This window comes from Trachypithecus francoisi, unplaced genomic scaffold (genome assembly GCF_009764315.1).
Source record: "Trachypithecus francoisi isolate TF-2019V2 unplaced genomic scaffold, Tfra_2.0 Lachesis_group13, whole genome shotgun sequence".
Taxonomy (NCBI): Eukaryota; Metazoa; Chordata; class Mammalia; order Primates; family Cercopithecidae; genus Trachypithecus; species Trachypithecus francoisi.
Genome location: NW_022681458.1, coordinates 10,761,202 through 10,814,659, shown reverse-complemented (window position 1 = coordinate 10,814,659; position 53,458 = coordinate 10,761,202). Strand labels below are relative to the sequence as shown.

The 53,458-nt window shown below is 43.0% G+C and overlaps 1 protein-coding gene across 1 annotated transcript; it reads right to left on the bottom strand.

The window, feature by feature from the left end:
* Positions 1–13,995: 13,995 nt before the first annotated feature.
* On the bottom strand, positions 13,996–50,146 carry SLC16A14 (solute carrier family 16 member 14). Its single transcript, XM_033229928.1, has 5 exons — positions 49,702–50,146; positions 40,191–40,463; positions 29,223–29,366; positions 24,908–25,885; positions 13,996–16,556 (listed from the first exon to the last, which is right to left on the bottom strand). Exons 2-5 carry the CDS (start codon positions 40,447–40,449, stop codon positions 16,405–16,407), a joined length of 1,533 nt encoding a protein of 510 aa, XP_033085819.1. The 5' UTR covers positions 40,450–40,463; positions 49,702–50,146; the 3' UTR covers positions 13,996–16,404.
* Between the last annotated feature and the right edge of the window lie 3,312 nt (positions 50,147–53,458).

The window sequence follows — 53,458 nt, the reverse complement described above, 5'->3', positions numbered from 1 at the left end:
TCAATCAATGTGATGCATTATCTTAACAGAATGAAAGAGAGAATACATAATTATATTAATTGACAAAAAGTATTTGACAAAGTTAAGCATCCTTTCTTAATGAAAACTTAACAATTTTTATGTATAGAAGGAAAGTTCCTCAAAATAATAAAGGCAGTTTATAAAGACCTCACAGCTAACAACATAACCAACAGGGGAAAACTGAAAACTTTTTCCACTAAGATCCAGTACAAGGCAGGGATGCCCACATTCACCACTTCTATTCAACATAGTACTGGAAGTGCTTGCTAGAAAGAGCAATCAGACAAGAAAAAGAAGTGAAAACATCCAAGTTGAAAAGGAAAAAGTAAAATTATCTCTATTTGCAGATGACACGATTCTATAGATAGAAAACCCCAAAGATGTGACAAAAAACTGTAACTAATAAATGAAGTCAGTAAAGTTGCAGGATGCAAAATCAACATATAAAAAAATCAGTAGCATATCTATACACAAATAGTGACCTAGCTGAAAAAGAAATCAAGAAACTAGTCACATTTACAACAGCATCACAAACTTAAAATATCTGGCCGGGTGTGGTGGCTCACGCCTGTATTCCCAGCACTTTGGGAGGCCAAGGCAGATGGATCACCTGAGGTCGGGAGTTCAAGACCATCCCAGCCAACATGGTGAAACCCCTTCTCTGCTAAAAATACAAAAAATTAGCTGGGTGTGGAGGCAGGTGCCTGTAATCCCAGCTACTCAGGAGGCTGAGGCAGGAGAATTGCTTGAACCCAGGAGACAGAGGTTGCCGTGAGTCAAGATTGCACCACTGCACTCCAGCCTGGGCGACAGAGCAAGCCTCTGTCTAAAAAAAAAAAAAGAGGAAAAAGAAAAAGAAAACAAACTTAAAATATCTGGGAATAAATTAAGTCAAGGACATGAAGGATTGATACACTGAAAACTACAAAACAATGATGAAGGAAATCAAAGAAGACACAACTAAATACATATATTCATGGATGGGAAAATTTAATATTGTTCAAATGTCTGTATTACCAAAAGAAATACGCAGATTTAATACAGTCCCTATCAAAATTCCCAAGGACATTCTTCACAGAAATAGAAAAAAAAAAAAAAAAAAAAACCTGGGTAATACAGCAAGAACCTGTCTCTTAAAAAAAAAAAAAATTAAAAATTAGCCAGGTGTGGTGGTGCATGTCTGTGGTCCCACCTACCAGGGAAGCTGAGGCAGGAGGATTGCTTGAGCCTAACAGTTCAAGACTGCAGTGAGCTATGATCATGCTGCTGCACTCCAGCTTGGGCAACAGAGCAAGGTCTTGTCTCTAAATAAAATAATAAAGAAAAAAATCCTGAAATTCATATAGAACCACAAAATACTTAGACTAGCCAAAGCAATACTGAGAGAAAATGTTTGAGGCCTCACACTTCCTGACTTAAAATTATATTACAAACCTACAGTAATCAAAACACTATAGTACTGGCAGAAAAACGGAAACATAGACCAATGGAACAAAACTGAAAGCCCAGTAATAAGTCCAAACACCTAGGGTCAATTAATTCTCAACAAGGGCACCAAGAGGACAAAATGGGGAAAGGATAATGTCTTCAATAAATGGTGCCGTGAAAACTAGATTGCCACTGCAAAAGAATGAAATTTGACTCTTACCTTACACCATCCACAAAACTCAACTCAAAATGGATAAAAGACCTAAATATAAGACCTGAAACCATAAAACTTCTATGAGAAAACTCCTCCTCCTGGGCTCAGTCCCTGACATAGGCCTTGGCAATGATTTTTTGAATATCATACCAAAAGCCCAGGCTACAAAAGCAAAAATAAATAAATGGGATGATACCAAATTACAACACCTTTGCAGAGCAAAGGAAACAATCAACAAAATGAAAAGGCAACTTACAGACTAGAAAACAATATTTGCAAACCACATATCTGATAAGGAGTTAATATCCAAAATGTATAAAGAACTCGTACAACTCAATAACAGAAAAATGAATAACACTACTAATAAATGGGCAAAAGCTCTGAACAGACATTTCTCCAAAGAAGATGTAAAAATGCCCAATGGTGGCTGGGCATCATGGCTCATGCCTATAATGCCAGCACTTTGGGAGACCAAGGCAGGAGGATCATGTAAGCCCAGGAGTTTGAGACCAGTCTGGGCAATATGGCAAGACCCTGTCTCAACTGTAATTTTTTTTTTTTTAATGGCCAGCAGGTTAACCAGGCATGGTGGCTCACACCTGTAATCCCAGCACTTTGGGAGGCTGAGGCGGGCAGATCACCTGAGGTCAGAAGTGCAAGACCAGCTTTAACACGGAGAAACCCCATCTCTACTAAAACTACAAAATTAGACAGGCGTGGTAGCGCATGCCTGTACTCCCAGCTACTCAGGAGGCTGAGGCAGGAGAATTGCTTGAACCTGGGAGGTGGAAGTTGCGGTGAACCAAGATTGCACCATTGCACTTCAGCTGGGCAACAAGAGCAGAAAACTCCATCTAAAAAAAAAAAAGGTCAACAGGTATATAAAAAGGTGCTCTACATCACTAATCATCAGAGAAATGAAAATTTAAACCAGGTCGAGATACCACCTCACACCCATAGAGGTGGCTCTTGTCGAAAAGACAAGTGATACATAACAAATGTTGGCAAGGGTATGGAGAAAAGGAAACCCTTGTACACTGTTGGTGAGAATGTAGATTGGTACAGCTATTATGGAAACCGTATGGAGGTTCCTAAAGAAATTTAAAATAGAGCTGCCATATGACCAGCAGTCCATCTTCTGGGTATATATCCAAAGGAGATGAATCACCACCTCGCAATGATGTCTGCAATCCCATGTTCATTGCAATGTTATTCACAATAAGCAACGTGGAAACAATCTAAATATCCATTGATGCACAAATGGATAAAGTAAATGTAGTAGATGTATACAATGCAATAATACTATTTGGCCTTAGAAAAGAAAGAGATCCTAGCATTTGCAACAATACAGATGGACCTGGAGGATATTATACTAAGTGAAATAAGCCAGAAACAAAGAAAAACATTGTTTAATCTCACTTATATGTGAAATAGATATCGTTTTTAATTATATGCATTAATATATATTCACATATATCTGTGTGTGTATATATGTATATGTGTGTGTGTGTGTGTGTGTGTGTATATATATAATACACCTGAGACAAGTCTTGCTCTGTCACCCAGGCTGGAGTGCAGTAGTACCATCTCGGTTTACTGCAACCTTTGCCTGCCAAGCTCAAGCGATCCTCACACCTCAGCCTCCTGTCCTGAGTAGTTGAGACTAGGGCGCCACCATGCTCAGGTTAACTTTTCAGTTTTTTGTAGAGATAGGGTCTCACTATATTGACCAGGCTGGTCTCAAACTCCTGGGCTCAAGTGATCCTACCACCTCAGCCTCTTAAAGTGCTAGGATTATAGGCATGAGCCACGATGCCCTGCCCTGGAATATATATGCACTCATGTATACTGAGATAGAGAATGAAACAGTGGTTACCACAGGCAAAGTCTAAGGAGAGAGGAAATGAGGAAATATAGGTCAAAGCATATAAAATAGGAAATAGATAAGATAAAAAGTTTAGAGATCTGATGTACAACATGAGGACATGAGGACTGATGTTAATAAAATGCATTGTATTGGGGATTTTTGTTAAATAAGTAGATTTTAGCTGCACTTGTCACCAATAGCACAAAGTGTGCTGCTGGGATCTTGGGAGTACTCAAAACCCTTCAGTGGTCTGTGAGGTCAGAACTATTTTCATAATAATACTAAGACATTATTTACCTTTTTCAGTCATTCATTCATTTTTTTTTTTTGAGACAGGGTCTCACTCTGTTACCCAGGCTGGAGTGTAATACGCAATCTTGGCACACTACAACCTCTACTACCCAGGCTCAAGCAATCCTCCCACCTCACCGTCCCAAGCAGCCGGGACCATAGGTAGTGCCACCATACCTGGTTAATTTTTGTATTTTAGGCCGGGCATGGTGGCTCAAGCCTGTAATCCCAGCACTTTGGGAGGCCGAGACGGGCGGATCACGAGGTCAGGAGATCGAGACCATCCTGGCTAACACGGTGAAACCCTGTCTCTATTAAAAAATACAAAAAAAACTAGCCGGGCGAGGTGGCAGGCGCCTGTAGTCCCAGCGACTCAGGAGGCTGAGGCAGGAGAATGGCGTAAACCTGGGAGGCGGAGCTTGCAGTGAGCTGAGATCCGGCCACTGCACTCCAGCCTGGGCGACAGAGTGAGACTCCATCTCAAAAAAAAAAAAAAAAAAAAAAAAAATTTGTATTTTTAGTAGAGATGGGGTTTCACCATGTCGCCCAGGCTGGCCTCAAGCTCCTGGGCTCAAGCAATCCTCCCACCTCAGCCTCCCAAAGTGCTGGGATTATAGGGAAGAGCCACTACGCCTGGCCCTTTTGTATTCATTCTTTCACAAGTAAGCAGTGGAATTTCCCAGAGGCTGTGTGAACTGTGATGTTGTTACTCTGATGACTAGTGGAATGTACACTTGTCTATTTTCGTGTTTTCTAGACTTTTCTAAGGTAGTAGGTTTAGGGTATGAATATGTTGAATTTTCAGAGGCTAACCTAGTTTGTTTTCAGTACTTCCACTGTGCTCTTCCTAGTTATCTTTGTTATACCTGCCATCTTTTTTTTTTTTTTTTTTTTTTTGAGACTGAGTTTCGCTGTGTTGCCCAGGCTGGAGCACAGTGGCACGATCTCGGCTCACTGCAACCTCCGCCTCCCAGTTTCCAACGATTCTTCTGCCCCAGGCTCCCAAGTAGCTGGAATTACAGGTGCGTGCCACCATGCCCAGCTAATTTTTGTATTTTTAGTAGAGACAGAGTTTCACCATGTTGGCCAAGCTGGTCTCGAACTTCTGATCTCATGATCTGCCTGCCTTAGCCTCCCAAAGTGCTGGGATTACAGGCATGAGCCTCTGCGCCCAGCCTATACCTGCTATCTTTTATGCAACTTCATTCTCATCCAGTAAATTGGTATCCTGAAGTTTATCTCTGTGGAAACACAAGAGGTAGATATACTTTGTTGTCTTACTTTGCAATAATATTTAAAAGTACTTTTGTTTTGTTTTGTTTTTTAGAGGGAGTCCCACTCTGTCACCCACGCTGGAGTGCAGTGGCACGATCTCAACTCACTGCAACCTCTGCTTCCTGGGTTCAAGCAATTCTCCTGTCTCAGCCTCCCAAGTAGCTGGGACTACAGGCATCTGACACCACCCCCAGCTAATTTTTGTGTTTTTAGTAGAGATGGGGTTTCACCATATTGGTCAGGCTGGTCTCAAACTCCTGACCTCAGGTGATCCACCCGCCTTGGTCTCCCAAAGTGCTGGGATTACAGGTGGTGAACCACCTTGCCCAGCCAAAAGTACTTTTAAAAATAGCTTTTAAACCCTAAAATGTGAATTCTAGAATTTAATATTTTATTGACAACTTAAACATTTATATTTTTATTCCATTTAAGGATGGATCATTTGCTTTAAAAAGGGATATTGGAAATCTTGCTTTCTTAGCCCACAACTGCACTATCTAAGACTAAAGATGCTAAAACAAAAAAATGAAACTGCATATTAAGGAGTTTTCAAACCCACATAAGGGAAAAACTAGTAAAAAGAAATATAAATATGATTCAGAAGGCACTTTTCCGGGGCTTTATAGTGTTAAAATTTTACTTTTTTTGGTACCCCTCAAGTTGTGGCATCACTTTGAGATGAATCATTCAGAGTCTAAAGAAAAAAGGAGTTGAATATTTTAAATGTAGATATGATGAGTTTCTTAAAAGCCCAAAATGTATCATTACAGCTTTTTAAACCAGAAATGAAAAAGCCATTGAAGTGGGTAAGTTACTGAACTGCCCTCAGAAAGGCGCACACAAACCCATTCAGCTGGCACTGCCAAGTGCTTGCTGGATGGAAACTCAGCAAAAGAAAATCACAACAGTGCCACTTTTTTTTTTTGAGATGGAGTTTCGCTCTGTCCTCCAGGCTGGAGTGCAGTGGCGTAATCTCGGCTCACTGCAATCTTCGCCTTCTGGGTTCAAGCGATTCTCCTCCCTCAGTCCCCCAAGTAGCTGGGATTACGGATGCCCACCACCACCAAATTTTTGTATTTTTGGAAGAGACAGGGTTTTGCCAAACAGTGCCACTTTCTAATGAAACAGTAACTTGTCAAATTAAAGCTCTAGCAGCAAACATGAAAGCTGAGTTAATCTCTTCTCTGCAGGATTGTACTGATGTCTTATAAATGTCCAAGTCAGTAGATAAGGCTGCGCTTGATGTTTTGCTTGTGTTCATCTGGTATCAACACTGACTAATCAAAGTCCTTTTTTTTTTTTTGAAACAGAGTCTCCCTCTGTCACCCAGGCTAAAGTGCAGTGGCACCATCTCTGCTCACAGAAACCTCCGCCTCCCGGGTTCAAGTCACTCTCATGCCTCAGCCTCCCAAGTAGCTGGGATCATAGGCACCCGCCACTATGCCCTGCTAATTTTTGTGTTTTTAGTGGAGATGGGGTTTCACCGTGTTGTCCAGGCCGGTCTCAAACTTCTGGCCTCAAGTGATTGGCCTGCCTCGGCCTCCCAGGGTGTTGGGATTACAGGCGTGAGCCACCGCGCCATCTTTAATACTGTGTTATAAAGCGGGGAGGAAGCAAGGGCACATCTGCTGCACATCAGAGTGTCACGGTTATCATGAGGAAAAGCAGTTGTGTGATGAATCACGAGCTCAACTACCCCTTTTTTCATGAAACACCATATTTATACTTGGCAGACACATTATTGGAAATGAGGCTATCCCTTCAAGGTAAACAAGCGCAGTTTTCCTTGCCAATGATAATATTCAAACTTTCAAAAGGAAAATAATATTTTGGATAACTTACACCAACTTCCATGAGCTTGTCCACTTTCCAATACTTAAAGTATTCTTAAGTACTTTAAAATACTTTGAAAATTTTATTACCGCCCATCTCATCAGACTGCCCAGTAGTACTAAAACATGTGATTCTAAAAATTGAGATGTAATTCACATATCACAAAATTTACCCTTTAAAAGTATATACGTCAGTGCTTTTTGTATTATATTCACAGAGTTGTGCAATCATCACTGTTATCTAGCTCCAGAACATTTTCAGCACCTCAAAAAGAGACCACGTACTTATGAGCTGTCACTTTCTATCTCCATCTGTCCCCAGCTGTGGCAATCACTAATATAATTTCTGTTTCTGTGGATTTGCCTACTCCGGACATTCCATATAAATGGAATAACTGATTTTTTTACACAAATAATAACTGATTTCCAAAATACTGTATAAAATATGAAAAAATTTTAGAAGATCCATAAAACTCAGTGGAGCAATATTTTCCAAGTGATCAAAACATGATTATACAAAATCAGAAATGGGCAAAAGATTCATTCAAAGTGTAAGCTAGATCAATGGATTTTAATGTAATATTGTACGAGAAGTTTATTCATATGGTTCAGATTCCACACTACAATGAACATTTAAGAAATACCACTTCTTGAGTCTGATGTGGTATCAAAAATACATTTATGTTTATATTTGCAGAAGCAAATATGAAAATCAACCTATTTTCTATTAAGCCAAACATTAATGAAATTTGCAAAAAGGTAAAACAATGCTACTATTCTTTTTTTTTTTTTTTTTTTTTGAGACGGAGTCTTGCTCTGTCACCAGGGTGGAGTGCAGTGGCATGATCTCAACTCACTGCAACTTCCATCTTCCAGGTTCAAGCGATTCCCCTGCCTCAGTCTCCCGAGTAACTGGGGTTACAGGCACCCGCCACCACGCCTGGCTAATTTTTTGTATTTTTAGTAGAGACGGGGTTTCACCATGTTGGCCAGGATAGCCTCTATCTCTTGACCTCATGACTCACCCGCTTCAGCCTCCCAAAGTGCTGAGATTACAGGCGTGAGCCACCACCCCCGGCCAAACAATACTACTATCCTTACTCATTTTTTTAAAAAAGTAGTTATTTATCATAAAAATATGTTACTTATATTAACATGGTCGTCTCAATATTATTATTTTAAAATGAAGAAATACATAAATGTTTTTTAATTTCTCAGTTTTGATTTTTCTGGTTTTTTTTGAGACAGAGTCTCACTGTATCACCCAGGCTGGAGTGCAGTGGTGTGATCACAGCTCACTGCAACCTCAATCTCTTGGCTAAAGTGATCCTCCTACCTCAGCCTCCGGAGTAACTAGGACTACAGGTGTGTCCCACCATGCCTGGCTAACTTCTGTACTTTTCTGTAGAGACATGGTCTCACTCTGTTGCCCCTGCCTGGTCTCAAATTCCTGGGCTCAAGTGATCCTCCTGCTTCAGCCTCCCAGAGGGCTGGAATTACAGGTGTCATCCACTGAGGCCGGCCCTCGGTTTCAATTTCTAATATGGTGAATATTGGTAGATATAGCCAGCAAAAGCCAAATATCTTTGGTTCCTCATTGGTTTTTAAGAGTATAGAGGAAGGAATAGTAACTGTCAACCACATCCCAACAATTTATGAATACACATTTTATAGTTTTTAAAAACATAGGCTCTTTTTCTTTTCTTTCCTTTTTTAAAGCCTATGGGAAACATAGGCTTTCTAATGGAACTATCTTTCTTTTTCTTCTTTTTTTCCCTTTTTTTTTGAGATGGAGTTTTGCTCTTGTTGCCCAGGCTGGAGTGCAATGGCGTGATCTCGACTCACTGCAACCTCCTCCTCCCGGATTCAAGAGATTCTCCTGCCTCAGCCTCCCGAGTAGCTGGGATTACTGGCATGCGCCACCATGCCTGGCTCATTTGGTGTTTTTAGTAGAAACGGGGTTTCTTCACATTGGTCAGGCTGGTCTCGAACTCCCAACCTCAGGCCTGCCTCGGCCTTTTGAAGTGCTGGGATTACGGGAATGAGCCACAGCGCCTGGCCATGGAACCACTTTTCAATGTGGAATAGAACATATTTACTAACATCCAGATATATTTCGTTTCTCTGAAATAAGAAGCCAAAAGTATGTAAGATTAAACTAATAGTAATGAGTGTCATAGCATTATATCTTATTCGGAAATGACCTACATATTTAATGAATATTTATCATGTAATTTGCCTTAGCAAAACTCTAAGGATATAGAAACCTTTTATTATATTGTATTTTTTGAGAAGGAGTCTCACTCTCTCACCCAGGCTGGAGTGCAGTGGTATGATCTCAGCTCACCACAACCTGCGCTTCCCCGGTTCAAGCAATTCTCCTGCCTCAGCCTCCCAAGTGGCTGGGATTATAGGCATGCACCACCACACCTGGTCAATTTTTTATTTTTACTAGAGACGGGGTTTTGCCATGTTGGCCAGGCTGGTCTCAAACTCCTGACCTTAAGTGATCTGCCTGCCTTGGCCTCCCAAAGTGCTGGGATCACAGTGTGAGCCACCGCGCCCAGCCTAGAAACCTCTTAAAGTAAATATATTATAAAACATAATTATTATAAGTCAATTTATAAACTTTTGTCCTATTTACATTTATGTTAATTATTCTTTTTTTTTTTTTTTTGAGATGGAGTCACACTCTGTCACCCAGGCTGGAGTCAGTGGTGCTATCTCAGCTCACTACAACCTCCGTCTCCCGGGTTCAAGTGATTCTCCTGCCTCAGTCTCCTGAGTGGCTGGGACTACAGGCGTGCGCCACCACGCCTGGCTAATTTTTGTATTTTTAGTAGAGATGGGGTTTCACCACTTTGGCCAGGCTAGACTCGAACTCCTGACCTCATGATCTGCCTGCCTCGGCCTCCCAAAGTGCTGGGATTACAGGCATGAGCCACCATGCTCAGCCTTATTCATTCTTAACAACTGTGTTTGGAAAAATCTCATGAGCCATTAGACAAATCCAGCCATCATCTCAACTTAAATTTTCTATTAACCATTTTGCATTAATATTATCATATATTATCTAAATATCATAAAAGCAATCACCTTAACATTAAATACATGCATACTTTGCTGATAAGTCAGAAGACATTTGTTTTTATTAAACCAACAATATTAATGAACTTGAAAAATATTTGGGCTTATGTATTTAATTTTTGATTACTCATTTATTGTTATGTCAATTTGATACTATGTAGACAATATCCAAACACAAGTATAGACATATACATATATGTAGACACAACATTTAACTAATACACATACACATGTATGCATCTGAAAGCTGAAAAGATCAAGGAGTTCAATATAAAAGATAGTAGAGCTAGGCTGGGCGAGGTGGCTCATGCCTGCAATCCCAGCATACATTTTGGAATGCCGAGGCAGGTGGGTCACTTGAGGTCAGGAGTTTGAGACCAGCCTGGCCAATATGGTGAAACCCCATCTCTACTAAAAATACAAAAATTAGCCTGGTGTGGTGGCACGTGCCTATAGTCCCACCTACCCAGGAGGGTGAGGCAGGAGAATCGCTTGAACCCAGGAGGCAGAGGTTGCCTTGAACCGAGATCATGCTACTGCACTGCAGCCTGGGTGACAGAGTGCAACTGTATCAAAAATAAACAACAAAAAAAGAGTAGAGCTTTAGACTGAGAGGAGCCTGTCCACCCACAATTCTTGGGGCTCCTTGAGGAAAAACAGAGGTACCCTACTCAAAAAGGAGGAGTCTGTGGTGTCCTTTCTGTGTTCCTGAAGGGTCCTTGGTCTGCTGGAAGTTTTCTTGGTGTCAAAAGTGGCAAGAGGAAGAAGAGACAGTAGTAAATGGAAGAACAAGTCCTAGAGTAGCCACTTTCAGAAGATCTTGTTTTCCAAATGGCCAAGAAGGTTTTACATTATCTTTGGCAAAAAATCATGTCAACGAAAGGAGAAACAGACAGAGGGAGCATATATAGTTAGCAGGAGTTTCAGAAGAGAGAAATTCAGTTGACTGAGAAGCTGTCACAGAGAGAACAGAGGACTCAAATAAATGTACATATACATATATAGCCTAAATATCGGTTTTAATTAAGTGTACTTTCGACTATACAGCTCTTAAAATATTTTTATCAGGTTTTAGCTGGGTTAATAGCAAACATTCCTGTTTCCTGGTTTTTTCTTTCTGAGATTTATACCAATGGTGGGGCATATTTGTTTATTAGAGGTCTAGAGGAATCACTATTAAAGCTGTTTGGGTTTGAAACCCAAGTTTCAGAACTGTAACACTAGCACTTGTAGTCTGTGTCTTTCATTTGACAAGTGGTCATTCCTAGTGAAAGTTCTTCTTTAATTGTTTCATTGAACTTTTCTACTTCTTATTTTTTTTGAGATGGAGTCTCACTCTGTCACTCAGCCAGGAGTGCAGCGATGCGATCCCAGCTCATGAACTGCAGCTTTGAACTCCTAGGCTCAGGTAGTTCTCCCACCTCAGCCTCCAAAGTAGCTGGGACTACAGGTGCACACCACAACACCCAGCTAACTTTTTAAACTTTTTCGTAGAGACAGAGTCTCACTATGTTACCTGGGCTGGTCTCAAACTCCTGGGCTCAAGCCTCTGCCTCCCAAAGTGCTGATATTACAGGCGTGAGTCAACACACCCAGCCCTCCTTCTTTCATATTATTTATTACATCTTTTTGTTTGTTTGTTTTTGAGATGGAGTCTCGCTCTGTCACCCAGGCTGGATGGAGTGCATTGGCATGATCTCGGCCCACTGCAGCCTCTGCCTCCTGGGTTCCAGCGACTCTCCTGCCTCAGCCTTCCAGGTAGCTGGGATTACAGTCACACGCCACCACGCCTGGCTATTTGTTGTATTTTTAGTAGAGATGGGGTTTTGCCATGTTGGCCAAGCTGGTCTTGAACTCCTGACTTCAGGTGATCCAGCCACCTTGGCCAGGGGATCCAGCCACCTCAGCCTCCCAAAGTGCTGGGATTATAGGCGTGAGCCACCGCGCCCGGTTATAGTTTCATTTAAACACATCAGGATTCATTTCCCTTGGCTTTGTTATCATTCTTCCTGCGCTGGAGTATTGGTCATGCAGGCTGCTTGAGGGCAGGGGCTTTGCATTAGTCTGCCTTGCTCCTATAGAACCCCAGTCCACATTTGCTGATTGGAAAAGGACCGAGTAAAAGATTATACACTGTGAGCCGGGCGCGGTGGCTCAAGCCTGTAATCCCAGCACTTTGGGAGGCCGAGGTGGGCGGATCACGAGGTCAGGAGATCGAGACCCTCCTGGGTAACACGGTGAAACCCCGTCTCTACTAAAAAAAAATACAAAAAACTAGCCGGGCGCGGTGGCGGGCGCCTGTAGTCCCAGCTACTCGGAGGCTGAGGCGGGAGAATGGCGTGAACCCGGGAGGCGGAGCTTGCAGTGAGCCGAGATCGTGCCACTGCACTCCAGCCTGGGCGACACAGCGAGACTCCGTCTCAAAAAAAAAAAAGATTATACACTATGAAGGCTTCATAGATAGTAATTGACCAGAATGCTGTATAAAAGGAAATAACGAGAGAGGTTCAGGACAAGTATTTGAAATTCATTGGAATATTTTGCCCTTAAATATGTTGAGACCGGGTGTGCCATTTTAATATGCACAAGAATTAACTGAGAAGCTTTTCTAAAAGGAAGATTTACTGGTCCCATCCCTAATTCTCTAGGTTTTAAGTAGGCCCAGGAATCTGCATTCAAAATAATTTTGGATACAAGTTTTAAATTGAAAAAGCATTATGGACATAAGAAAAAAAAAATCAGACCTACCTTAGTCCACAGATTTTATTCCCTGGAGCCAACAACTGTTAATGTTTTCTTATGCTTCTTTATGTTTCTTCCCAGTAATTTTCAATTCATATCTAAGCCTATTATATATATGAATGACTTTTTTTTTGGTAATGAAAACATATAATTGGGGGCATATTAAACATATTGCTTTATCTTGCCTTTTTTTTTTTTTTTTTTTTCTCTTGAGACAGAGTCTTGCTCTGTCGCCCAGGCTGGAGTGCAATGGTGCAATCCACCTCCTGGGTTCAAACGATTCTTCTGCCTCAGCCTCCTGAGTAGCTGGGATTACCGGTGCCCACCATCATGCCTAGCTAATTTTTGTATTTTTCATAGAGACGAGGTTTTGCTATGTTGCCCAGGCTGGTCTCGAACTCCTGAGCTCAAAGTGATCCATCCCCCTTGGCCTCCCAAAGTGCTGGGATTACAGGCGTGAGCCACCACGCCCAGCCTATCTTGCTTTTTTTTTTTGTTTTTTAAGCACTATATCTTCAGACTGTTTCCAAATTCTACATATAGATCTGCCTTTTTTGTTTAATAATTCTACAAATTCCACTGTATTATTATAGGTCTATACTTTAAAATACTTTATACTGTACTTTAACAGTTATACTATACTTTAACGGTTATCTATTGGTAGACATTTACATTGTTTCCAGTCTTTTATTTTTTTATTTTTTTAAATTTGAGACAGAGTCTTGCTCTGTTGCCAGGCTGGAGTGCAGTGGCGCGATCTCAGCTCACTGCAACCTCCACCTCCCGGGTTCAAGCGATTCCCTTGCCTCAGCCTCCCGAGTAGCTGGGACAACAGGTGCATGCCACCATGCACTGCTAATTTTTTGTATTTTAGTAGAGACGGGGTTTCACCATATTGGCCAGGATGGTCTCGATCTCCTGATCTCATGAACCGCCTGCACCCAGCCCAGTCTTTTATATAACAAATGATAAACAAAAAATCCTTACATATTAGTCTGTGTTCATATGTAGAAAATGATGTTAGAAATGCAATTGCTGGATTCCAAGATGTGTGCATTTTAAATTTAATACTTAGACTCAGCACTTTTCACAATCATTCTAAGTGATTCTGTCCACGTGGTTTGTGAACACACCTAGAGAAATAGTTTTTCAGGGGAAAGAATGAAACAGATAATTACCACCTACATTTTAGGAGTATTCTCTGTGAGGCCAACAAAATAGAAATGTTATACAAAAACTCACTGACCATCTTCAAAGAGGACAACATTTATTTAGTTGTATGTAAATAAAAATTACTTGGATACATGAGGGGAAAATGATAAAGCACATGATATAAATATACAATTAACCTTTTATAATATCTTCAAAGAACGGCAAATAACAAACAGGAAATATTTGCAGTAATTCTTTACAATATTCTCTTTTACTCTGTTGTCAACATGAATACTGCAAGCAGGTCTCTTTTTTTTTGACAATGGGAACTTCTACTCATTTGGTAGAAGTCGCCACTTTCAAAAACATAGTAAGTCAACACACAACTGTACAAACTGAACGTGAGCAAGTCTAACTTAGATGTAATTAAAGTCGAGTCATTGGATAAAAAGTTTATATTGATGATACACAACCAGCAGTGCAAGCATCCAAATACATTGGCTATAGCACCATTTAAAATATTTAACACTGCCTCTTGTTAATTTGATGTTGTCGGAAAATGAAAGTAATGAAGCAATGTAGTTTTTAAAACATATAACATGTGTTTCAATCTAATCATCCTAATTCTATGGCAAATTACATAGAGAGAGATAGAGGAGGGAGCACTGCCTCAGCTTTAAGACTGTCTTTATCAAAATAGAGAGCTGGATTCTTTAACAGCAGCCAAAGCTGTAATGATAACACATAGGTTGTTGTGTTGAACCAAATGGAATATGACATGCAATCTGTTGTCTATAAGAAGGTGCAGGCAATTCCCGAGTCATTGGAGGTAATATTGAGTGTATATATTAACCATGTTTTGTTTCTCCTTTCCATTAGCTGCCTTTTATTATTTTGGTGGTCCTTTCATGATACGACCCCTCCCACTAGACATTAGAGCAGGAAATAATGGAGATGGAACAAAAAGAGAACTTGTCCATTGAATGACTGACTTGTTAACAGCTCAGAAGGGTATGGTTGAGTATAACTGAAACTGCTGGCTACAATTACGCTTGGGGTGACATTGTTTGCTTCCAATTCCTAGTAGCATTCCTGCCTCTAATTGTCAAGGATAATTGAGAATGGGCTGTATTCACTTGAGATAAATTTGACCTAAGACACTGGCACTGATATTCAAGGATTTGTGTGGATGTGATGATCAAATTGTGAGTAGAAATTTAAATAGATGTAAACTATCTGTAAACAACTAAGGCAGTCAGAAATTTCAAACGATCTGGGAAGAACATTCTACAGTCTGAAAAACGTTTGGCTTAGAAAAATAGACATCTCAGATAAAGAAAGGGCATTATTAGATGTCATGGATCACAGTCATCTTCTGTATGAAATCAATCAAGAGAACTATTTTTAAAACTGTGCCACGCTCAGGCAAATGAACGGTCTATATAACAACATGAGAGTCTAGAGATGGGCTATTTGTTATCACTACTCCAATGTCAGGTGTGGCACAGACATCTACACTAAGGGCATTCCATTTATTACCCTCACAAATTGATAGTGTTATATTTTGGATTAGCAACATTCCTTGGAGATGATTTAACTATTAACTTTATTTGTCAGTTAGCAATTAGTTCTATATTACATTTTTTGGGCAGAAGAAACTCAGAAAAAAATATTACAGGCCCCAGATCATGTTTATCATCTAAGAGGCCAATGATATGAATAAAAATGCTTGAATTGTAGCCCTTTATTTCATGTTGTGCGTACAAATCCGGCTTCTGCTAAGGAAATCATTAGTGTTATTTCTTTGTTAAGGTTTTGTCTCAAGATTCCATTTATAACTGGATAACAGTGAATTAGGATTAATGGCAAATGTCTTCTTTTAGAGGAGGATTTATGAAGCCCGATCCCTAGCTGCAGAATTCCCTCATAAAAATACAAGCTGTATTTCTTTAATTGTACTAACTTGTATTACCTGTGGAATTAGAACTTGCCTTTGTTTGATTCGAGTAGATCAATAGCTCCCTGTAATAATTACTTTCTGAAATCTAGTCATATTCTTGTGCTTGAAACCCATTTATCTGGAAGCTTTCTGGAAGCACACAGATACTTCGGTTTTGTCTTACAAAGAAGTGGTTGAGTTGAAAAGCTTTTATTCCCTGTGTTTGTTTTAAAAGCTGTATTTAAAAACCTAGTTCCAGTAGATGACAAGAGAATGATTTTGGTAAGGGTATTTCTACCAATTATTTACTAGGCTGTCTTTGAACAACACTGTCATCTCTAGAATGTATGTAGTCCTTAATACCTTCCAGCATTACATCTCCCCAAACAGAGAGTCAGTGCTGCTTACAAATGAGGCTGTGACAATGGCATTTACAAATGACAGTGCCAGTTACTGTACAAAATGCTTTCCCACGTCCTGTCATAGGTGCCTCACAGCAATCATGCGAGGTAGGCATGAGTATTACAACGAAACCTACACGGAACATTACATGATACTAAACATGTGCACCATCCATGTATTTTCTTCTGGATTGTTCTATAATTCGAATGCACGGCTGAATAAGTAAAAAGAGTATTCCTATCATGTAAAGCAAACCACATATGTAGAAGGAAAAATCATATTTTTGCGTGATGTCATAGATCCACCCTACAAAACAAAAAAGAATATATTCACTGTCATGGAGTTGATACAATAAAAGTCGAGACTATAAAGCAGGCATTTATTGCTGCTATAAATGTTTCTAAAAGAATTTATATGTCATTTCATACCAATAAAATGTTTCATTTATCCATTTCTTTTCCTTTTTTGTTGTTGTTTTTTATATTTTTTGGTTCTCATTTAGCAATTTTTAGGGTGTGCTATACACCAGTGTTCCCCGTGCCTGGGGAGGGCTGCATTCATAACGCCATTTGGTTGCTTTGGAAGGCATTTGAAGCAATTCCCGGCTGACTCATGGGGAGAAACTTCTGGTTCACTCGAAGGCCCTCACAAGGCCAGTAGTGAAAAGCGAATCCAATGATTTTCTTTTTTCACAAGTGCAAACACAAATTTTTCTAAAACCTACAAAAATGATTCGAAAGTTTTCAGTGTGTATCAAAAGAGGCTGGGCAGAAGACATTTGAACTTTCATTCATTCTGAAGTATTTCAGGGTACATATCTGTTCTAGAAAGAATCAAAATCTTCAGGTGTTATAAAATTCACATTTATAGTCACAAAACTTTAATATTTACATTTATAAAACTCTAAGTTGCCAAAGATACTGCCATAGATGCTGACTAAATTATGTTATTTTCAAATAATAATTTACTATTATAATTTAACAGCTTAATATAATCATCTTATTAGACATTCTGTAAAATACCACTATATTTCATGAATTCTAAGACACTGATGTGCCATTATGTTATATATCAGTAAAAAATAAATATTCTTGTGAATTCAAATATGACTCAGTATTTCCTCAGGACTTTGTAAAAGGCATTCTAATTTCAGACGTGAAATATGAGAAAAACGTGTCTCAGAATCTATGAAATCTGTTTCCTATATTTCAGTGATTAATTCTAAGAATGGGTCACAAGTCATGGTTCCCACATAGTCAACTACGCAAACTGAGTGGATTGAGCTACACACAAGAGTTTTATTTATGGTAAAAATGACATTTTTTTCCCTTTTAGTAAGCACATTAGCAAAGACTTAAAATATAAATGATTTAATGGCCAGGCTCAGTGACTCACACCTGTAATCCCAGCACTTTGGGAGATCAAGGCGGGCAGATCACATGAAGCCAGGAGTTCGAGACCAGCCTGGCCAACATGGCAAAACCCCCATCTCCAAAAAATACAAAAATTAGCTGGGTGTGGTGGTGCATGTCTGTAATCCCAGCTACCCAGGAGGCTGAGGCATGAGAATTGCTTGAATCCAGGAGGCAGAGGTTGCAGAGGAGCCGAGATCGTGCACTCCAGCCTGGGCAACAGAGCAAGACTCCGTCTCAAAAAATAAAATGAAATAAAAAAAATAAGATTTTATGATCAAACATAGTATTCCGTGGCCACTTTTCAGAAACATCTTTAAAAAAACTAATTGGCAAATGAGTGCATAAATGCAACTTAAATTTCTCCTATCAAGAAACAGCCACAAAAAAGCAACTAGGAAAGGTGTAAACCAGTCCTTCCGACTTCCTGGTTGTTATCTGTATCTCTTTGTTTATTGTATCTAGTGTGTGATGACTATGCCTGGATTATCTATTTACAGGGATCAGTCAAGGCATTCATAAAGAAAAACAAACAATATCATACAAATTTATAATGCTTTTTTACAAAAGCAACAAGTTAAAAGGTATGAATTTTGGATCTACTTTAAAAGGAAACCAAGTTTCTGAATTTGTTATTTTATGTAAAAAATAGAAATGAAAAGAAAATCTGACTCTTTAGAAGTGGCTCAGTAAAATGCTCTATCATCTTTTCTTAATCTATAATTGGAGACAAGAGGGACAAAAAAGATTAAACATAATCCAAAAGTAATGCTTCAGCTTCAGAATTGAATGGAAAGGCAATTGACACTGACCTACAAACAAAAACACACCCAACTTCTACTCAGTGTTATCAGTTGGCAACTGTGGACAATTGTGAATTAGGACAAAATGAGCAATTCACTTGCAGATAATGCAGCGTGATCTGTATCAACAGAGTACGTGATGGGAATAACTGTAATCTACAATTTTAAAAAAATCAGTAAATACAAATGAGGTTCCCATAGTCCACTTATCTCCATATGAAAGTTGACCAGGTCATTTTAACGGCTAAATCCTCGCTTTCCACATGATCAAGTGATTGAGAGCAGGAATGATGACTCTAAGTAACAAACACCTGAACGCTTTGTTTCTTTTTTTTTTTTTTTTTTTTTTGAGACGGAGTCTCGCTCTGTCGCCCGGGCTGGCGTGCATGCAGTGGCGCGATCTCGGCTCACTGCAAGCTCCGCCTCCCGGGTTTACGCCATTCTCCTGCCTCAGCCTCCCAAGTAGCTGGGACTACAGGCGCCCGCCACCTCACCCGGCTAGTTTTTGTATTTTTTAGTAGAGACGGGGTTTCACCGTGTAGACCAGGATGGTCTCGATCTCCTGACCTCGTGATCCGCCCGTCTCGGCCTCCCAAAGTGCTGGGATTACAGGCTTGAGCCACCGCGCCCGGCCTAACGCTTTGTTTCAAATGGCTGAAACAAGTCAAACTATTATTGCTGCTTAACATGGACCTCAGAAATGGGACAAAATCCTACCTGGCTGGAAAATTAAGCTGTATTTCATTCAGACTATTTATTTGCTTTTTGGTGAAAGTGGTTGATTATAAGCTCCAGGTTCTGTGATGTGGCCCCTGCCTAGCTTTCTCCCCTGCTCACCAGCACAAGCCATGCTGAATTTGTTAGCATCTCAAACACATTTCTCTTGGCTCTTTGAACATGTCCTGTTCCCCCTTCCGGGTGGAATTATTATTATTATTAATTATTATTTGGGACATAGTCTCACTCTGTCACCCAGGCTGGAGTGCAGTGGCACAATCTTGGCTGACTGCAGCCTCCACCCCCTGGGCTGAAGAATTCTCCTGCCTCAGCCTCCTGAGTAGCTGGGATTACAGGCATGTGCCACCACGCCTGGCTAATTTTTGTATTTTTAGTAGAGACAGGGTTTCCCCGTGTTGGCAAGGCTGATCTCAAACTCATGACCTCAGGTAATCCACCCACCTCAGCCTCCCAAAGTGCTGGGATTACAGGCGTGAGCCACCGCGCCTGGCCAAATTCATTATTATTATTATTTTTAATGGTCCTTTTTCCTCTAAAAATATAAACATTTGTAAAAGCATCTCCACATGCCCAAGCTTCAAATGTAACTCATGTCAGTTTTTTTTTTTTTATAAAAAGCACACCCAACTTTACTGAACAATTTAACATAGCACAAACTGTAGGAGTAGTCCTAACTTTCATGTTAAGTTAATCCCATAGCTTTTCTCCAATCTACCTTTAGGATTTATTTATTAAATAACTCTAGATCCTGCCATCTCCCTTTGGTGCCTGTTTTAATATTTCTGCTAGTTTGAATTCAAACCCAGTCAGATGTAAAGCAGGTCAAGAGAGACAGGACTCTACCAGGAGCTTTGACCCTCAGCACATGTTGACACAACTTTTTCAGAGAGAAGACAGTTCCCACAAGCTGCCTTTCTCATGCATCCTTCACCACCCCTCCTGGAGGTCTGACCTCAGTTCCTGGATTTGGAACCTGGGATTCTTGGCAACCCAGGATTCTTGGCAACCCTCATCCAAGCACCAACTCAAACCTATAGCTTCAAAGTAAAATCTGGTTCCCTATTAAAGTACATTTTCTTTTCATTTGAGTCTGTCAAATAAGTAATGCTGTTTTTCTTATTAATTAAATAAGGGCCCCAGCTTTTGGTGGAAAACATTGCAAATTATTAAGGTGTTAGATTTTATGTGACTGGAAGAGATGTGTGTGGAATATTGGTCAGTCAAATCTGATGGCTGAGGTTTTCCCATATTATACACTGAAACATCTAGGAAAGTATGTACTATTATTACATAATTTTGTATTTTATTTTATTTTAATTTTGAGACAGAGTCTTGCTCTTGACATCCGGGCTGGAGTGCAGTGGTGTGATCTTGACTCACTGTAACCTCCGTCTCCCAGATTCAAGCAATTCTACTGCCTCAGCCTCTCACGTAGCTGGGATTACAGGTGCCTAATTTTTGTATTTTTGTAGAGATGAGGTTTCACCATGTTGGCCAGGCTGTCTCCAACTCCTGACCTCAGGTGATCCGCCCACCTCAGCCTCTCAAAGTGCTGGGATTACAGGCATGAGCCACCGCACCCGACCTATAGTATATCTTTAAAGGCACTGAACAAAACGCCCAACAACATTATAAATAAATTAGATCAAGAAGTCCATGCTGCTGAATGACATGGTTGAAATGTCTGTTCAATATCTCTGATTGTACATTCTTGAAACTTTTTTTTTTTAAAAAAGAAATGTGAACAGTAATTTTCCTTGCAGCAAACCCAGCTAAGCAATAATTTCTAGTGCACTTCGAATTTCTAGCAAGAGTGTAATGTGGTCATTTAGTAACTCATATTGCCAGTCGCTCTGAGCCTACAGTGCACATAAATGGTGGCTTGCATCTCATTGCAATGTTGGCTCCTTGGTCTGGAAAGTCAATAATGAAACATCATGCAGGTAGCCAACGAATGTTGTTCATCATTCCTTAGTGCATGAATTCAATGGAAGATGAAGAAACCAACAAATGCAAATAAAGAAAGTCCCCTTTAGCTTGCTGGCCTAGACAGGCACATCCGAATGTTGATTTTGGGGTTTCCATAGCACCATATGATACGCATCACAGAAGGCTCCCAACCATTAACACAACGATTTCTGTCATCCATGGTGGATCCCATTCCACTACAGAACCCACCTCTAGGGAGGAACCTCAAAGCAGTCAAGAGATAAGACCTGATGACTGAGGGTTGGGTATAACTCCCTGTCCTCTACTTGTCATTCCTCTCTCTTCCACTCAAGAAAGCTCATTAGAATGCAGATGAATGGACAGCACAGGACCACAGGGATGGGATAAGGAACCTATCCTGGCAAACTCTGGTGCTTTGACTAACACTGATCTCGAGAATTACTCAGGCCACACCTCACAGTTGTGTTGGGACGCTACCATTGAAATCTAATGGATCAAGACAAAACAACCCGAGCCTGCCCATTAGAAGAAAGTACCCCTGGATCATGCAAAGAACCATCAGTGACAGAGCCCATTTATACATACAATGTATCTGAAGGACCTCCAATAAGAGGGCAGAGGAGCAACTACTAGGTCCCCATACCTCCAATGGATATTTAACATCTCTAGCAGGCACCATTGGCTGACTGATTGAACTGCCAATCCCAATTCTTTTCTCATTTCCTTCCTCTAGTGCAGAGGCTGGAAAGCAAAATACTCCATTCACAGTTCCCCTTGAAGCTTGAACTAGCTGTGTGATATAGTTCTGGCCAATCAGATGTAAGTGGAATTCTGATGGGACTGAGCCTTTCCCCCCTTCTTTCTCCCTGCTATAAATGATGATGCAGTGGCTGGAGATACAGCAACCATTATGTCACCATGAGGCAGTTAACATGAGGAAAGGGCCAAGAGGATCTCTGAGACATTGCCCCAACATCCTCCAGTCCCTGAACTGTATATTTCTGGTTATGTGACAGAAATATGCTTAAACCATCATTGTCAGGACGTTATAATCAAATGCATTCTGACCTGACAGAGAATTTTACATAATGAGATCAGTGAGCAATTTTAGACCTTTCAACTGCCAATATAGTTTGCTCCGTTGCTGTAGCCATTTTCACTTAAAAATGCTGCATCTGCATCTCTGTGCACAGGCAGACACCAGGAGCAGCTTGCTGCAGGAGGAGCCCTATATGTAGCCCTGGGGATTCCTAAGGGGACTCCTGTACCTTAAACCTTCAGTCAGCCGACTGCCGGTGTTGTCTGCTGCATAGGCAAAAATCTATGATTTCTTGTACTTTAGATTTCAAGGGGATTTAAAAGCGTGTTTGTTGGCACAAGCTCTCTGCCAGTGAGGGTCTTAAGGGAGGAGGTGACTTTATGACTTATAGAAAGACTGGGAAAAAAGGGGCAGGGAGGGCTTTGTCCTGTACCCATGGGATTCCTTCACCCACTGGGGAGAGATACTCCTGCCAGAGGATATGAGAATAAAGAGCCTGTAGGGCCCAGACAGGAGGGTGCTTGGGGGTGGCTGGGGGAGGGGACATCTGAACAGGTTAGGCTCCACTGGGTTAGCTCGAGGCTCTGCACAAAACCTCTAGCAGCTCTGACAATCACTACCAGCCCTGGCTGGCTGGCTGAGGGCCACCACCAGAGAGCACCTTTGTATTGGCATTCTGCCCCAGCCTTTGCCATGCTATGCAGATTCCTATCTCCAGTTCTTGGACAGAAGATAGACCTTGTTATCTTCACCCAGCAGCTGGTGTCTTGGGGCATGAGTCTACCCGCCCAAACCTGACTTGCCTTTCCACAAAGGCACTGGCCCAGACACAAGATTCCCTGATGCCCAAGGCTTCTGGTATGCCCGAATAGCAAGTTGTCTGGTGAATTTGCCTCTTGTAAATGAAGGGAACACATGACAGAGATCGTATCCTAGATGTTGCCAGCTAGTGGCCTTCAGGCCTGTGGTAGGCAGAATGCTCCTATCCCTAATTTCTCGACCCCATGAATATGTGACCTAATTAGGGCAAAAGGGACATTGCAGGTGTGATTAATTTAGGACCTTGCAGGTGTGATTAATTTAGGATCCAGGATCATCTCCCCAGGTGAGCCCAGTGTAATCATAGGCACCCTTATAAGTGAAAGGAGGTGGCCGGGCATGGTGGCTCACGCCTGTAATCCCAGCACTTCAGGGCCGAGGCGGGAGGGATTGCAAGGTCAGGAGTTCGAGACTAGCCTGGCCAATATGGTGAAACCCCATCTCTACTAAAAATACAAAAAAATTTAGCCAGGCGTGGTGGCACACGCCTGTAATCCCAACTACTCAGGAGGCTGAGGCAGGAGACTTGCTTGAACCCAGAAGGTGGAGGTTGCAGTGAGCTGAGATCCTGCCACTGCACTCCAGCTTGGGTGACAGAGGGAGACTCCGTCTCAAAAATAAAGGGTGAAAGGAGGTGGCAGGAAGTCCGAATCAGAGAGAGGTGGGAAAACGTTACACTGCTGGCTTAGAAGATGGAGCAAGAGGGTACATGCCAAAGAATGCAAGTGACCTCCAGATGCTGGAAAAGACAAGGAAACAAATTACCCCCTAAAGCCTCAAGAAGGAATTCAGCTCTGCTGACATCCAGAACAGTAAGATAATAAATCTGTATTTGTGTGTGTGTGTGTGTGTGTGTTTGTGTGTATGCATGCATGTGTGTGTGTCTGTGTGGAGATGGCGTCTCACTGTATTGGCCAGGCTGGTCTGGAACTCCTGGGCTCAAGTGATCCTCCTGCCTCGGCCTCCCAAAGTACTGGAATTACAGGTGTGAGCTACCACGTCTGGCCAATCTGTATTGTTTTAAGCCACCATAAGTTTCTGGCAACTTATTACAGCAACAATAGGAAGCGAATGTAGGGGCCGGATTGAGTCCATGGATGTGTTCTGTTGCACCTGCCACATGGTGTTTTGGAAATCTGTTAGTGCTACCTAACAGTACAGATTCTTAACTTCCCTTTGGGGAGAAACAATACCCAGAAGATCTGGCAACAATTCTCAGTATTTCTTGGTGACAGAAATCAGCTGGAACTGCCCAGAGGCCACCTTCTTCAAATGGGTAAGGAGCCCGGCAGTATTCCATCAACCCATCCACTTTATTTCCTCACTCTACCAGCCTGACTGCCTTATCATGTGGATAGGATCAAAAGTTCATCTACATTTCATCTACATTCTACATAAAAGAATGGCCTTGGCCGGGCACAGTGGCTCATGCCTGTAATCCCAGCACTTTGGGAGGCTGAGGCGGGTGAATCACTCGAGGTCAGAAGTTCGAGACCAGCCTGGCCAACATGGTGAAACCCCATCTCTACCAAAAACATAAAAAATTAGTCGGGCGTGGTGGTGTGCACCTGTAATTCCAGCTACTTGGGAGGCTGAGGCAGGTGAATCTCTTGAACCTGGGAGGCAGAGGTTGCAGTGAGCTGAGATCACACCACTGCACTCCAGCTGGGGCGATAGAACGAGACTCCGACTCAAAAAAAAAAAAAAGAAAGAAAAAAGAAAGGAAAAGAATAGCCTTTAACTTGCTCAAATGTATAAATGAGAAATTAGGGGGCAGGAATGGGAAGATAAAAAGAACATGTGCACAAATGGAAACCTCCTTCTTATCTTGGACTTTATAAAATAACACACCGTATCTACATGCACTCTGAGCTCTTACAACCTCACAGAGTTTACCTGCAAAAGGTGGTCCCAGCAACGCAGAGATGCCATTAGCACAGATGATGATGCCGTAGGCATTGGCCAGGTGTTCGATGCCAACCAAGTCTTCAGTCACTACGGGCATTAGGGAGAAATAACCACTGGAAAACCCTATCAGTGCGCAGATGACCGCCAGGCCAGCGTACGTGTGCATCAACGGCAGAATAAAAATACTGAGGACAAGGGTGAAGTTGGCCAACAGGAAGACGTTCCAAACACTGATGCAAGGTAAGTCAGCTATGATGCCCAGGATCACTTTTCCGAAGATGTGAACTATTGCTATAATTGACGTCAGAGGGAAAATGTCGTTTTGCTCCGATAAGTTATACAAATTGACTATTTCTGGGAGGTGAATGAAGGGGATGACAAAGCTGCTGTATGCAAACAAAGCCCAGAAAATAAAGGCTACAAACATTCGATTTGTAAATAGAGAGGCTGTCCCAAAGTAGCCCGAGTACCAGTCCTCGAAGCCCTTCCTGACTCTCATGGTGAGCCAGCTGACCGTCTTCAGAATCCGGAGAGCCCACATGTTCTTCCTGTGCCCGGCCCGATCGGGGCACTCCTGGGCTTGCAGGTCGCCGAGGGTCTCCTCGTTCCCGGGCCCACCATCCTTCTCTTCTGTTCTTCCCTGCTGTCCAGCTGACTTCACAGATTCCGTGGAGTGCGCCGGCAGGACGCGCAGATCTTTCTCTCCCGGGTCGTTTGGGTTTCTCCCAGGAGAGAGGGGCCTCATGAGCGCCCCACACACACACAGGTTTAAGGAAACGGCACCTTGGATCAGCATGGCATTCCTCCAGCCGTACTCTGCGCACAGGTACTTCAGCAGCACAGTCATCAGGAACGTACCGAATCCGGTTCCCGTGGTGCTGAGGCCCTGGGCGAGGGCGCGTCTCTTCTGGAAATACCTGCCCACCATGACCACCGCTGGCAGGTAGGCCATCCCGCTGCCCAGGCCTGCACAGGCCGACAGGGGAAGAAAAGACACAGGGCAACGTCAGTGGCCATATCCAGAATTTGCAGCAAAGATCACTTGCATTTCCTTAATTAGCATCTATTTACGCTTTTTAATTTCTGACAAAGCTGTAACAGTGATTATTTAAAAAGCAGCCCCCAGGGATAAGCGGCAGAAAGACCATCCAGCCAAGCCGGTTTCTAGCCCGCCATTTTTCCCAACAGGCTTTGCGGCACAAGTTCCTCCAATAACAAAATGGAGCCGCATTCTCACATCAGAAAAATATAAGCTTCAGGCAGGCAAGACAATGTATTTTCACCACTGGTATGCCCAGGACTGCCCAGAACAGACAGCATGTGCTTAGCAAGTTGCTGGGAGAATGAATGGCTTCTCTGAGGATCTCTGCCGTCTTAAGCCTCCCCTGATTGCACTATGTGTCCAGAGACCCCAACCTGGCTCCTTAGTCTCAGCAAAAGGAGTGTTTATTTCCTCACCTATAACACAAAAACCCCAGTGCTAGCCCTATTCATTGGACGATTATAGGGAAGAGTTTCTAATATACTCAGGGAAAATATCTGACTTTTTTTTTTCTTTGAGACAGGGACTCACTCTGTTGCCCAGGCTGGAATGCAGTGGTGTAATCACAGCTCATGGCATCCTCAAACTCCGCAGGCTCAGATGATCATCCCATCTCAGTCTCCCAAGTAGCTGGGACTATCACCGCGTGTGGCTATTTTTTGTATTTTTTCTAGACACGTGGTTTCACCATGTTGCCCAAGCTGGTCTCAAACACCTTGGCTCATGCGATTCACCTGCTTTGGACTCTCAAAGTGCTGGGATTACAGGTGTGAGCCACCGCTCCTGGCCAACATCTGACACTTTTAAAGAACCGTTTTCACCAGAGGAATATGTTCTAGTGATCTATTGCACAATATGGTGACTGTACTTAGTAATAATGTGTATTTTTCAAATTGCTAAATGTAGATTTTCAATGTTCTCATCACAAGTATGTGAGGTGATGGATATGTCAATTAACCTTATTCAATCATTGTACAATATATACATGTATCAGAACATCACATTTGACTCCACAAATATTTACCATCGTCAATTATGACTAAAATAGAAATACTAAAAATGTATTATGTATAATGAGGGAAAAAAAGAACTGTTATCAGGTCCTTCAATCAATGGTTTTTAAACTATGCTTCAGAGGATACAGAAGTGCTTTATGTGTGTATGTGTATAGATATATATTACAAGAAGCAACTTGGGATTTATATGGACAGTAGGTTATTATGTTCACTTTCTCCTCCTATCAAAAGATACATACTTAAACTTTTTTGTTTTTTTATATGTGTGTGTGTATATATATATATGATCACATTTACCTATTAGCTAACATTTACTGAGCACTTTGCTTAGTGCTTTATACAAATTATGTCATTTAGTGGTTTCAACAACCATGTAAACTAAGCTCTTCATTATACCCATTTTGCAGATAAGGAAACTGAGGTGTAAGTAGGTTAAATAACTTGCCCAAAGTCACACAGATAATAGCAATGAAAAAAGAAAAGCCAGAATTCCAAGCTAACTTTCAACTCTTATGCTAACACATTCATTGTAGCTCTGTACTCAAAAAGAATGTCAAACTGGTCCGGGCGCGGTGGCTCAAGCCTGTAATCCCAGCACTTTGGGAGGCCGAGACGGGCAGATCACGAGGTCAGGAGATGGAGACCATCCTGGCTAACCCGGTGAAACCCCGTCTCTACTAAAAAATACAAAAAACTAGCCAGGCGAGGTGGCGGGCACCTGTAGTCCCAGCTACTCGAGAGGCTGAGGCAGGAGAACGGCATAAACCCGGGAGGCAGAGCTTGCAGTGAGTGAGCTGAGATCCGGCCACTGCACTCCAAGCTGGGCGACAGAGCAAGACTCCATCTCAAAAAAAAAAAAAAAAAAGAATGTCAACTGGAGATTCAGTTTATTTAAAATGCAATTGTATAAGTAATTACTCATCTGTGTGAATCACACTACCTGTTGATAAAGGAAATTGTGGCTGGGAATATATTTTGCATAATGGATATGCAGATTGTGGTACCTGGCAGCCAATATTAACCTCTTCACGGGGGAATGACAACCTAACTGTACTCTAGATTTGCTTCTTAGTCTCTACATATACGTGTGGTTTATGCTATTTTATGAATTTGAACAGGGTTAAAAGAGTAAATGATTATAAGGCCGGGTGCTGTGGCGCATGCCTGTAATCCCAGCACTTTGGGAGGCCAAGGCGGGCGGATCACCTGAGGTCGGGAGTTTGAGACCAGCCTGACCAACATGGAGAAACCCTGTCTCTACTGAAAATACAAAATTAGCTGGGCATGGTGGTGCATGCCTGTAATCCCAGCTACCTGGGAGACAGAGGCGGGAGAATTGCTTGAACCCAGGAGCTGGAGGTTGCAGTGAGCCGAGATTGTGCCATCACACTCCAGCCTGGGAAACAAGAGCAAAACTCTGTCTCAAAAAAAAAAAAAGAGCAAATGATTATTAAAGAGTAAATGAATGTTATTGATTTCCTTAGTCTTTGTTTTTTTAATGTTTACTTATCTATTTTTTTTCTTTTCCATTTTCACACAGGAGGCTTTATTATCATTATTTTTATTGAGACAGAGTCTTACTTGGTCAACCAGGCTGGAGTGCAGTGGCGAAATCTTGGCTCACAGCAACCTCTGCCTCCTGGGTTAAAACTATTCTCATACCTTAGCCTGCTGAGGAGCTGGGATTACAGGCATGTGCCACCACACTTGGCCAATTTTTTTTTTTTTTTTTTTTTTTGTATTTTTAGTAGAGACGGGGCTTCACCATGTTGGCCAGGCTGGTCTTGAACTCCTGGCCTCAAGTGATCTGCCCGCCTTGGCCTTCCAAAGTGTTGGGATTACAGGCATGAGGTACTGCCCCTGGCCTATTATTTAGTTTATTTCCCACACCACACCGACGTAATTTCCTTAATCTTTGGTTTATTCACCTAAGTCAACATTACTGCCTTCCTTTTCCTGTCCCTCACTGGAGATAGCACTGACAATTAGAACCAGGCGTGGAAATATAATTTGATTCTATTAGGGAGGCCAAGTATTGTTGCTGGGTGGGCTTCCCCCACTTAAGGCATATTAAAATGTAATGTTAAAATGTATTTCCTGGAGTGTAGGGAGGGGTTGGGGTGAAGTGGGGTAGAGGAAACAGAACAGAATGTTTTAATGTGTCTCTTTTCTCCACAATTAAATCCATTGCCAAGATGTCTTATAAAACATTTAAAATCGAGTTTAGAAAAAGCCACATGCTTACCAGCTGCCACTCCAAAAGTGATGAAGAGATAATGCACGTTTGCAGCGTAGGCACTCAACACCCAGCCCAGGGAATTGACGAGCCCTCCAATGATCGCAGTCTGGCGGCACCCACAGGTGTTAATGAACAAGCCGATGAAAGGGCCTGTCACAGAGCATTGGAAAAGGAATTGACTAAAGGCGCTTCAGTTTCATTCTTTCTCATAAATCTTCATGTGAAGACAAATAGTAAAATGTTACTAGAGCTGTTAAATGAAACAAAAAGCCCCCATTGCTTTATATGCCAAACATTTTTAGCATGCAAAGATGATTTTAAGTAATTTCCTCAGAGAGCAAAGGTTCTAGGTTTTCAAGAAAGGCAGACCTGAAATAAATAGACATTTATTCTTTCGTCTACAACAAAACCAGTGGTCTAAGAGCTATCTCTAGCCTGTGGATGCGTTTTGTCGATCCCATACAAAGTCTAAAAAATGTCTGGAATTAGTTGCTGATGTTTAAAAATTAAGAGTATTCACAAAAAGTCCAGTGGCAACACAGACTACCTTCCCACAGGACCAAATTTAGTTGGAGCTGTGCGGTGGCTGAGCCCGTTTGACTGGGACAGACCCTTTCCAGTTTGCTGCAGTCTCTGTCCTTCCCTCTGGTCTTAAACCTGGCCTCACTTACATTATTTCTTTGGCTTCTTTCAAAATAAAAAAAAATTTCAGTTTTTGACTAAAATAGAAATATTAAAAATGTATTATGTATAATGAGCGAAAAAAAGAACTGTTATCAGGTCCGTCAATCAATGGTTTTTAAACTGTGCTTCAAAGATACAGAAGTGCTTTATGTGTGTGTGTGTATAGATATACATTACAAGAAGCAACTTGGGGATTTATATGGACAGAAGGTTATTATGTTCGCCTTCTCCTTCTATTGAAAGATATATACTTAAGCTTATATGTTTTTTATATATATATATATAACCATATTTATCTATTAGCTAACATTTACTGAGCACTTTGCTAAGTGCTTTATACAAATTATGTCATTTAATGGTTTCAACAACCATGTAAACTAAGCTGTCTTCATTATACCCATTTTGCAGATAAGGAAACTGAGACCAAAAGGGAGTACAGGAAGGGAACCTTCAGAACTCCTGTGCTTCAGGCAGAAAACTAATAGCCTGTTTTCATGAGGATACCCAGATTGAAACCAAGCTGAAAAGAACTAGTTGTCATCACTTCATACAGACTCCCATCCCTGCTGGTGTGCACAGTCTCTGACCAGACCTATCAAGCTATGGAGATTCGGGAATCCATTTCCATTGTGTAAGTTGTGACAACACTCACAAGAGCACAGTATTTTATGAAATGCATTCTGATTGTTTCCTTTACACTGACTTTCTAGTTTTGTTCTGTTTTCTTGTTTTTGTTTTTGTTTTGATACAGGGTCTCACTGTGTCACCCAAGCTAGAGTTCAGTGGTGTGATCACGGCTCAGTGCAGCCTTGACCTCCCTGGGATCAAGTGATCCTCCCATCTCAGCCTTCTGAGTAGCTGGACCTACAAGCTTGTGCTATCATGTCCTGATAATTTTGTATTTTTTATAGAGATAGGGTTTCTCTGTGTTGTTCAGGCTGGTCTAGAATTTCTAGGCTCAAGCGATCTGTCTGCCTTGGCCTCCCAAAGTGCTGGGATTACAGGCTTGAGCCATGGCACCTGGCTGACTTTCTAGTTCTTAATTGTCAGCCTTCTTTGTTCTCTTCCTGATATTGTGGTAATTTCTGATGTCACTGGAACTGAATGCTTATCCTGTGATCAATGATTCCTAGTTCAAATAGGAATCCAGATTTATATGAGCTAGTATTCAATATTCAGTAAGATGGCATATTTTAATCATCATCGTATTTTTGATCATTACTTTACAAAGTTATGAAACTTTATATGCAGATGAACTATGTTAAAAACTTGTTTAACTCTAAAGAGCTTCCCTTTTGGCTTAAACTAAAAGTTTCCTTTAAAGTTCTAACTATATTCATGTGTATATTTGGGTAGAGTCTGCTAATGAGTTTTTTGTCTAGTGGTTTTTTTTTTTTTTTTGAGAAGGAGTCTTGCTCTGTCGCCCGGGGCTGGAGTGCAGTGGCCGGATCTCAGCTCACTGCAAGCTCCGCCTCCCGGGTTTACGCCATTCTCCTGCCTCAGCCTCCGGAGTAGCTGGGACTACAGGCGCCCGCCACGTCGCCTGGCTAGTTTTTTGTATTTTTTAGTAGAGACGGGATTTCACCGGGTTAGCCAGGATGGTCTCGATCTTCTGACCTCGTGATCCGCCCGTCTCGGCCTCCCAAAGTGCTGGGATTACAGGCTTGAGCCACCGCGCCCGGCTGTCTAGTGGTTTTGTGGGTGCCTAATCCTAAAAACTATGAAGGTAAAGACTTATTAATTTAATTAACTCTGTTGCATTACAGGAAATAATTCAGTAAATTAACTTCTTAGACTAGACTTTATATATATATATAATTTTTTTTTTTTTTGAGACGAAGTCTCGCTCTGTCGCCCAGGCTGGAGTGTAGTGGCGCGATCTCGGCTCACTGCAAGCTCCGCTCCCCAGGTTCACGCCATTCTCCTGCCTCAGCCTCCCGTGTGGCTGGGACTACAGGCTCCCGCCACCACGCCCGGCTAATTTTTTTTTTTGTATTTTTAGTAGAGACGGGGTTTCACCATGTTAGCCAGGATGGTCTTGATCTCCTGACCTCGTGATCCACCCGTCTCAGCCTCCCAAAGTGCTGGGATTACAGGCGTGAGCCACCGCGCCCGGCCTAGACTTAATATATTAAACATACTTTATATAAATGTTTTTTGTTATTAAATATGCACATTATAGAAATAATATATAAAATAAATTCATTGATAAAAAATCTGATGGAATGACTGGGGTTAAATGAAATTCACATACCATAAGTTAGACATACTTGTTTGATTTCTTTACACATTTTTTTTTTTGTTTTTTTAAACCCATGGTTACTTGACTACGCCTAGCTTGGATGAGTGGGTAAAAAAGAGAAAAATGCATGACTTGTCAGTTTGCTGTTTATAGCCCTTTGAAAGGTCAGCAGATCACAGTTCAGTAGCACAATCATGTTTTCCACTTCACAGAAAAGGCCCAGAAGCAAATTTTTCTGAGGTGCTTTATGAAACATTACATTACAAAGGCGTTTGAGAGAAAAGAAAAAAAAAAGGAGAAAATTCCAAACTCAGTGCAAATATTCATGTCTGGAGGAATTTATAAATTAAAAAAAAGTATAACTATTTTACTGCTAAAAACATTAAACAGCCAGACACTGTTATCAACTCAATCAACTCTCACATGCTGGGGCTTCAGTCATTTATGTTTTGCAGATGAGCATAGCGAGACCCAGAAATGCTGTGACTTCTCTATGGTTATAAAATATATGTACATTAAAAAGAAAAAAAAAACCAAGCTCTTTGACTCAGTTCCCTCCCTCCCTCCTTCCCTCCCTCCCTCCCTTCCTTCCTTCCTTCTTTCCTTCCTTCCTTTCCTTCCTTTCTTTTTCCTTCTTTCTTTTCTCTCTCTCTCTCTTTCTTCCTTTCTTTCCTTTCTTTTCTTTCTTTCTTTCTTTTTTGAGATGGAGTTTCACTCTTGTTGTCCAGGCTGGAATGCAATGGCACCATTTTGGCTTACTGTAACCTCTGCCTGCTGGGTTCAAGTGATTCTCCTACTTCAGCCTTCTGAGTAGCTGGGATTACAGGTGCTTGCCACCATGCCCAGCTAATTTTATTTTTTTTTTTGAGAGGGAGTTTCGCTCTTTTTGCCCAGGCTGGAGTGCAATGGTGTGACCTCTGCTCACCGCAACCTCCGCCTCCTGGGTTCGAGTGATTCTCCTGCCCCAGCCTCCCGAGTAGCTGGGATTACAGGCGTGCATGCACCACCACCCTCGCTAATTTTGTATTTTTACTAGAGACGGGGTTTCTCCATGTTGGTCAGGCTGGTCTTGAACTCCCGACCTCAGGTGATCCACGTGCCTCAGCCTCCCAAAGTGCTGGGATTACAGGCATGAGCCACCGCGCCCGGCCATTTTTTTGTATTTTTAATAGAGACGGGGTTTCTCCATGTTGGCCAGGCTAGTCTCGAACTCCTGACCTCAGGTGATCCACCTGCCTCAGCCTCCAAAAGTGCTGAGATTACAGGCATGAGCCACTGCGCCGGCTCAATTTCATTTTCTACACATTGTTTACTGATGGTTCACTAGCATTGCCAAAATCAAACCATTTCAAGAAAATAAAAGAAGTTCCCACACAATCTAAGGAGAAGGGGGAATCATACAATTGAGATACAATTCTTTGACCATGACTCACACTTTTATAGAATAATTCGATGTTTTGGGATGAGATTATCCAGATTATCTGACTTTTTCATTTTCAGAAGGAATCTGAATCTTGGACCATTTCCCACTGTAATAAAGTGTCCCAACCGGGTGTGGTGGTTCACACCTGTCATCTTAGTACTTTGGGAGTCCGAGGCGGGTGGATCATGAGGTCAGGAGTTCAAGACCAGCCTGGAACTACAAAAATTAGCCAGGTGCAGTGGCGGGCGCCTGTAATCCCAGCTACTCGTGAGGCTGAGGCAGGAGAATCGCTTGAACCTGGGCAGCAGAGGTTGCAGTGAGCTGAGATCGTGCCACTGCACTCCAGCCTGGATGACAGAGTGAGACTTCATCTCAAACAAAAAGTGTCCCATTGCTGTGGGGAACACCCTCAGAAAGTTATATTTTATTGACCCATCCTGGCAGTTGATGGGGGGAAAAAGCGCCGGTGAAGAGAGGAGCAATCACAGGTGAGCCTTGGCAGTGCTCGGGGATGGAAGTAGGTAATTCTTTGAACTCCAGGTCTCTTAGGGTAACCCCTCACCAAAATAAAGAGTTAGGAGCCTCTAAATCAGTGACTGTCTGCCTTAGCTGAACAGTGGTGTCGCTAAGGAGCTTAAAATAAATCCTGATACTTGGAGCCCATCCCAGGTGCAGCCTGAGCACGGGGTGGGGAGTGTAAAGCTCCCCAGGTGGATCTGATGTGCAATCAAGATTTACACTCACTGCTCTAAAGTGATTTAGCAAGTAATTTATCTTGTGTAGCCTGTGGATTCCCCCAACGATAAGGCATCCACCAAGAATTATTCAGAGAGCAATCATCACAAAGGCTGCTGTAGACACTGTCAAAGGAAAATACAAACTTGGCACCCCAATTCACTCTGCCAAAAGAAAAATATTAAGCTGAAAGCTGACTCATGCAAGCAACTGCCTTTCCTTTTATTCTTAAGCAGATAGCCACAGAGAAAGGGTTATATAGCTCCACAGGTAGCTACTCTATGTTCACCTTATTTTATGTAAAAGTGCTGATTTACTGAGTGTGAGATGAATACAAAATTGATGACTCCCTGACCTGCACCTTTACTCTTGCAACACATGGATTACTGTACCCTCCCTTTCCCCTCCAGCCCACTTTTCCCCTTTAAATAATGACATCCTCAAAATCATCTTTGGAGAGAGGCACAGGTAACAGACTGTTTCTGTGATTCTGTGTTTATTTCTTTCGGGCATGTCCCTAATCTTGGCAAAATAAACTTCCGGGTTGATTGAGACCAGTCTCAGATATTTTTTGGTTTACAATACAAATGAGGTGGTTACATTTTATTAAAGGTTGGGACCCTTCTGCAGGACAGTGGCAAATCCATGCCACTCATTGGGCTGAGGCAGGAGAATCACTTGAACCCAGGAGGCAGAGGTTGCAGTGAGCCGAGATCTTGTCACTGTGCTCCAGCCTGGGTGACAGAGCAAGACTCCTTCTCAAAAATAAAAAGAAGGAAACAATGTATATTTATTACATTTGCCATATGCAAACCACTGCCCAAGACAGAGGACTTTCAACTACTGTCATGTAAATCATGGATTTTTTGGCTGGGCCCAGTGGTTCATGCCTGTAATCCCAGAACTTTAGGAGGCTGAGGCGGGCAGATCACGAGGTCAGGAGATTGAGACCATCCTGGCTAACAAGGTGAAACACCGTCTCTACTAAAAATACAAAAAATTAGCTGGGCATGGTGGCAGGCGCCTATAGTCCGGCTACTCAGGAGGCTGAGGCGGGAGAATGGTGTAAACCCGGGAGGTGGAGATTGCAGTGAGCCGAGATCATACCACTGCACTCCAGCCTGGGTGACACAGTGAGACTCCGTCTCAAAAAAAAAAAAAAAAGAAGGAAACGATGCATATTTATTGAATTTGCCATATGCAAACCACTGCCCAAGAGAGAGGACTTTCAACTGCTGTCATATAAATCATGGATTTTTTGGCTGGGCCCAATGGCTAATGCCTGTAATCCCAGAACTTTGGGAGGCTGAGGCAGGCGGATCAGGAGGTCAGGAGATCGAGACCATCCTGGCTAACATGGTGAAACCCCGTCTCTACTAAAAATATAAAAAATTAGTCGGGTGTGGGGTCGGGTGCCTATAGTCCCAGCTATTCGGGAGGCTGATGCGGGAGAATGGTGTGAACCCAGGAGGCAGAGACTGAAGTGAGTTGAAATAGCATCACTGCACTCCAGCGTGGATGACAGAGCGAGACTCCTTCTCAGAAAAAAAAACAAAAAAGAAAAAACAAAAAACCAAGGACCTTTTTAAATTTAAGAGGTAGCCCAAATGTGCTTACAATGATTAGTACATAAAAACCATTTGTATTATTCATTTCAAGTATGTTTTCAGTTCTCATTTGATGTAATGGCAGGCAGTGTCATAGTAGACACAATTTTGGAGTCCCATGGACCAGGTTTAAAGCCAGCCCTACACTTACTGGCTGCTAAACCTTCAGTAAGTTACTTAATGTCTCTGAGTGTTGCATATTCTTATTCTGTAAGATACAGACAATGGTTTGTCCTCCAGTGTTGTAGAATCAAATGAGATCATGTACATTAACATGCATTTGGCATGCAGTAAGTGCTCAATAAAGGAGAGCTGTTACTGTTGGTTTCTGGCTTGAAAAGTTTCCCTGAGGTTGCTCAACAAATCTGCAGCCACCCTGTACCAGGAGGCTTGGGATAATGAACAGTAATTTTAGGTAAATAGATAGAATAAAAGACCTTTCATTTATATAACTATGAGGCCTGCTGTGTTATGATTTCTGAGACTCAGAGCAAAAAATGTTTATCTGGCAGGCAGCTTTCCCTGTAGAAAGATTAGTCTAAAATCTGAAATTCCACAGTCTGGAATTCGGGGACTCTCACACAAAATTCTGAACACACAGTTACCTCTCAATTAAATTAAGTGTGACCATCACATTTCACCATGAGTTAGGGATTCTTATTTTGGGAATCATCTTTAAAACCATATCCGATCATTTCAGGACTGGTTTCTGTTGCTTATTTCCATAGGACTTATGAAACATAATATCTAAGATGAACTTAGTGGATGGTTTGGAAAATATTGGGACATTTCATATCCTCGCCTTCTTCTGAGTCTTTTTTTGACATTACTGCGTGCGTACACTTCTAAGATTAAATCTACATGTGTTTTGTTTTACCCCTTACAAATATATTTTTAAAAAGGAGCTGGATTTTAAGTGTTATAGAAACACAGTTTTCCTTTACTAAGAAAGTAGAATTACAACTGACTTAAAACTTGAACATGCCCGACGCTGAAATAAACCTACCTGCATGTTTCCTATGACCAATAGTCCTAGTTTAACAAAACAAATGCAGATTTGAAGAAGTCAGTTCAATAATGTTACAGACAAAAATGATTTATGCCACACAACTTGAGAAATAACACTTTGTCCTTGTTGTTTATCATTAGGACTACCATTGTAACTAATATTGGTTGCTTTTTTATTTGTTTGTTTTTGTTTTTGAGACAGAGTCTTACTCTGTTGCCCAGGCTGGAGTGCAGTGGCACCATCTTGGCTCACTGCAACCTCTGCCTCCCGGGTTCAAGCAATTATCCTACCTCAGCCTCCCCAGTAGCTGGGACTACAGGCATTTGCCACCATGCCTGGCTCATTTTTTATATGTTTAGTAGAGGCGAGGTTTCACCATGTTGGCCAGGCTGGTCTCAAATTCCTGACTTCAGGTGATCCACCTGCCTCAGCCTCCCAAAGTGCTGGAATTATAGATGTGAACCACCACGCCTGGCCTTAATATTGTTTGTATTATCAAAAATAACATTGCTTGGCTGGGTGCGGCGGCTCACACCTGTAATCCCAGCACTTTGGGAGGCCGAGGCAGGTGGATTATGAGGTCAGGAGATCAAGACCATCCTGGCTAACACAGTGAAACCCTGTCTCTACTAAAAAATACAAAAAATTAGCCGGGCATAGTGGCAAGCGCCTATAGTCCCAGCTACTTGGGAGGCTGAGGCAGGAGAAAGGCGTGAACCCGGGAGGCGGAGGTTGCAGTGAGCCAAGATTGTGCCACTGCACTCCAGCCTGGGCGACAGAGCAAGACTCTGTCTCAAAAACAAAACAAAACAAAACAAAACAAAACAAAACAACATTGCTCACACCTGTAATCCCAGCACTTTGAGAGGCTGAGGCAGGAGGATCTCTTAAAGCAGGAGTTTGAGACTAACCTGGGCAATATAGCAAGGCCCCATCTCTACAAAAAAGTTTTAAAAATTAGCAGGGCATGGTAGCATATGCCTGTAGTTTTAGTACTCAGGCAGCTGAGGTGGTAGGATTGCTTGAGCCCAGGTGTTCAAGGCTGCAGTGAGTTTTGATTGTGCTACTGCACTCCACCCTGGGCAACAGAGTGACACCCTGTTTCTAAAAAGAGTCAAAAAAAAAAAAAAATGAGTTGAATGCCAGCCAAGATCAACAAGTCTCTGAATTGGATTCAAGAAATTAATTACTAATTGGAAATCATTGAAAAGCACAGATTCCAATCAGACACACATTGGCCTGGCATACACATACTCGCACAAAACCAAAGACAGATTAGAGGCCATTTATGTTTCCAGGATAAAATATATTATAAATATTTTAAATTCAAACAATTAGATATAAATATATGGCTTTCACCTTCAAGTGAAACAACTGAAAACATCATAGTGGTGGTTACCTCAGAGCATTGTTAAGGGAAGGAAATAAAATTAAATGAGATAATGTAAGGGAAAGCCCCTAGTATATAATAGATGCTTATTAAATATTAATTGACAGTAAGAGTTATTTCATTTTCAAACTGAAACACATTAGCCATCATAGCATTATATTTATAATAACTTCCCAGGTTTAGTATCTCCAGCTATATAAGACTTGACGTCATAGATTGCTGTGTGGTTAGGTTTAACTAGAAAATACAACAATAGGTAGTATATATTCAGGAAAACTTGAATCTATGCTCCCATGTTAAACAATTGTTTTAAAAAAGAAAATGCAGTCAGACACAGTGGCTCAGGCCGGTAATTCCAGGATTTTGGGAGGCCAAGGTGGGCAGATCTCTTAAGGCCAGGATTTCGAGACCAGCCTGGGCCACATGGAGAAACCTCGTTTCAAAAGAAAAAAAAGAAAATACAAGAATATATTGTTATTACTTTCTGTTAGCTATATATCAGTAAGCTTTCTAGAGACAGTTTAGAAGATTTTTCAATAATGAGTGATCAATAATATCTCAAATTGAAAACATCAGAATTCGGGCTGGGCACGGTGGCTCACCCCTGTAATCCCAGCAATTTGGGAGGCCAAGGCAGGTGATCACTTGCGGTCAGGAGTTTAAGACCAGCCTGGACAACATGGTGAAACCTTGTCTTTACTAAAAATATAAAAAATTAACTGTGCGTGGTGGTGTCTGTAGTCCCAGCTACTAGGGAGGCTGAGGCAGGAGAATCGCTTGAACCTGGATGGCAGAGGTTGCAGTGAGCCCAGATTGTGCCACTCTGCTCCAGCCTGGGTGACAAAGCAAGACTTTGTCCAAAAAAAAAAAATCAGAACTCTGAAATGAGATTGTTACTGGACTTTTATAGTGTTTTATCTACCATTTTTATCTTTAAAAAATTCATAAATGTTACATAAGCAGATATTTATAATAGTAGATAATGAATTATAATGGTTAGGCAAACAGACTTTGGGGCTAAATAAAGTTTTTTAAATGAAAGTCTTTTTTTTTTTTTTTTTTTTTAAGCCAGTTAAATTTAGCAGTCAGGGTTTGTTTACCAGCTTTAGTGACACTAATGTTAATAAGTTCTGATAATCCACTACCACTGGACCAGCCAAAATGATGAATTTTAAAAATACTCCAAATGTTTAAAGTATTTAAATTGTTATATCACACAAGAGACAAGAGGACAAATATTGTATGATTTCACTTACATGAGGTACCTAGAATAGTCAAATTCATAGAGACAGAAAGTAGAGTGGTGGTGGCCGGGGTGAGGGGAGATGGGAATGGGGAATTTGTGTTTATTGAATACGGTTTCTGTTTGGGAAGATGAAAAGAAGTTCTGAAGATGGATGGTGGTGATGGTTGTGCAACAATATGAGTGTATTTAATGGGATTCAAAATGCTTACAATGGTAAAATTATTTTTTTTTGAAAGGGAGTCTCGCTTTGTCTCCCAGGCAACCTCCACCTCCCAGGTTCAACCAATTCTCCTGCTTCAGCCTCCTGAGTAGCTGGGATTACAGGCACATGCCACCACACCTGGCTAATTTTTGTATTTTTAGTAGAGACAGGGTTTTGCCATGTTGGCCAGGCTGATCTCGAACATCTGACCTCAACTGATCCACCCGAGTTGGCCAAAGTGCTGGGATTACAGGTATGAGCCACTGTGCCTGGCCTAAAATGGTAAATTTTATGTAATGCATATTTTATCACAATTAAAAAACAGTAGCTAGTAACATCCAATATCAAACATTACAACAATATAAAACATTACTTACAGTGGGGAATTGTCATTTGATAATGATTCAGTTTTACAACAGGTCACACATGAACATACCCACTATCAAGGTGATGCCCATGCTGAGGGAGCTGACCCACGCGGTCAGGCCGCGGCTCTGGTGGAATTCTTCCAGCCATTCCACATTGAGGACACCCAGGGCCATCTGGGAGCCCATGATGAGGATGTGCACAAAGAAAGAGGAGAGCACCATCATCCAAGCCCATCCGCCATCAATGTTTGGGTGGGGCTTAAGTGTCTTTTTGTCTTTGGGGTCATCTTCAAAATCATACCCAATATCTTCATGACTGGTATACATTTTCCAAGATTTTTCTGAAATACATATAACAAATAATTTCATGGAACATCTAAATGAAAAATATCTTCATCTTCTCTGTACAGCTCAACCTCCCCATCATGGTCAAAGTGGCTCCAGTATCACATCTGATCTTCAGGTTAATCTTTGTCACCATACAGATTTGAAGACACTCCTTACTGTTTCCCAGGATCAGGTGCTTTTATGAAACCCGTTTCATCTTACAGCCATCACATATGTAGGTATTACAATCTTGGGAATAGACTCAGAGAAGTAAGGTGATTTTCTAAGGCCTGTATTTAGTGTGGTCAGTTGGGAAACTAGGATTTGACCCCAGTTAGTCCTGACTCCAAACCCCATGCCCTGTCTCCCTTACAGAGACGGATATTGACAGGTGACAAGAAAGATGTCAGAGAAGGAACATCTGGCTTCCGGCAGACTTTCAGGGTAGCTTCACCTTGGTGGGGCCCCTAGCAGAGGATCTGGTTCTCAGTTTTTGTGGGTGCAAATGTTAATTTGTTAATTTGCATCCAGAGTGGATTAGCCTCAGGGGGTCTGGCTCATGCTAACCCAACTCAGGAGAGACTGATAAGGCCAATTGATTACAATGAAAGACATAGCTTTCTAATAATGGTGGTACTTATGTCTCATTATACAAGACGCGTACTTTACCCCCCTCCACCCACTCCCATTCCTAGTATTTACATGGAGAACTTAATTAGTTACTAGAAAATTACTTCAAAAATAGGGTATCAGACTAAAGGAGTTTGAATAGATACTATGGTGACATACAGGTCACCAGGCGAGGTTACCAGGTAGGCAGGGGCTAGATCATGCAGGGCCCTTGTGAGTCAAATAAGGAGCTTGTAGTTTATCTTGTACATAATGAACAGCCATTGGCTGAATTTACATCAGGAGACATAATGAGATGGGTACTTTGCATAGATCTATCTCTCAAGATGTCTGAATGAGAGGAGGGAGGCTAGATGGAACTAGAGGATGCTAGCTCCTCTTTTGTTTGTTTGAGACAGGGTCTCGCTCTGTCACCCAGGCCGGCGTGCAGTGGTGTGATCATAGCTCACTGTGGTCTCGAACTCCTTGACTCAAGGGATCTCCCACGTCAGCCTCCTCAATAACTGGGACTACAGGTACATGCCACCATGCCTGACTAATTTTCTTATGTATATATGTATGTATGTATGTATGTAGAGACAGGATGTCACTATGTTGCCCAGGCTGGTCTTGAACTCCTGGCTTCAAGCGATCCTCCTGCCTCCACCTCCCAAAATGCTGGTATTACAGGTGTGAGCCACTGTGCCTGGCCTGTTTCATTTTTCATGGTTTTTTTTTTTAATTTTTATTTTTGGATGAGAATTAAGTGTGTGTACAAAGACAGGATAAGGAGCAGGAGTTGTGGGTGGAGAGACAGAGATATAATGATGATAATGACTAATCCTGGAGATGGTGAAACAGATTGGTCTTGATTAGGAAGAGAGACCCATCCTCTGAGTCTGGAGCAAGGAGCGGTTGGATGGACCTATGATGGTAAGCAGTGGGATGGAAAGTCACATCTGATGGTTTAATTTCTTTGGTGAAGCAGGAAGTTAGGTTATAGGCTGAGAATGAGGAGGGCGGAGGTTGTGTAGGAGCCTTAATGCTCAAAATAATGGAAGAGACTGTTGCCTACAACAAGTGGAAATGATTGCTGGGCAGTTCCAAAGGTCAAGTTGAGCCCTGCAGGGTCCCACTACCCAGCTATGGCCATGGAACACCAAGGACAGAGCCAGGGAGCACTCTGCCCTGGAGCTTGCAATAAGCTGGAAGACTTAAAAACAACAAACAGCTAAAAGTTGGTCTGCTTTCTAAATCATCACTACATGCCAGCAATTCTAGACAATTACACTGAAAAAATGTTTAGCTGGTCTAAGTTCCAATTATGTTGAGTTTTAATTATGTATGTGTATGCTTCAAATTAGCCAGTTTTCATTTCTCATCCTTTTGTAAACATTGTATTCTACGTGGAAGTTATTTCAAGAACTCCTGGTTTTAAGTTGACCCTGGCACATGTGTAGCGCCAGCTACACACATTAGTTGGGAGAGGAAGCTCCTAAGAGTTCAGAATTGTTGGTAAAACCATACCCACTTGGCAAAATCCACACCCACAATCCCTGTCGCGTTACGTGTTGCCGCCTTTCTCAGAACACTCTAGGTAAACTGTGCCAGCACAATTATTGTCCAGAAAAAGAACCAGATCTCGAGTCGCTTCACTTCTGTCACTCTTGTGTACTCACTTGGAGATTCTAATTTACAATTTAAAATAGTGAAACTGAAGACTGTGAGGTACAAAACCTTGGTTTGGAAAATGACATTTTAAATTAATACTTGAAATGTTTTCTCAATTTGAACAACATCTTTTTTTTTTTTTTTTGAGACAGAGCGTTGCTCTGTCACCCAGGCTGGAGGGCAGTGGCGTAATCTTGACTCACTGCAACCTCTGCATCCTGGGTTCAGGCAATTCTCATGTTTCAGCCTCCTGAGTAGCTGGGACTACAGGTATGCGCCCCCAACACCTGGCTAATTTTTGTATTTTTATTAGAGACAGGGTTTCGCCATGATGGCCAGGCTGGTCTTGAACTCCTGACCTCAAGTGATCCTCCTGCCTCGGCTTTCAAAGTGGTGAAACACCACACCCGGCTTAATATCTTTAAAATTGAAATATATTTTTCTTTTGAACAGAAGAACAATAACATAATGAGTATTACTGACCATTACATGATTATTACTGAAAATCATTTTGTTGTCATGATGGAGGATGATGTAAAAAAAACGATCCATTCTGGGTGTCAAAGTCACTAAGAAGTCTCGAATTGTAGGGCTCTTCTCAGGAGTGTTCTGATGTGGACGGGTAGGAGAGAGGAGCAGACTGTGGCAAATTGTACAGTGCCTACAGCCTATTTCTATCCACACCTGAGTTAAGAATTTTTTGTTTGTTTTTACCGTTTTTTTTTTTTTTGAGACAGAGTCTTGTTCTGTCACCCAGGCTGGAGTGCAGTGGTGTAATCTTGGTGCACTGCAGCCTTGAACTAGCAGGCTCCAGTGATCCTTCTGCCTCAGCCTCCAGAGTAGCAGGTATTACCGGCACACACCACCACAACTGGCTAATTTAAAACTTTTTTGTAGAAATGGACTTTCACCATGTTGCCCAGCCTCGTCTCAAGCAATCCTCCTGCTTTGCAATCCCAAAGTGCTCGATTACTTTACCTTTTTAAAGGCTATGTTTCCCCAAAACCCTAAAATACTCTGACCCCTTAGAGGAAAAGTTTGCTGACCCCTGGACTAGAGCATTGGTTCTGGCTAAGGGTTTATTGGGGGAAAAATGGAGTGTAGGGGAACCAAGTACCAGTGGAGGAGCAACTTAGTGGATCTGTCTGGGGCTCATCTTCTTTCTTTTTGTCACACCTTGTTCTTATTATTACTTTTACCTTTTAAGTTATTCCATCTCCTCAACAGCTGTCCAGTCCTCAGCCACTACAGCAGCTATGTACAGCGCTGCTCTTGGCCTGGGTCCTTCCTCCTTCACACATCTCGCTACCTCCCATTATCCAGATTGCTGGGAGTGATAAAATGTTTATCTCAGAAGCCAATTTCCAGGTCGGGTGCAGTGGCTCATGCCTGTAATCCTAGCACTTTGGGAGGCTGAGGTGGGTGGATCACCTGAGGTCAGGAGTTCGAGACCAGCCTGGCCAACATGGTGAAACCCTATCTCTACTAAAAAGAGAAAAATTAGTTGGGCATGGTGGCAGGCGCCTAAAATCCCAGCTACTCGGGAGGCTGAGGTAGGAGAACTGCTTGAAGCTGTGGGAGCGAAGGTTGCAGTAGTGAGGCGAGATCACGTCGCTGCACTCCAGCCTGGGTTAAAGAGCGAAATTCCATCTCAAAACAAAACAAAACAAAGCAAAAGCCAATTTCTTCATCCCTTTGAGTTATCATTAGGATGGAGTCCCTTCAGCACCTTCTCCCAGCTATTGTGTGTGATTTTCTCTTCTTCCCCTCCTCTCTCCTTCCAGCGTCCTCACCCTCTTCTGCTCATCCTTCAAGAGTCAGCTAATTTTTAATAGTGAAACCCTGAAACAGTGAAAAAAGACCCTGAAAACATCTTTACTATTCCAACATCAGAATATTTGTTAAATCAATTGATTGTAGCATAGTTAGACAATGTAGGTCTGTCATCAATAATAAAGTTCACTCTTTAGCGTGACCCTCTACATTTTCAAAGAGCCCTAGACAGCTTTATTTTTGACATATGTAAAAACCTCTTTGTTATTTCTACCAAGACATGTATCCATAGGAAAAAAGACTGGAGCAAAACAAAGAAAAATGTTGATGGAGATTATTCTTTGAACGATGGTCTTACCAGGAATTTCCCCCTTCTTTCTACATATCTTAGTGGTGAGAAATTTCCTCAATATGCCAGGTGTGGTGGCTCATGCCTGTAATCCCAGCAATCTGGGAGGCTGAGGCAGGAGGATTAGTTGAGCTCAGGAGTTTAAGACCAGCCTGGACAACAGTGAGACCTCGTCTCCGTAAATAAAAATTAGCCAGGCACATGTGGTGACGCATGCTTGTGGTTCCAGCTATCTGGAGGCAGAGGTGGGAGAATTGCTTGAGCTTGGGAAGTTGAGGCTGCAGTGAGTCATGATCATGCCACTGCACTACAGCCTGGGAGACAGAGTGAGACCCTGTCTCAAAAAAAAAAAAAAAAAAATTCCTTAATAGATACATATTACCTGTATTATAAGAAAATAAAAGCCTATCTTTTAAATATTGTCTGGATCAGCCTCTTACCTCCAGGTACATTAGTGGCTGACTTGTAAAAGAGAAAACAAAACAAGATGACCTCTATTGGGAAGTCTTCCAGTTTGTCTTGGGTTTCAGGCTTGTGTGTGTATGTGTGTGTGTGTGTGTGTCTGTGTGTCTGTGTGTATCTGTCACCCTCCCAACATCTGAGCCTGCTTGGGGCTAGAAAGGGATGGGGCAGCCCTTGCTCTCCAAAGCTCACAGCGCAGGGCAGAGTTGCACTGTCAAAGGGCCAGTGGATGAGCCCAAAGAGGGTTCAGAATGGATGGCTGGTAGTTGTCTTCCCTCTGCCTCTGTTGTGTGCAGAATCCTGAGGAGCCAGAAAGAGGAGAACCAGGCAGCTTGACACAAGGTGTGAACGGCTCTTAAAAATATTTTCCCAACCATGGGACAATGCTCAGCTATGTTTAATATGATGAAACAGCAACATATGGCGTTTTCCTGAAGTTCATTTACAACAAGAAAGGCTCTGAAGTAACACAAATTCAAAAGTTAGAGCTTTTTAGGCCGGGCGCCATGGCTCATGCCAGTAATCCCAGCACTTTGGGAGGCCGAGGTAGGCAGATCACCTGAGGTTGGGAGTGTGAGACCAACCTGACCAACATGGAGAAACCCTGTCTCTACTAAAAATACAAAATTAGCCGGGTGTGGTGGCTCATGCCTTTAATCCCAGCTACGCGGGAGGCTGAGGCAGGAGAATAACTTGTACCCAGGAGGCAGAGGCTGCCATGAGCCAAGATCGCGCCATTGCACTCCAGCCTGGGCAACAAGAGCGAAACTCCATCTCAAAACTAACGAATAACAACAACAAAAGTACAAAAGTTATAGTTTTTCAGCCCATGGGTTGAAATATTAAGCACTTTTCTAAATCAATGTTAAGAACTTTATATTCTTACTGAATTATTTATGGGTGAAGAGATGTAGGTGCCATCAAACTGCTCTTGATATTTCTAGTTTGTTCATAAATAAGTGACACTGAATAGCATTTAATGGACAAATTTTATTCAAGAGGCACAAGGGTGCATGTAGAATATAGTGTCAAATGCAGAGCAGTTGCGGCAGGCAGGGGTGGGGCAAAAAGTTCTCCTATTTTTTTGAGACGAAGTCTCACTCTGTTGCCCAGGATGGAGTGCAGTGGCATGATCTCGGCTCATTGCAACCTCTACCTTCCAGGTTTAAGCAATTCTCCTGCCTCAGCCTCCTGAGTAGCTGGGACTACAGATGCACACCACCATGCCAGATAATTTTTGTATTTTTGTAGAGATGGAGTTTCACCATGTTGGTCAGGCTGGTCTCGAACTCCTAACCTCAAGTGATCCACCTGCCTTGGCCTCTCAAAGTGCTGGGATTACAGGCGTGAGCCAGCATGCCTGGCCCAAAAAGTTCTTTTGGATCCTCAAGAGGCCCCTATAGATCTGCTGAGCAATGGAGTCATTTGTATTTCACACTGAAATCTCTCCAAAAGTAATTACTGTTTGACTATTCATGGTTAACTTCTTTTCCAACTAGTTAATGAAAACAAAAGACAACAGAAAAACAAATGTTTATCCCTCCAACTCCAAGATTGCTTTTAGCATTCATATAATTATATGTACATATAATTATATATGTATTTATATAAGATATAAGAATAATTTTAATATTATAATCCTACTCCACACCTGGCGAGAGGGAGAACTTAGAGAGTGTATCTGTACCCCCAGGCTCCATATCCTTGTCCACCATCCTGACATACAAGTAGAAGGACAATATGCATGTGGCACACTGACTCAGTGAATGTGGGGCTTCTGCTAAGGATTAATATGTAAAATGTGGCAGAACATGCTGGCTCACGCCTGTAATCACAGCACTTTGGGAGGCTAAGGGGGTTGGATCACTTGAGATCAGGAGTCTGAGACCAGCCTGGCCAACATGGTGAAACCCCTTCTTTACTAAAAATACAAAAATTAGCCGGTGTGGTGGTGTGCACCTATAGTCCCAGCTATTCGGGAGGCTGAGGCAGGAGAATTGCTTGAACCTGGGAGATGGAGGTTGCAGTGAGCTGAGATGGTGCCACCGCACTCTAGCCTGGATGACAGAAGGAGACTCTGCCTCAAGAAAAAATAAAAGTAAATGGTAACCCACTCTAAGCAAGCTTGCTATTGGAAGCTTGGCAAAAAACACTAGGGCCTCGTTCTGAAGAGGGTGAAATAAGAAAATGGGAAGATTACGGGAGCAATAGTTAGCCTTCCATTCTCCCCAAATGAGTTCATAGACGATGAAAAATAAATTGTAAATGGGGGATAACATATGTAGGCTATGAAATTGGGTCAGCTACATATTTACATGATAATAGGCAAAAATGAAAATAACAGATCCTTCTAGGGTGTATCAGATATTAGAACAAAATTAAATTTTCTACAGCTGTGTAGAAAGTTTTACAAGCAAGTCTTTTTTTTTTTTCTTTTTGACGGAGTATGGCTTTGTCGCCCAGGCTGGAGTGCACTGGTGAGATCTTGGCTCACTGCAACCTCTGCTTCCCGAGTTCAAGCGATTCTCCTGTCTCAGCCTCCCGAGTAGCTGGGACTACAGGTGTGTGCCACCGCACCTGGCTAATTTTTGTATCTTTAGTAGAGAAGGGGTTTCGCCATGTTAGCCAGGCTGGTCTCGAACTCCTGACCTCGGATGATCCACCCGCCTCGGCCTCCCAAAGTGCTGGGATTACAGGCGTGAGCCACCGCGCCTGGCCAAGTCATTCGTTTTTAATTTGGCTATTGTTATTACATTGCATGTGGTGAACTCATTACACATAAGGAAAGCGGGAAGCACCAAGCTAAAATTAAAATTACCGTCTCCCCCAAAGTTACTCAGAGCGTGGTGGTAGCGGCTCTGCATCCCATGCAGGTGAGTGCGGGGTTCACTCTTAATTCGGCTCTGCAGGCGCTTCCGCGCTCTGCACCTGGTGTGTACAGGGCATTTGGGGCCTTTAGAGGGCGCACTTGCAGCCAGCAGGCTGAAGAGGCTGCCGCGGAGAAGGCTAGGGAGCTGAGCTGGTGCAGAGACCACAGGAGAAAAACAAAACCGAAAAAATCACACCGAATAAGGAGGACTCAACACATACATGCTTCTGGGTCACGGGCTGTGCTTGGTGGCTTCTCCAACGCAATCCAGTCCAATTGGCATGAATGTCCCCATTTTACAGATGAAGAATCTGAGCCATCAAATGGGAGCAATGAAGCTTAGAAGGGTTAAACTAGCAGGCGGTGGAAACCAAATCGGAAACCAGGCCTGCAGGATCCTAAGCCTGTTTTTCCTCCTCCCACCCCCAACACTCCCTCTCTCCCCTTTCCTCTCTCTCTCTCTCCCTCCCTCTCTCTCTCTCCCTCTCTCTCTCTCTCTCTCTCTCTCCTCTCTCTCTCTCTCACACACACACACACACACACACACACAGCCGCATACGCACGCACACGCAAACAAAGAAGCTAGACAAGGCAAGGGAGAATCTCTGTAATCCCCAGTAATGGCCCTCAGTCATCCTTGTTAATGAGCCCGAATCAACTTTTCCTCAGGCAAAACACGGCTTAATTGGAAAGCAGAGTTGAGCTCCTAAAACATCGTCATGGCCTTGGCAGCGTTTAGCCCCGAAATGGCCGTCCCTGGTCCCTCATCCCATTTCAGCCTGTCTTGAGGAGCCTCGATCAGAAGTGCTAAGGGGGCCCAGCCTCTGCGCGCCCTGGGCGTGGGATCGTGCCCGCGGGGTACGGCCTCCGCGCCCCACCCTCCGAGCTCCCTCCCCCACCCGCGCTTGGTGCTCCCCCTCCCTCGGCACCCCGAGATCACATCCCCACTTCGGGCACCCCGCATCCCTCGGCGCGTTCGGAAGCCAGCAGGCCCGCGGGGAAGCTGGGCAGGCTGCAGCACCACAGCCTGTGTGCAGAGAGGCATCTGCAACCCCCGAGGTCCCTAGACGCAGCCCGGGGTCCTCCGCTCTCCGCCTCATCACTGTCCAGTTCGAGTCCCAAACCGGCCTGGAGAGCAGACGGGCAGCGAGGCTGGGCTCCGGGCAGAGCGCGCCTCTCCAGCCAGACGGGGGTGCCCTGGATGACGCTTGCGGGGCCCTGGCCGGCTTGAGCAGCAAGGCGCGCGTCCCCAAGCTCCGCCTGGCGGTCTGCCCTGAACCGCCCGTTACCCTGCCCGCCCGCAGTTCCCGAGCCCCCGCGGCGGCCTTTGCACTACCACCCGCCCCGGCACAGCCTCGCCCTCCACCGCCCGGGCAGCCTTTCCGGAGCCTGCCTTGGGCTGGGGCCGCCCCTTCCCGGGGGTTCCTGAGGTGCAGCGGCCATCCGAAACCCAGGCTCCGATGCCCCCAGCGCCGCTCCATTCCCCAGGCCCGCGGCGCGCGCGGCCTCGGATACTTACCGCCCGAGGCCCGCTGGATTGCGGCCTCACTCGGCTCCACGCCCGGATCCTCGAACTTGCTGCTCTGCTTGGAGCCCCCTGAGCTGCTGGGTGTAGAGATTTGTTGCAATGTCGCCTATCATCCTGGAGATGCGGATGTCTGCGACTCAGCTCTCCGCCGGCCTCGGTGAGCTCTATGCGAGGCTCCCGGGTTCTTCCGCCGCTCGCTGCCAGGCCAGATGAGCGTTTGGTGGAGCTGAAAGCTCGACGCCGCAGTCCAGGTGGCTTTGAAAAGGGTGCGTTTGGAGGTGCCCAAACCTAACCTGGGCTTCCTTCCAATCGGAGCAATTTCAAATCTTCATGCTCGTTCATTCCTATACCGGCTAATTCTGGTTTGGCAGGGAAAAAAAATGTAGTCACCTCACATGCACACTCTTGTGGCCGGTTGAAGTTTATAGCTTTGGCTGAGGTTCCGCTAAGGCGCTGCACATTTATCACTGGAGGAAAGGTCCTGAAACCTAATCCAGGATGCAAGTGTGACTAGCAGTAGCCTCCATTTCTCTGAGATGCTAGAGAAGGGATGAAACTGACCCTCACTGCAATATTTTTGGCCAAAGAGGAGTCAAAGTCCCTTACTCTCTCTTTTTTAGACATACGGGTTTCACTATTTTGCCAGGCTGGTCTCCGACACTTGGATTCAAGGGATCCTCTGACCTTGGCCTTCCAAAGTGCTGGGATCACAAGCTGAGCCACCGTGACCGGTCAGTCCCTCATTCTTGGTTCCACTCTGGGTCCCACCTCTCCTTGCTCTTTCTGCACGTCCATTACCTACCTTCGTGGGCACCAGGCACAACTTTCATCTCAATGCCTCCCTACCTCATTCCCAGCAGGGCACACAACAGTGTTTTGCCTTGGACAGTTTTCTGTATTATTGAAGTGAATGCGTGAGTCGATGAAGGCTGTGCTGTTTTCTTACCACTTGAAGGTTTTGCAGTAGTTCTCTACTGCTGTTGTGATACACTGCGATATTACTGTGATAAACACAGTAATAGCAGAGGAAAACCACACAAATTCACTGTTTTATAGTTCTGGAGGTCAGCAGTTTGAAATGGGTCATACTGGGCTAATGTCATGGTGTTGGCACCTTGAAGGCTGTGTTCCTTCTTATGGCTGTAGGGGAGAGCCACCAGCTTCTGCAGGCCGCCCACATTCCTTGGCTAGTGGCTCTTCCTCCATCTTCAAAGCTAGCACTACTGCATCATTCTGTCTTCTTTCCATACTCACATTGCCTTGTCTCCTCTTTTCTGCCCCCACCCCTTTCCACTTTTAAGGACCCTGGGGATTACATTGAGTGTAATGAGATAATACAGATAATCTCTCTATTTTAAGGCCAGCTGATTAGCAACCTTAATTCCATCTGCAACCTTAATTCCCCTTTTGCCAGGTAAGGTAACAAATTCAGAGGTTCCAGGGATTAGGATGTGGACATCTTTGGGAGACCATTATTCTGCCTACCACAGATTTCCTTCTTTCTTCCTTTCCTTTTTTTCTTCCTTCTTTTTTGTTTCTTTGAAAAAAATTCACATGTATTTCATATTGCCTTTTTGTTTGTTTGTTTGAGACAGGGTCTCACTCGGTCACCCAAGCTGGAATACAGTAGCATGATCACAGCTCACCGCAGCCTTAACCTCCTGGGCTCAGGTGATCCTCCCACCTCAGCCTCCTGAGTAGCTGGGACTACAGGCGCATGCCACCATGCCTGGCTAATTTTTTTGACTTTTTATAGAGATGGAGTCTCATTATGTTGGCCAGGCTGGTCTTGACCTTTTGGACTCAAGTGATCTGGCTGCCTCAGCCTCCCAAAGTGCTGGGATTACAGGCATGAGCCACTGCACCCGGCCTATATTGCTATTTCTTGTATCAACTCTCTCTCTCTCTTTTTTTTAGATGGAATCTCATTCTATCACCCAGGCTAGAGTGCAGTGGCAATTTTGGCTCACTACAACCTCTGCCTCCCAGGTTCAAGTGATTCTCCTGCCTCAGCATCCTGAGTAGCTGGGGTTATAGAAGCGTGCCACCATGCCCAGCTAATTTTATATCAACTCTTGATTTAAAAATAATTGAGTCTTGGCATAGTGGCTCACGCCTGTAATCCCAGCACTTTGGGAGGCCAAGGCAGGTGGACCATTTGAGGCTAGGAGTTCAAGACCCACTTGGCCAACATGGTGAAACCCCGTCTCTACTAAAAATACGAAAATTAGCTGGGTGTGGTGGCGCCTGCCTGTAATTCCAGCTGCTTGGGAGGCTAAGGCGTAATAATGCTTGAATCTGGGAGGCAAGAATCACTTGAACCTGGGAGGTGAGCTGAGATTGCGTCACTGCATTCTAGCCTGGGTGACAGAGTGAGACTCGGTCTCAAAAAAAAAAGATAAAAAAAATTTTAAGAAAATTGTGAGAAATTGTGGCCAAGTGGGGCATTTTGATGAGGTGCTAGGCTGCAGTGGCTTACATATCTTACTCTTGCTGATAAGAAGCCTGTAATCCCAGCACTTTGGGAGGCCGAGACGGGCGGATCACGAGGTCAGGAGATCGAGACCATCCTGGCTAACACTGTGAAACCCCGTCTCTACTAAAAAATACAAAAAACTAGCCGGGCGAGGTGGCGGGCGTCTGTAGTCCCAGCTACTCAGGAGGCTGAGGCAGGAGAATGGCGTGAACCCGGGAGGCGGAGCTTGCAGTGAGCTGAGATCCGGCCACTGCACTCCAGCCTGGGCGACAGAGCAAGACTCCGCCTCAAAAAAAAAAAAAAAAAAAAAAAAAAAAAAGAACACGGGCAACTGGATGGTTAGTGTTCCCTTGGGTGGTGCCTCTCATATCCACTCATTTCAAGCAGGCTTTTGACAGCAAGATTAGGGTTCCTGACAAGCACTTCAATTCCCGATGATCCATTTTGTTTGAAAAGAAGTCTGTAAGTTTTTTTTTTTTTAGTAGAGACGGGGTTTCACCGTGTTAGCCAAGATGGTCTCCATCTCCTGACCTCGTGATCCACCCGTCTCAGCCTCCCAAAGTGCTGGGATTACAGGCTTGAGCCACTGCGCCCAGCCTGTCTGTAAGATTTTTAAGTCTGTTTTTTTTTCTCTGAAAACTTGCCCACTTACGGAAGTATGATGGATCTCATATGAACTGTGCATATTTAGTGTCCACTTTGATGAATTTCAGCATATGGAGGTAGGATGGATCTGGTATGAACTATGCATATTTAGTGTACAGTTTGATGAGTTACAGCACGTCTATGGAACTACTACCTCAATCAAATGACTCCAAAATTTTCCTTGTGCTGCTTTGTAATCCTCATCCCACCTTCACACACCCAGGCAGTCTTTAACTGGCTCTCTGAGAAGCTTCTACTCTGGACCATGAAGGCTTTTCTGATCAATTATTTTGTCTTCATAAGTTTCATTGCTCTTAGCTGTCTGTTGGTCTCTCAGTGACACAGGTGGATTGAGAACAGGCCCAACGCAAAGAGGACTGTGACCCATACGTTGGTATGTCTGGGTTAAATAAATAGAAATCCACTATCAGGCCGGGCGCAGTGGCTCACGCCTGTAATCCCAGCACTTTGGGAGGCTGAGGTGGGTGGATCGCTTGAGGCTGGGAGCTCGAGACCAGCCTGGCCAACATGGTGAAACCCTGTCTTTACTAAAAATACAAAAATTAGCTGGGCGTAGTGGCAGATGCCCGTAATCCCACCTACTCAGGAGGCTGAGGCAGGTGAATC

Coding starts and splice junctions, on each gene's coding strand:
- SLC16A14 (XM_033229928.1), bottom strand. CDS start 40,449: ATGTATACCAGTCATGAAGATATTGGGTATGATTTTGAAGATGACCCC. Junction 29,367..40,190: donor GGGCATCACCTTGATAGTGG/GTATGTTCATGT, acceptor GCTCTGTGACAG/GCCCTTTCATCGGCTTGTTC. Junction 16,557..24,907: donor GCTGGGACCACCTTTTGCAG/GTAAACTCTGTG, acceptor TTTGTTTTGTAG/GGTGGATCTATGACATCACG.